Source organism: Impatiens glandulifera, chromosome 6 (assembly GCF_907164915.1).
Source record: "Impatiens glandulifera chromosome 6, dImpGla2.1, whole genome shotgun sequence".
NCBI lineage: Eukaryota > Viridiplantae > Streptophyta > Magnoliopsida > Ericales > Balsaminaceae > Impatiens > Impatiens glandulifera.
Genome location: NC_061867.1, coordinates 8363909 through 8433560, shown reverse-complemented (window position 1 = coordinate 8433560; position 69652 = coordinate 8363909). Strand labels below are relative to the sequence as shown.

General features: G+C 30.5%; 12 protein-coding genes across 15 annotated transcripts; 3 read left to right on the top strand and 9 right to left on the bottom strand.

Annotated features, from left to right (window-relative positions):
• Nucleotides 1–2452: 2452 nt before the first annotated feature.
• LOC124941150 lies at nucleotides 2453–3086 on the bottom strand. The gene is made up of 2 exons (XM_047481424.1): nucleotides 2646–3086; nucleotides 2453–2534 (listed from the first exon to the last, which is right to left on the bottom strand). Exons 1-2 carry the CDS (start codon nucleotides 3041–3043, stop codon nucleotides 2477–2479), a joined length of 456 nt encoding a protein of 151 aa, XP_047337380.1. The 5' UTR covers nucleotides 3044–3086; the 3' UTR covers nucleotides 2453–2476.
• A 460-nt stretch (nucleotides 3087–3546) lies between these two features.
• LOC124942819 lies at nucleotides 3547–5666 on the bottom strand. Its single transcript, XM_047483383.1, has 2 exons — nucleotides 3719–5666; nucleotides 3547–3635 (listed from the first exon to the last, which is right to left on the bottom strand). The coding sequence occupies exon 1, from the start codon at nucleotides 5517–5519 to the stop codon at nucleotides 3741–3743; it is 1779 nt and encodes a 592-aa protein (XP_047339339.1). The 5' UTR covers nucleotides 5520–5666; the 3' UTR covers nucleotides 3547–3635; nucleotides 3719–3740.
• Nucleotides 5621–7636, bottom strand: LOC124943073 (putative disease resistance protein RGA3). The gene is made up of 2 exons (XM_047483635.1): nucleotides 5755–7636; nucleotides 5621–5627 (listed from the first exon to the last, which is right to left on the bottom strand). The coding sequence occupies exons 1-2, from the start codon at nucleotides 7521–7523 to the stop codon at nucleotides 5621–5623; spliced, it is 1776 nt and encodes a 591-aa protein (XP_047339591.1). The 5' UTR covers nucleotides 7524–7636.
• Nucleotides 7637–21103: 13467 nt separating this feature from the next.
• On the bottom strand, nucleotides 21104–21851 carry LOC124941087 (heavy metal-associated isoprenylated plant protein 36-like). The gene is made up of 3 exons (XM_047481352.1): nucleotides 21707–21851; nucleotides 21303–21641; nucleotides 21104–21248 (listed from the first exon to the last, which is right to left on the bottom strand). Exons 1-2 carry the CDS (start codon nucleotides 21843–21845, stop codon nucleotides 21334–21336), a joined length of 447 nt encoding a protein of 148 aa, XP_047337308.1. The 5' UTR covers nucleotides 21846–21851; the 3' UTR covers nucleotides 21104–21248; nucleotides 21303–21333.
• Nucleotides 21852–24343: 2492 nt separating this feature from the next.
• LOC124941879 (60S ribosomal protein L9-like) lies at nucleotides 24344–25321 on the top strand. Its single transcript, XM_047482244.1, has 3 exons — nucleotides 24344–24765; nucleotides 24840–24962; nucleotides 25057–25321. The coding sequence occupies exons 1-3, from the start codon at nucleotides 24394–24396 to the stop codon at nucleotides 25141–25143; spliced, it is 582 nt and encodes a 193-aa protein (XP_047338200.1). The 5' UTR covers nucleotides 24344–24393; the 3' UTR covers nucleotides 25144–25321.
• A 1165-nt stretch (nucleotides 25322–26486) lies between these two features.
• Nucleotides 26487–27941, bottom strand: LOC124942420 (probable ribonuclease P/MRP protein subunit POP5). The gene is made up of 3 exons (XM_047482925.1): nucleotides 27854–27941; nucleotides 27414–27733; nucleotides 26487–27347 (listed from the first exon to the last, which is right to left on the bottom strand). Exons 2-3 carry the CDS (start codon nucleotides 27727–27729, stop codon nucleotides 27193–27195), a joined length of 471 nt encoding a protein of 156 aa, XP_047338881.1. The 5' UTR covers nucleotides 27730–27733; nucleotides 27854–27941; the 3' UTR covers nucleotides 26487–27192.
• A 2299-nt stretch (nucleotides 27942–30240) lies between these two features.
• LOC124941677 (autophagy-related protein 13a-like) lies at nucleotides 30241–33749 on the top strand. Of its 2 annotated transcripts, XM_047482023.1 has the most exons (5): nucleotides 30241–30394; nucleotides 31531–32760; nucleotides 32832–33004; nucleotides 33201–33373; nucleotides 33449–33749. In XM_047482023.1, the coding sequence occupies exons 2-5, from the start codon at nucleotides 31594–31596 to the stop codon at nucleotides 33592–33594; spliced, it is 1659 nt and encodes a 552-aa protein (XP_047337979.1). In that variant the 5' UTR covers nucleotides 30241–30394; nucleotides 31531–31593; the 3' UTR covers nucleotides 33595–33749. The 2 variants fall into 2 exon arrangements, with proteins under 2 accessions (XP_047337979.1, XP_047337980.1); XM_047482024.1 differs by lacking the exons at nucleotides 30241–30394; nucleotides 33449–33749 and having other exon boundaries at nucleotides 31013–32760; nucleotides 32832–33076; nucleotides 33201–33340.
• Nucleotides 33750–37492: 3743 nt separating this feature from the next.
• On the top strand, nucleotides 37493–39265 carry LOC124942023 (zinc finger-containing ubiquitin peptidase 1). The gene is made up of 6 exons (XM_047482428.1): nucleotides 37493–37671; nucleotides 37739–37808; nucleotides 37883–38583; nucleotides 38663–38774; nucleotides 38896–38991; nucleotides 39059–39265. Exons 1-6 carry the CDS (start codon nucleotides 37613–37615, stop codon nucleotides 39140–39142), a joined length of 1122 nt encoding a protein of 373 aa, XP_047338384.1. The 5' UTR covers nucleotides 37493–37612; the 3' UTR covers nucleotides 39143–39265.
• Nucleotides 39266–40290: 1025 nt separating this feature from the next.
• LOC124941876 (transmembrane protein 120 homolog) lies at nucleotides 40291–45953 on the bottom strand. 2 transcript variants are annotated; one of them, XM_047482239.1, is made up of 10 exons: nucleotides 45366–45953; nucleotides 45168–45246; nucleotides 44987–45084; nucleotides 43108–43212; nucleotides 42943–43022; nucleotides 41875–41965; nucleotides 41639–41746; nucleotides 41411–41497; nucleotides 41066–41134; nucleotides 40291–40707 (listed from the first exon to the last, which is right to left on the bottom strand). In XM_047482239.1, the coding sequence occupies exons 1-10, from the start codon at nucleotides 45606–45608 to the stop codon at nucleotides 40540–40542; spliced, it is 1128 nt and encodes a 375-aa protein (XP_047338195.1). In that variant the 5' UTR covers nucleotides 45609–45953; the 3' UTR covers nucleotides 40291–40539. The 2 variants fall into 2 exon arrangements, with proteins under 2 accessions (XP_047338195.1, XP_047338196.1); XM_047482240.1 differs by having other exon boundaries at nucleotides 44987–45081.
• Nucleotides 45954–47909: 1956 nt separating this feature from the next.
• LOC124941425 (aluminum-activated malate transporter 4-like) lies at nucleotides 47910–50700 on the bottom strand. Its single transcript, XM_047481752.1, has 6 exons — nucleotides 50235–50700; nucleotides 50024–50161; nucleotides 49649–49912; nucleotides 49420–49556; nucleotides 49192–49338; nucleotides 47910–48675 (listed from the first exon to the last, which is right to left on the bottom strand). The coding sequence occupies exons 1-6, from the start codon at nucleotides 50581–50583 to the stop codon at nucleotides 48082–48084; spliced, it is 1629 nt and encodes a 542-aa protein (XP_047337708.1). The 5' UTR covers nucleotides 50584–50700; the 3' UTR covers nucleotides 47910–48081.
• Nucleotides 50701–54475: 3775 nt separating this feature from the next.
• Nucleotides 54476–55839, bottom strand: LOC124941437 (60S ribosomal protein L13-1). 2 transcript variants are annotated; one of them, XM_047481764.1, is made up of 5 exons: nucleotides 55752–55839; nucleotides 55426–55551; nucleotides 55214–55347; nucleotides 54972–55130; nucleotides 54476–54872 (listed from the first exon to the last, which is right to left on the bottom strand). In XM_047481764.1, the coding sequence occupies exons 2-5, from the start codon at nucleotides 55532–55534 to the stop codon at nucleotides 54651–54653; spliced, it is 624 nt and encodes a 207-aa protein (XP_047337720.1). In that variant the 5' UTR covers nucleotides 55535–55551; nucleotides 55752–55839; the 3' UTR covers nucleotides 54476–54650. The 2 variants fall into 2 exon arrangements, with proteins under 2 accessions (XP_047337720.1, XP_047337719.1); XM_047481763.1 differs by having other exon boundaries at nucleotides 55426–55541; nucleotides 55752–55836.
• Nucleotides 55840–62761: 6922 nt separating this feature from the next.
• LOC124944007 (late embryogenesis abundant protein At5g17165-like) lies at nucleotides 62762–66373 on the bottom strand. Its single transcript, XM_047484467.1, has 2 exons — nucleotides 66138–66373; nucleotides 62762–63234 (listed from the first exon to the last, which is right to left on the bottom strand). Exons 1-2 carry the CDS (start codon nucleotides 66251–66253, stop codon nucleotides 62964–62966), a joined length of 387 nt encoding a protein of 128 aa, XP_047340423.1. The 5' UTR covers nucleotides 66254–66373; the 3' UTR covers nucleotides 62762–62963.
• Nucleotides 66374–69652: the final 3279 nt, after the last annotated feature.

Below are 69652 nucleotides of genomic sequence, written 5' to 3'. Positions count from 1 at the left end.
GGCCTTATCTACTTATGAACGAGAAATGGTAGTTGTATTACATGCTATTAAGAAATAGAGAAGTTATTTACAATTCAAACCATTCATCATAAAAACGGATCATGAAGCATTGAAACACCTGTTGGAGCAAAAGATTAAAAACCCTAATCAAGAGAAATGGCTATACAAACTGTTGGGGTTTGAGTTTTCGGTGCAATACAAGAAAGGCAAGGAGAATGTAGCTGTTGATGCACTATCTAGAATCAATTCAGAGGGAACTTGTCTAGCGTTATCTGAATTCTCATCAGTATTATTAAAGAAAATAGCTAAGACATGGGATGAAGACATGAATCTGAAGCAAATTGTTAATAAGTTACAATCTGATCCTCAAGGTATTAAGGGTTTTTCGTTTATCAATGGGCAGTTGAGAAAAGACGGACGTATCGTGGTGGGTGCTGATAAGGAACTCAGATCATACATAATATCTACAATGCATAACTCATCAGTGGGAGGTCATTCAGGTGTGATGGTGACATATCAGAAACTAAGACAAGCATATTATTGGCGTGGTATGGAGCGCGATGTAAGGGAGTTCCTTAGGAATTGTCTGGAATGTCAGCAACAAAAATGGGAAAATCAAGGCACGAAGGGTTTACTGCAACCATTGGCGATTCCTAATTCTATTTGGAGTGACATATTTATGGATTTTATAGAAGGATTACCAAAATCACAAAGACATACAGTTATTTTAGTCGTAGTTGATCGGCTTTCAAAGATGGCACATTTCATTAGTATGGGACACCCCTATTCAGCAAGTAGTGTTGCTCAGGTCTTTCTGGATCATATATTCAAGTTACATGGTATGCCACTCACTATCGTCAGCGACAGGGATAAGATATTCGTCAGTACGTTTTGGAAGGAATTATGCAAATTACAGGGAATTACCCAAGCGATGTCAACAGCGTATCATCCTCAGACCAATGGTCAGACAGAAGTGGTAAATAGAAGTGTGGAGACATATCTGCGATGTATGGCTGGTCAAAAACTGCAAACATGGGCTAAATGGCTGTCTTTAGCCGAATGGTGGTACAATACAAATTTTCATTCGGCTGCACTATCATCACCATATGAGATTGTCTATGGTCAGCCACCTCCGGTTCACTATCCTTACTTGGCAGGTGATTCCAGAGTAGAAGCAGTGGATAGAAGTTTATCATCCAGAGAGGAAGCTCTTAAATTGTTGCGATTTCATCTTCACAGAGCCCAACATCGAATGAAGCAGCAAGCAGACAAGAAACGAGTAGACTGTGTTTTGGAAGTGGATGACTGGGTGTTCGTTAAACTACAGCCTTATCGACATACGTCAATCAGAGGGAAGACTCATAAAGTTAGCCCAAAGTTCTATGGACCTTTTCGAATTATAGAGCGAGTGGGACAAGTGGCTTACAGATTGGATATTCCAGCTACAGCTAAGATGCATAATGTGATTCATGTGTCGCAACTTAAAAAGAAAGTAGGAAATGCAGTGGCTATGCCACATGTTCCATCCCTACAAACTCAGTCAGCAGCTGTTCCTATTGCTATTTTGGATGAAAAAGTTATTTGGAAAGATGGACACAGCATTGGTCAATATTTAGTTCATTGGTCTAATTCAACGGACGATGATGCTACATGGGAGGATGACTCTTGGTTGGAATCAGAATTCTCAGAACTCGGATTGGTTGGCAGCAAATCAGCTTCTCATTTTAATTGTGTTGTTCGTGGTCGAACAAACGTTGAAGGGGAGACTAATGTTACAAGGGATTGATAGGGTTAGGTTTCCTAACCCTAAAATAAGCTGACGGATAGACATAACCCATATCAGCAGTTCTATTTTTAATTATGCAAAATAAATAATTATAAATAAGGCAGTTAGCCAGAATATGAAATACTTAATAAATAATTATTCTATGGAAATAAATAAGTATTAATAAGGTATTAGCAAAATATATGGAATTAGCGGGAAGTTAATTATGGCAGATGATGGGTATATAAAGAGGAGATCATAATCTGCAAGGGGTACCCCGACATTTTTACAGAAACCTTCTAAGGTTAACTTCTTTTCTCTATTTTCTATCTTCTATCTTCTTCTTTCTTATCGTTAATTTCTTACTCACCTAATACTTGTGAATCTCATTCTTACCTCCATTATATTCTATTCTTCACTTAAATCAAGGTATCTCTCACTTATAGCTAGGTTATCAGTTAAATCTAGCTTAAGCTATATCAGCAATGGGAATGAGATAATCAAATGAACAGAAGAATTGAGAAGATTAATTCTCACCTTGTTTAATTCCTTAATGCACATAGAAGATTAAAAATAAAATCATAGAAACAGAGCTCTACATACCAAATTTGGTTATCTATCTACTCTCAACTTCAAGTAAATAAGAAATAAGAAACCAATAGATTACAAAATGAATATAATTATTTAGGTACTACCTCTTTAATGAGTCTTCTACTCCTTTAGGTTATCACTGTATGTTTGACCCTGAAATAGGATAATGCTTCCAACTCTATATATACCATTCAAATAAACAAATAAACAAATGAAAGTCACAATCAAATTGATCTATAATAATGATGAAACTAAAGCATAAACAGAGAAAGAGGAGAAGAAAACATACATTGCAGTAACAGCTGGAGAATATCCAACTCTATATATATATCTATATTTTCGCGACCACCAATGTAGTATCCCGGGGGATGAGGTGGAGGAAATTGGTTCATTCGTTTCATCGCGTATTTTCGACGGCTTCTTTCTCGACCTTAAAGAAAACATGGAGGCTGCAGCAACCATTATAAACCCGACACACATCAATTTTGTTGAATGCCTTAGACTAGGAAAAAAGTTGTTTGATATGTCCATAAATGTTTCCTTCGCATATGTAGAGTCCACTAGATCCACAAGGAATGATCCATACTCGTAAAGTGCGTAGCTCACGTTTAGCGACGATATTAGCTCTGTGTACGCGTCGGAAGAAACCTCACAAACATACTCTCCTTCCACACCTGCAAAGTACATTAGTTATACATAATTTTGTGCAATGGCTACTTGTTTCATGAAGGTAACCCCTTGCCTCATTATCAATTATAGTGATTTGTTTAGTATCCATTAGTATTGTTCTGGCTGTTTGGTTATTTGCTTTTGGAATAATGCTTTCTAGAGACGAATGTGTATTCGGATTCAGAAGCCAATCGTCCATTGCCACACAATTGTCCTCAACTGCAAATACCATTCAATCAAACAAATAAAAAATTGAAAGTCACAATCAAATTGATTTTATAAGCAGAGAAAGAGGAGAAGAAAACTAACATTGCAGTAACAGTAATGAGTTGGAGAATATCCATGTGTGGCTTTAATCTTCCACAGCAACAACATGAACCAAAATATAGCAACTATGATTGGAGAAGCTGCAGAATAGCCTCTACTGACTGCTGCGAAAAGCAATAACACGTTCAATTTGAAAACACAGATTCTAAATTGACTTGATCGTGGCGGTGGTTATGAAGATGAAAAGAACTCACGTACGTACAAGTAATGTGGATAGGTGATATTCCATCCTCCTTCATAGTATGTACTTGAAATCATTCAAAGGATCCTTTCTACGTGTGTCCTGTTGTGTTTAAAAAGAATTCTTACTAGTTATTAAATAATTAATAATTAATGGATGAATATAATTATTATTTTTATACGTACCTTCTAATTTACTCTTCTTCTGCTATTCCTCTTCCAATAGAATGTCTGCTATGAAGTTCACAGGATCAAGTCTGGTTCGAAGGGAACGCAGCAGTGCGATAAAATCGTCCGCTTCTTCTGAAGACACCAACTTAGGACATTTTGTAATCCACAATCTCTGTAGTGAATTATTAATATTGAGGTTTTCAAATTCCTCAACTGATATCATCAACTCCGGACATTTGTAAATAGTAAATTCCGTGAGAGAGTTAAAGAAGTGTTTGTTCTGGCAGCCACTAATCTTTGATATCATTCCCTCATCAAACAAACGCCTTAACTTCTTGCAGCTACTAATATACAGAGATTGAAGAGATTGGAAATTAGTTGACCGTACTCCTCCTCCTCCTAATTGTGCTTCATCATCAAATATTAATGTCATATAACCAGCTCCAAATAAAACACTTCTTTCATTCATATTTTCAATGTGAAGATGAGTGAGAGCACTGAGATTTGAAATGCTATATAACAATTTATCCGAACATTTACCATCAATACGTATATGTTTGAGTGATTTGAGATGTGTTGGCAAGGCCCCTAACTTTGGGCAATTAGATATGAACATCGTGCATAGATTAAGGAATGCTCCAGCACTAGGAATAGTAGGAGACACCAATTCCCTCAAATTCTTCATACTCCAAATATTAAGTTTCTCTAGCAAAGGGAATAACACTACTTCAATTCCATTCATGTTGTTGTTCACGCTGAATATGTGCTCCACATCATTATTCAATTGATGAAGTGTGAGATCAGTGAGAGTATCATTAAGATTCGAGATGCTATAAAACAACTCATCTGAACATCCGCCCGATACACTTACATCTTTGAGTGATTTGAGATTCGGTGGCAAGGCCCCTAGCTTTGGGCAATTAGATATATGCAGACTAGATAGATTAGGGAATGCTCCGGCACTAGGAATAGCGCCGGACACCAATTCCCTCAAATTCTTCACATTATTAATATCCAGTTTCTCTAACAAAGGGAATAACTCTACTTCAATTTCATTCATGTTGTTGTTGACGGTAAATATTCCATTCTCCACATCATTATTCAATCCACTAAGATTCAGATGAGTGAGAGTACCATTAAGATTCGAGATGCTATATAACAACTCATCTGAACACTCACCACGAAGGGTTACACGTTTGAGTGATTTGAGATGCGGTGGCAAGGCCCCTAGCTTTGGGCAATTATATATGAACAGCGTGGATAGATTAGGGAATGCTCCGGCACTAGGAATAGTAGGAGAGACCAATACCCTCAAATTCTTCATTACTTTAATAACAAGTTTCTCTAACAAAGGGAATAGTACTATCATTTCATTGTCAACGCTGTTACTAGCAATAGTACTAAGCTCAAGGCGTGTTAGAAAAGGAGATGATTTTCCCACCAATTTAGTGAGATTCACACCTCTGTAACCAATCATTTTCAATTTCTTCAGCCTTGCAGTTGAAACCTCTAGAGCTTCACCAATTTTTTCATCTCTAATTCTCTTGCTCTCATTATCATCATCTTCAATGATAGTAGATCTAAATTCATTGATAGATCTCCATTCCAACTTCAATGCATTGATACTCGTCTTTTTAGCCATACTTATCCCTCTTTCCATAGATGCATCACTAACTCTTCCAAGGTTCTTAATTGTCAATGATCCGACGATATCCAATTCTTTTAATTCATCTAGTTGGCCGTCTCTCTCATTCTTGCTTATAACAAACAAGCTAAACGTCTTAAGATGTTTCAATTGTCTCATCCCTCTAGGCATATATTTTAATTCATCACAACCCTTCAAATAAAGATGTCGAAGGCTAATAAGGTCTTTTGTATTTATGGGCAAACTTTCAAGCTTAGAACACTTGTTGAGTTTCAAAGTCTGTAAGTTCAAGAAATCACATATACTATCCGGCAATGTTGTTATCTGATGATTACCGGAAATGTCTAAGTATCTAAGATGTTTTAGATTTCCCAGGTAATACAAATGTTTTTGCAAATCTTGATACCTTTCATATTCAACCAAGTAATTTACAACCGGCATATCACAGTTTAGTTCAAGGACACGTAAAGCCGGAAATTCCTTCAAGACACTCAAAAAAGTTTGCTTTCCATCAACATCTCTGCCATTGAGCATTAGTGAATGCAACCCTTCAATTTTCTTAAGAGAATGAACTGATTTTTTGACAAAGTCATCAACCATTACCGTTAGATGACGGATTTCTCGTTTTAAACCATCACTTGAGTTATTAGCATCCAACGTATAACATTCATTTTTCATAATAGATTGGGCAAGATCGTGCATAAGATCGTGCATCTTACATGTTTCGTAAATTCCATATTGATCTGATTTCTCGTCTTGAAAAAAGGATCTCCAATACAACTCTTTCCAAATTTCATTCCCAGTATCTTCCACTTCTTGGTTTTTAACTGTAGGAATTAAACCATGCGCCATCCACAATTGGATTAATCTCATCTTTTCAATTTCAGCATCCTTGGGAAATATAGCACAAAACACAAAGCATATTCTCAAATCATAAGGGAGGTCATAGTAACTCAACCTTAGAATGGACATGAGATCAGATTCTCCATTTTGAGATATATCCCATACCTCATTATCTCTTATTTTGCACCATTCATTTATATTACTTTTGAAGCCTAATTGACTTCCCAATGTTTTGGCAACTAAGGGAACACCCTTACATTTTTTAGCTATTTCTTTTCCAATATCAACAAAGTTTGGAGTTTTTGGTGTTCCACACATAAATGCACGCTCTTCAAAGAGTAGCCAGCAATCCTCGTCAGAGAGCAATGATATCTGAAAATGTTCAATCGTTTCCATGATTCTTGCCACCTTTTTTTTTCGTGTCGTGGTAAGGACGAACGCACCATTTGATCCACAATCCAAGATAGATCTTAATTGGTCCCATGCCTCAACATTTTCATTCCAAACATCATCCAACACAATCAAATATCTTTTCCCGCTCAATTTTTCTCTAACTTTTTTCTGCAATTCTTCTAAGCGTGCTTCCGCCTTTTCTTCTAAGATGGCTTTCATCACCAATTGAATATCAAATTCATCAGAAACACAAACCCAGATCTTGGTTTTAAAATGGTTAGTAATCTCCTCGTCGTTGAAGACCGTCTGGGCTAATGTTGTTTTACCGAGACCCCCAATTCCAACAATTGGCAGAATAGATAGTTTTTTATCAGCACAATCACCAGATGTATTATTGACCAGAATATCAATAATCTTTTTCTTCTCCATATCTCTCCCATATACTTTATTACAACTAGAAAGAGATATGGTTTCACGCCAACGACTAGTAAATTTGTCATGAATAGATTCACGCAAACTTAACGTTTGGCGCTCTAAAGAAATTTGGTTAAACTTCTCTTGAACATCCTTAATTTTGTGACCAACTTTTAGACGTGTCCAAGTGCTGATAAAAGGATGGGTTATTGAGTTGGTTACCTTGATCCGGGTTGAAGAGGAGGCATTATGCCTTTTGACTTGAAGACGAAGATCTTTATAGGTGCGGTCATCCATGATGTCTCGAACCTCATACGCCACATCTTTCAGTTTCCGCAACCAATCTTCCGTTTGTTTGTCCTTGTCCTTCTTTCTTTCTGCATCCTCAAGAACGGCACTTATCGAAGTTAGCGTGCTGGATAGCTTTTGAACCTCCTTCTTAAAACTCCAAAACAACGAGAATTCATCCTTAATCAGAGGTGCCAAGTTTGAAAGCAATCCACTGATTAGAGCCGCTTCAGCCATGGTGGTTTCTATCTCGATGATCAATTAGATGAATAAACTTCTCACAAATGTTATCTTGTGTCTACTGAATTATAATGATATATATCCTTTAGAAAATAGAAATGTACAATAAAATAGTAAAAGAATAATAGTCTTTTGAGGTAGTGGGATGATAATGGTCATTTGCTACTTATTATTTTATATTTGATTGTGTCATATTGTCTTATTTTCATATACAACTTTTGACATATCAACTTATATGTAATGATTATTTGATTAAAAAGTGGCATCCAATATAAATTATATAGGACATCCTACCTAACATAAATTGAAATTAATCACATACAAAATGCACCACACTTTCATTTCCGTGTGGACCATACAATAATACACAATTTCCTTTTGAAATTTCTGAAAATGAATGATCGACAATCTTAAGATAATCTTTTGAATTTTTGGGCATTATTATTATTTTTTTGCTGTACCAATAGTCTCTCTCATCATAATAAAATATTGTTAATTAAAAGTGGATGGTCATCCCTTTATATTTTTTTAATGGGGATATAAATAGAACCAACAATCTTTTGAAACAAATTGAAAAATTTTCAAAATTTTTGAGAACCAACTCTCCATTGAGACTAATTCACTAATAAGTCTCGTTGTGATCTTAAAAAAAATATCTTAAAAACATCTTCAATTAAAGTTTTGTTTCGAACATCTTCTACCTTTTGTTCTTTGGTGGGTAGGAATCAAAGTATAGGCTACCTTTTGTTCTTTGGTGGGTAGGAATCAAAGTATAGGCTACCTTTTGTTCTTTGGTGGGTAGGAATCAAAGTATAGGTAATGTATCAAATTTCTTTTTAATTTAAATTATTAATGTGAAATATTCTCTCATCATGTCTTGTTTTTTACTACATGTTAATGAAATTATTTTATTTGTTTCTTTACAAAATGCATCCTTTATAAATATAACATTATAAACAAAATTTTCATATAGGAGATCATAATAACTTAACCTTTAGGCAAAGTTATTATTTTTTTATTTTTTCATATGAGATATCTCCCATTTATTGATCTTTCATTTGGTTCATTATGGATCCAAAACTAAAAGAACATTTACATTTTCTAGCTAGTTTTTTGTGTTCCCTCTTATATTTACATTAGCGCCACTTTCCTCTATCATACTCTTCAAAGTTGAACTCTTTTTCATCTGCATTACCCATTTTTTTAAATTAAAAAGAAAAACAAATATTTGTTTAAGCTAAAGTAAACAACAAAATCCAAGTGTATTAGCAAAAAAGAAAAAAAAATTGAAAGAGTGAAAGGAGTAAACAAAAATATTTTGTTACATTAAGAATCTCTTATTATTTTCCTATGAAATGGAATAGCCTATCATTAAAGAAAAAACAATTAGGAGTTTATCACTATAGAGATGATCCAAACATTGGTTAATTCTTTATTGCACATTGTACCCTTTCGACTTCTTCATGCCTTCGTCTCCATTCAACAGATTCATCGCTTCTTTGTTAACATGATCAAACTGCATCCTACAAAGAACAATTCACAATATAAAATAACACCAACTTCCTTTAAGTAATAAACTATTATCTATTTAAAATAAAATGCAATCCGCCTCAAAATTTCAACATCATGTGAAGAAGTTGTGATATCAACGACTCAAAGCCTGAAGAAGAACAACGCGAAACTGAAAACCATAACCACAACTAAAAACACAACCAATAATAATCATTTTGTTATCCTCATGATCATTCCATGATCATGACTCTCATTATCATGATGAACTGTTGTTGACATGTTGATGATCTTCCTTCGTACATGGGATGACTTAAAAAAATCTAATTTCCTTCCAAAATTAAACACATTCAATAGCTAGCTTGGTGCTCGGGTGTGATTAAGGCCACAAATATATTTTTTACTTTATAAATGTCACATGATCCCTAATTTCTTAATTATTTTCAATTTAATTCATTATCTAATTATTTAATTATTAATAAATTGGAAAAATCTACATTTATTCACTCGTTTACAATTCTCCGTTACGTCGTTTATATATTTCTTAATCTAATCTATATATATATAATGATGCTTAATTTTTAAAGTGTCCGGATTGCCGGGTCGAGAGCTGTGGTTAATTTGGATACTTGGGTCGGATTGTGGGTTGACCCGTTTTTAAATTTAAAACGGTTAAAAATAAAATTAAAAATGCTAGAAGTATGTTTCGAACTTGCAACCTAACAAAACAAGTACAACTCTTTAACCAACTAGACTACAAAGACTTTATATTCTAAATTCTACACCAAATTTGATAAACACGGGACGTTTTAATATTAATATAAGTTCAAGTTTTTAACTAACTAATATATAATGATGTTGAGTAAATGGATATTTGGGTCGGATTATGGGTTGACTCACTCATAAACTTAAAACGGTTAAAAAATGTCAAAAAATGTTATCCGTAATTTTTTTTTCACGATTTTTATATTATTACTCGTGCAAATGCACGGGCTAAATGCTAGTTTAAATGAAAACTTTTAGTACAAATTAAATTTGATATTTTTTTATCTATTAAATAAGACTTTTTATAACTTAAACCTAATATAAAGATAAAGTGTCCATGAAACCAACTCAATTAGTAACGGACAAATAACATTAAATTTGAAAAGATTAAAATGGTTAAATTCATTATAAGGTGAATTTCACATAATGACGAAGCTTTTAAGTTTGAATCAAAGTAATATCATTGAATTATTCATATTCAAAGGTGGGAACATATATATATATATAGAAGTTGGACAATGGTGGGTACATGCATGTTTGATAAAGGGCCAAAAATTGAAATTAATAAATAAATAAATGAAATAAAAAAGAGTTTGCTCTTCTTTCTATAACTTTCTTTTACCCGACATGAGAATAAAGCAAATTATATTACTTTGTCTTGTTTGGTAACATACAAATAATCTCAAAGGAATGGTCATTTTATAGAAGTCGATCTTAAAACCCAAAAAGAAAAAAAAGAAAAAAAAGAAAAAGACTATTCAAAGTAGTTCAATTAAGGTCTCTCTTTATGCAATTTTGAAAATCCAACCACCAATGGAGGTTGTTTGATGATTTTATAAGGAAAAATATAAAATTAATATAACTCATATATATATATTTATATATATATATATATAAAAGGTGAAACCAATTCATTAAATAATTAAAAAAAAACGCAACTATGTGCAAGAACGATTCAAGAATTCGAGATGGAGTGAGTTTGAAAAAAATTGGGATGGACTTACAAAATTAACGAAAAAAATTATGGATAAAAGTAAATTTTGTATTTTTATTTAAATTATATTTCAAAAAGTTAGTGTATTAAAACTAATTTTTTTAAGACATTAGTGAGTAATGTCACATTTGGATTTTTTTTTCGGGCTGTGTGCGAACATAAATCCTCCCTTGACTATGTGTAAAATAACTCATACTTAAAAGTCCTATATTATCCTTATATATTTTTGTTAATTAATGGTAAAATAAATAATTTAAGGTTATCGTGTTCTAACCTTGATTTTGAAGTAATAAAATAACGATAATTTAATATTAAGAATTTTATTAACCCATTAAATTAGCTTAATAAGAACAGTTATTTAATTTAACAAGTATAAGTTATGAGCTTAATAGTTATTAAATCAGGAAAAATAATTACAAAAACTTAAAATGGAAAGCACACAACAAATTCAAATGGACAATCAAAACTCGGAAGAGAAATCTAGTTTTCTATCATATTTATAACCTCACTGTGTATCGTCCTCGATTTTCTAACATTTAATTAAATATTTTGTTTTTACAAGTTTAAAAACAAAAGGAAATACAAATTTTAAATATGAGAAACGATATTTTCAATGAATCTACATTGCCTACTAAGTTGTTCATACGTCATATAATAATAAAAAAAAAATAAAAAAATATATAAAACTTCAAGACCCAAAATATAATTTTTTCAAGACATTTCAAAATCTAAAATGTGATATTTTTAATCTACCTCGGACTACACGCATATTCCCTGGGATTAATGGTGAGTTAATCCTATCTTTTTAAATATATAGATAATTGACTAAAGAAAATGTCCAGCTGTGACAACATATTGAATGAGACATTTGAGGCGAATGGTAGTTTAAATAAATGAAAAGAAATAATAGTCAAATTAGATTTGATTAACTTAAGGCTTTGGTCACTATCTATATTTGTTTTGAACATACCCATTGACAAAAGAATCTTCCAACTAAAAAAAATCAAAGTCTTATCTAATTTTAAGATCTATTTTATATGAGCAAATATTAATTATTTTACTTAACTACTCATACAACTTTTCATTACTTCACATTATCCACCAAACTTGTAATAAATACCAATTATAAATCATTTGAAAATAACATTTTATTATCGGTAATGTTATTCGAATATTAATTTAGTTACAATATTATTTTTAAAATATACATTATATATTAACAAATTTAATAACATTTTTTTGGGTTCAAACTCGGTTGTACTGCAACTTCATATTTTTTCAAACATAACCTATGACAATAACGTTACACCTATTTTGCTATTAATTATGAAGTTTGGTTGGATTAATTATAACAAAGTTCATTATTAGTTTATGGGATATTTGAGTCAATCTCTTTAAGAACACCCACTTCATTAAGTTCCTTCATATTTGCTTAGTAATTATATAAGTTGTATAAAGTTAATTTACAAGTCATTGCCTTAAATAAGTTTGGTATTAGATACAAGTTATAAACTCCAAAGATACATATTACCAACTCAATATAACGTTTTAAATTAAAAGACATGGTGATATACAAAATACTCTAAAAAAAATAATATTTTTATCTTTTCAATAAAATTGATGATACTAACTTGTATTTTATAAAGAAACAATGGAGTTAGCTGGAGTTTCAAGTTAAAGTTTCTAATCATGTCACATTAATTGGTTTTTTAATTTTCAGCATCACACTTGTATTTCCACTTAAACTAAATTCGCTCAATTTCAAACTAGAATCCAATAATCTTCGATTATCGTTTTCAGGCTTAGAGAGTATATTATAATTAGGGTATATTATAATTAGGGATGGTAAAAGTTCGGGTTTTGAGGGACCCGAACTGGACCCGATTCTGCCCCCAAAAAACGGTTCCACGATTTACCCGAATCTGGCCGGTTCCGACCGTCGGGGTACCCGACCAGTTTAAAAAATAATCTTAGAATTTTTTAATTTTTTTTAATTTCTTTTATATAATTAATAATTTAATATTTATTTTTGTTTATTAGTAAAAAAAATAATTTTCAATAAATTGTTTTGGTTGATAGTATATGTATGAGAGGATATTTTATTTTTACTAGATATATTTTTAAATTTCAGTTTATCCTGACAAATTCTATGTACGTAGGTATGACAAATTTTTTGGTATGAAATAATTATTTTAACTGGAACCAAATTGAACCCGATATCGCATTGAAAAATTGAGTATTCAAATATTCGGATTTTTTGTCCGATTGATATCGGCCTAATTTAAGAACCAAATATTTATAAAAAATCATTTGCTTAAAAAGATATATTTTATAATTTTGAACTAAATTTGTAGAGCTTTATAAAGTTTAGAATTTTTGACTCCTTAAATATTATTTTTAACCCTTTAATAAATAATTATATTTTAATAAATAAAATATAATTATTATAATATTTGATATTATTAAAAAAGTTTAATTTAATTTCATAAAATATTTAAATAAGGAGAATTATATCTATAATATTGAAATTATATTATTTTTAAAGAGTAATAAAAAAAATATTACTATCAAACTTAAATTATGAATTATTACAGGATTGAAAAAAAATACAAAATTAAATATAATTTCATTTAATTATAAAATTGTAAACTTTCAATACATATTTATTATTATATTTAAAAGAATATAAAATTGTAAATCTAATTAAATCAAACATCTTGAAATGAATAAATATAGAATTTGGTCTCTGTCTTCTTTGAGCGGGAAGAATCGAAACAGAATTCGTCGGAACCGAAACGATACAGGAGGAACCGAAACAGTTTCTTTTAATTATCGGGTCTAGGTTCGGGTCTCGGTTCTTCTGCCGGGTACCCGAAACCGAACTATTCTAACCCGAAATAGCCTCGAACCGAAATGCAAAAAAAAAACCCGAATTGATCGGTTCGGTTCCTTCGGGTACCCGAACCGTTGGGGCACAGTTGTCATGCCTAATTATAATGTTTAATTATGAAGTCTATACTTATAATAAACTCTACCGAAGTTATTTAGAGTTTATCGGTTTGAGTTTGAGTTGAATCAAATGTTATTTAGACCTATAAATATGTTGTTGTTAAGAGTTTTATAGGGTAAAGATATAATTTTATAGAGATAAACAGTGTGAGGAAAAATTTTGTATTCATTCTTCTTTACAATGAAATCAAGTGCCAGTTGAATTAGACATAAATCTGTGTCTTGTGTCTTCTTATGTTCTTATTTTTTTTTTTATAAATCGTTTTAAGCAGGTCAGCTTTCGGCAAACAAATCCTAACACATAATAGGTTTGGACAATTGTAATAATATTTTCATGATTTCACAAAAAATTGTAAAAATAATAAAAATTGTTTGGTTTTGAGAAATGGAGGAGGAAATCGTTTCATGTTGTGTTATGGCAGTTGGGTTGAGTTCTAATGTGTCTAGGGAAGCCTTTGACAAACCCGAAACTTGAATTTGAACTGAGAATCGTTGATTTGTGATTTTCCGATGAGACTCATGATTCTTTGATGAGTCTCGAAGATAGCCTTCCCTAGTGATTGACGGGTCAAGAACGGTGCAGACGAATTCTTTGGGAAGCTAAGAGTCTTCCTATATTTGAAAAACGCAAAAATATATTTGTTTTCTTGATCTTTAAAAACTCTAGAGTAAATGTAAAATGAATATTTTATTTTGAATTTTAGGAAACTTGCACGACTCAAACATAAAAACAAATAAATAATTTTTGAAAACTTGTTTTTCCTTCTTAGTGGAAAAACACACAAGGCTCTGTTGAATGATTTGCGATTAAATACTCTACCAATTAGATGAGGATCTTATTTATTTGTTAAACTCTAGTTCGAGTGTGACATTTACAACAAAATAATAATATTATTAGAATTTGAAATCAAATGATAATTTTAAGGAGACTCGTGTCCAATATCTCCATTATGAAACACCTACAACATGAAAGACCATACAATTTACAGTACACATCAAATGATACCTTTCCAGATGCTTAAATACCGACACATATTAAGCGTCGGTATAAGTTAAAAGAAAAAAAAACTCCTCGGCCTTTCTGCTTTGACACGAGAGTTGGTTCGAGACCTATGAGAAGACTTTGGTGGGCGAGGTTTTGTTAGGTACAACAAATCTTACAGGATGATGGGGACCGAAATAGTGCATTTGAAGACGCATGATGAAATCGAGAGGGTATTGACGAACGTACGACACGTCCCAAACCTTCGATGAAATTTAATCTCTCTCGGCTCACTAGACCAACTTGAATTTGCATGGAAGGGTGAGAAGAACATATTGAGGGTCACAAAGGGGTTTCTAGTGGTAATGAGAGACGTGCGAGAGAAGAATCTTTATGCCTTTCAAGGTAGCACCTTGGTTGGTGATATGGCGGTAGTGGTGGAGCCTCGAGATGTATCGCCCACGAGTCTATGAAATAAGAGATTGGGGAATTTGAGTGAGAGGGATTTGAAGGAGTTGAGTAAGAGAGACTATTTTAGTAAGGAGAAACTTGATGATTTGGAGTTTTGCGAGAACTGCATATACGGTAAAGCTACGAGGGTGAAGTTTTGGCGATCGGTTGAGGTGACTCGGGAGATGCTCAATTATGTTCACTCAGACTTGTGGGGATCGGCGAGGAATGCAACTCTAAGTGAAGGTCGGTACTTTATCACCTTCATTGATGATTACCTTCATTGATGATTGTTCGCGCAAGATTTAGGTATAGATCTTGAGGCACAAAGATGAGGCATTTACTAAGTTCAAGAAGTATAAGAAGATGCTAGAGACTTAGACCGTGAAGAAGGTGAAAAATCTCTTAACAGATAATGGTTTGGAGTACCTATGTGAGGAGTTCAATCAGTTTATCAAGGAAGAAGGGATGGTTCGTCAAAAAACCATTCGATAGACACCGCAACAGAATGGCTTGGTAGAACGAATAAAAAGAATGTTACTTGAGCGTGTCTAATGTATGTTGTTTGAGGTCGGTCTATCGAAGTGGTTTTGGGGTGGACGATTAACACTAAGGATTATCTTATCAATCGTTGTTCATTGACGGCAATGGAATGCAAGACACCGAAAGAAGTTTGGAATGGCGCTCCTCCAAAACTCAACAACCTGAAGGTATTTGGGTGTGTGTCTTACATGCACCAACAGGGTGGAAAGCTTGATGCGAGAACGAATAAATGTATGTTTATTGGATACCCTGAGTGAGTAAAGTTGTAAGCACTAAAAATCTACATACCCAATTTATAAATTAAAATAATTATTTTGATTTAGTTTTGAATAAATAAAATCAAGATAATTAACCCCATGGACAAAACCTAATTAAAACAATTGATTTGATTAATTATTGTGATAAATGTTGTACTCATTTTATCTTAAAATAATTTTTAGAAAAATCAAGGATTAAAATAACTAATTTAGGATGAAATGAGGTACCCATTTCATCCCCAAAAATTATTTATTTAACCCTAAAATATATTTTAAAAATGGCAAAATATTTGTCATATTTATTTTAATATTTTGTGTATTTAAAAAGATCAAAACTAAAGTCAAAAGGGTGAAAGAAAAATAAATTTCAAACAAATTCTTAAGGTTTTAAAATAAAAATAAAATCGTAATCGAGTGTAGCCGAAATCCTAGAGAAAAGCTACAGTTGTAACTGCGTACATCGGATGAGCACTGAATTTTCATCCAACGCTCTGGAGCTCGCGTAGCCCGCTGCAGACAAAGGCACGCGCATACGTGAAGCAGACTGATCGACTAATGCATGTTAGCCGAAACGCCAACAGGACGCGACGAAATGCTAATGAACCGCTTCGCGTCCGCGTTCTCACTTGAAACGACGTTGTGTTGGGTCGCCACCGTCTTCTTCATCGCGACACCGGAGGGATAAGGATGATGTCTCATCCTTTGATTTTCCAAAAGTGGAACTTTCTCCATAGTCAACCAAATCGGCTTATTCGAAGGCTGAAATGATCACCCTATTTTGTCGATCATTTCCGCTATTTCAATCGGGATGATTCATCCCTATTCCGGTAAGTGCGATGAAGAACATCCAAAATGCCATTAATAGTTTTTGGTTGATTCAATCCACTTGAAGCCTCTACCGACTCAGGAAGGTTATAAATAGTCCCCCTCAATATTTCCGAAACCAAGAGATAACAACTCAAGCCTTGAATCAAAATAAATCAAAAATCCGTCATTGAAGCTCAAAGCTTCGAATTTTGAAAATTCTGCATAAGGTTCTAAAGCTTAGATCTAGGCATCCTAAAAGATTCCCTAAGGTCTAAGGAGTGTTCTTCAATCATTGGTAAGCTTACAATCATCATTTAATCATTACTTCCAATTTGAAATTGAAAATTTTATATTTCAGTTTTCATAAGCTTGTATGATGTCTAGTTTTTAAATTTGATGATTGGAAATCGATCTTATGATCATTAATAGGCTTTATGTGAAAGTTATAACTAATCAATCGGTCTTAAAAAGAAAAAAAAAGAAAATTTGAATTTTAAAAATCCAAAATCCGGGTTTGATATTCTTGGGGTAATCTTTGAGAATCACAACCGAGAAAGCTTCCCGACATGGTCGTAATGATGTTGGGTAACTGTTTGGATCATGTTTGATCCATCCCGATCATGTTTGATCAAAATAAATAATTGAAATTTTTGAGTTCTTGATTTGGTCCAAATGAAAAGTTAGTGTTCTTGTTTTGGTGTCAATCAAGTATATGAGGTGCAAGAAAACTATTGTCTAGCTCCTTTCACCTCAAAACAACTTTAAAATTTAAAACTCGATTTTTTGCTATAAACTGTTTTGAACAAATTGATCATCACCCAGGTTGATTGATACATTGCGGTGATGTTCTAAATTTTCCTATGAGCTTTGTGAAGCTACCTAGACCCTTGGATTGAAGAATTCAAGCCTCTATCAAAATTACAAAAACTGTAATTTTGATGTTCTTGAGGACCGGTAGGTCCAACCGATGACCGAGAGATCCTGACTGAGGATCTTCACTCTGGACTGATAGCTCCGACCGAGGCTTGTTAGCTAGGACTAAGAGGTCAGATCTAGGACCGAGAACATCCAAAATTATGTCCAGTGGCTTCCACCTATGACAGAGGAATCTAGACCCCGACATGAACTTATCCTAAGTTTAACCCATGACTATTGGTTTTTACACCCCGGACGATAATCCCAGCCAAGGACCGAGAGCCCTTAACACCTCAACTGAGGCTTCTTAGCCTAGACCGATGAGTCCGACCGAGGGTCCACGATCATGACCGATGAAAATGAACCCCAAGGCCTAGGACACCGTCCTATTTGGTTCCCATTTTCAAAATACTAAATTATTTTTATAATTTTGGAACCTCAAATCATTTTCTAAAAATTCTAAAAAAATAGAAAATGTTTTCAAAATATTTTTGGATATTTTGAAAAATAAATATTTTGATAAAGACTTGTTTGGGATTTATGTTTAAACTTTAATGCCTTTAAATGACTAATGTTCTTAATGTACTTTCCTCCATAATTTATGATCAACAATAATATCAGTATTTAAATAATTATTTTTACAATTCTTTAAATAACTCATAAATTTTATGCATGTTTAGGTCCGGAAAAATAATTTGTAAAAATAAAACGTTATACAACATATTTTCAAAAAAGCCAAATTTATAAGTAGAAGATATTTTTAAAATGGGTACGGAGGATGAAGCGTGAAAGTCATTTCCCGAGTATTACCAAACTACGAACTAAAAGAAACTATGTTCAATACGTTTGTATATGTATGCCCCTTTTATTGATTTTCAAAAAATTATTGGCAACTCTATTTCAAAATAAATAATATTTTAAATTAATTTAAACAACGTATTTCTAAAAAATCAAATTGTAATTTGATTATCGCAAATCCACCAATTATTTTGAACCCCAAATTAATTATTTTTAATTAATTTCAAAAGTTGTCAATGATCATTTAATTTTTTTTTAAAATAATATTTATTTTTAAAAGAAGATTTTTGACACGCAAATTGATATTGAAATTTCTCGAACCTCGAGCTTTTTTTGCAAAAACCAAACAAATGGTTTTTCCGGAGGTTACAAAGGGGTTAGAAACTGTTTTACAAGGATAGGGAGACGACCGAGTACATCATTAGCTGTGACGTGGACTTTAGGGAAACAGAGAACTATTATATAGCAATACAATAAGTTGAAGATGGCTAAATCTCTAGAGAGATGACCGAATTTGAGGTGGAGTTTCTAGGAGGAATTACTAAAGAATCGATAGACATAGGAGAAGCTAGTGAAGAGGATGAAACAAAGGGTCATGTAGATGAGGGAGGTACGGATCTGGAAGAGAACCTTAGCTCCAACTAGTTAACGCGAGATAGAGACTGTAGGACAACCCGAGCTTCGAAAAGATTTGGCTACTCCGATTTTGTGGCCTTTGCATTTTTTTTATGTCCGGCGAGCTACAAGATTAAGAGTCAAGATCATTTAGAGAATCAATAGAGAGCAATGAGATAACTGAATTGAAGTGTGTTATGGCGGAGGAGATGACATCGCCTGAAAAAAACGAGACGTGGAAATTGGTAGACAAACTCAAGAATTAGTGGGTAGTTGGTTCAAAGTGGGTGTTCAAGTACAAATAAGGTGTAGAGGATAGTAACAAGCCAAGGTTTAAGGCGAGATTGGTAGTTAAGGACTTCACACAACGCGAAGGGTCGACTTTAACAAGATCTACTCCACGGTAGTGAAGCACACGTCCATTAGTGTGTTGCTCACTCTAGTGAATCAGTTTGACTTGGAGCTCGAGCAAATGAACGTGAAGACGACATTTCTTCATGAAAACTTAAAGGAGAAGATCTTCATAAGGATTCGTCAAACTCGGTAATAAAGGCAAGGTATGTCTCATTAAATGCTCGTTTTATGTTTTGAAATAATTTCTAAGACAATGGTATTTGCACTTTAATGAGTTTATGGCTCGTAACGATTTTGTGAGAAGCAATTTCGATAGTTGTGTCTATGTCAAGTGGGTTGATGGTTGCGGGGTCTTCCTATTGTTATACGTGGATGATATGGTGATCGCATTGGGAAACAAGAAAGAGGTTTGATTCAAGAGTTTGTTAGGGAGTGAGTTCAAAATGAAAGATATGGAACCGGTAAAGAAAACTTTAGGGATGGTGATTGAGCGGGATTATAAGAATTTGTGGAATTGAGTCAAGGATTTTGGGGCTCAATTTGGTGTGCCTAAATGTTAGGTACAAAAAGAGAAGGAAAATGTGTGCGATTATTTGTTTGATTAAAAAATGCATGAAATCACATATTGGTAAAGATGTCAATCAAATCGTATTATTATGAAAATGTCAACTAAATCGTCACAAGATCATATCATGATGAAGATGTCAAAGATATCACATGATCTTTACCATAAATATGAATTATAATATATATATATATATATATTTATATATATATATATATTGTAAACGAGAAAAGAGTGTGAAACTAAACTTAGAACAAACAGAGAGAGTTAGAGTTTGTAATCTCTATTATAAGTTATAACTCTACTGAATCGATTTTTCGAAAATAGGACGTAGGACATTATTGGTCTGAACCTAGGTAAGATTCTTGTGTCGTTATTTTGTTTTTTCTTACTTTTACGGTATTATTCTGCATTCCACTACGTTTGTTATTAATCCGCTTTTATTTTTAGAGTAATAGTTTTTACCGCATTACTTATTTCTAAATAATAATAAATAATTTTCAAATATATTATCTATTCTAAATCAATATTTAAACTATATAAAAATTTATCAACAATTTTTCGTCTAAACTTAAACTCAAATGCAGTTCAGAAATTGTTTTCAAATATGATGGAATTGAGATTAATATTGGATTGGACTAATATTAATAAATAAATCTGATCAACATTTTAAATAAGATGCAATAACTATTCATAAGAAACAATTAGTTCATTTAAAAATACTTACTAAATTTAATAGATGGTCTTTTTAAGGTTAGAAACTAGCAATTAAACTTAAAACGTTAATGGTGGCCTTATTCCTTAACGTTAATGGTGGCCTTATTCCTTAACAACCACCTTTATTATTTGAGTTACTTAATGGGTTATCGATTACAATCTAGATTAGTATATATTCATATAATATCAGGTTTAAAGATAAACAAATTTTAAAAAGACAAATTCTCATATAAATCAAAATTCAAATCTAGACTCACATTCAAGTTAACAACGAGAGCCTGTTACAAAACACACACAAATTTTTCATCATGTTCCTTAGACTAGATTCATAACATTCATATTAAAACACATTTAATAAGACCACATGACACTATAATGTTGGGTTCTTATAATAGATTCATTACATTCATTCTAAAAACATAAGACCACGTGACAATAGAATGTAATAGATTCATTACATTCATTCTAAAAACATAAGACCACATGACAATAGAATGTTGGGTTCTTTTTCTTGTTCTTGGATGTTTCTAGAAAGAGCTAGACCTATCAAATACCTTCTTCCAATTCCATGCTTTCCAACTAAGAGATAAAGATTGAACCTTTGCCAATGCCAGCTGGCACTGCCGGTGCTGCCACCGCCGCCGTTCTTGTGATTCCGGCCGCCGCATATCTAATTTAGGATTACCATCATCCAATACGATTTTATGATCTTCTGGATTCCAAAACCGAGCCACTTTCCTCTTTTTCTTCACCATTTCCAACACACCATACTTATTACAAATTCCCCAAACAGTAACTTTTTGTTGATAATAATCTATATTGATCGAATAAATACCTGAAAATATCATATTAATTATTAAACCACAATCAAAAAGACAATAATCTTCTTATAAAATGTACCTTTGAGATGGGACATCAATGCCTTCTTCACTTTCCTTTCACATCCATATGAATACAAGGGGACCATCATCTCCACGTATTGTGCCTCTACATGATGAATATTCTTGTTATCAACTATTTGAAGATCATTATCCGCCATTGATAGATACTCTATGTTTTCTTATCTATTGGGAGATGATAAGTTCATATATAAATAGATTGATTTGAAAAGGTGGGTGACATGGAAAAAGGTTATGATTGATCATCAAAATGTCTTTTTGATTCATTTATGATGGGTGTCATTGTTGGGTTATCAGAATCCAACTCATTCCCATGTGGGAAGATTTCAGAAAAGAAGTCAAGCCCCCACTACTCAACCCATGTGAAACCCATTTCATTTACTCTTCTTCTTTTCTTTTCTTTTTTGTCTTTTTGCTTGTTTATGTCAAGAAATTCTATCTTGTTTTTCAATTCAATGCATTCTTTCTATCAATGGTTAAAGTGTTTCTATATGAGGTTTCATTTTATTTTATTTATGTGAGATTCCTTTTGAAAAATTGAGTGTAAGTGAACTTAGTTAGAGTCAAACTCACAATTTATTTGATAGGAATTTAAGGATGGTGATGTGTACCATAAACTCGATACTAACTAGTATATACTTGTCTCGTGTTCTAATTTGATGATGCATTAGTAAAAATAGGGGTCTTTATCGAAAGTTTATTACGTCGGTAAAAACCTTAAATTTGTCTGTAATACACCATTTATCGACAAATGAGAATATGTCGGCATCGTCGGTATATAACTTGTCTATAAAGGTATTGGAGCCTTAGCCGAGAGATTTATAAACTTTCGGTATAGCCTTTACCTAAAGATTTATACATATTTTTCGGCTTAGCCTTTTCCGATAGATATAATTAGATCTATAACTATTTATTAACATTTTAGCATAGATCGTATATTTTCTAATTTGGCTTATAACAGTTTGGATATGTAAAAGCTGAATAATCTATTTAATCTTTATTTAGGGTAAATACCGAAAGATTTATTGAAATTTTTCCTATTTTTTGAAAGGTCCAAAACCGACAAATTTAGTCTAAATCTTTCTGCATATCCCCTCTCGAAAAATCCCCAACACTAAGAAAATTTTCCTGTTTTTTGGAATGGGAAAAAACTGAAAGATTTAGTCTAAATCATTCGGCATATCCCCTCTAGAAAAACCCGAACACTTAGAAATTTTTCATGTTTTTGGGAATTGGTCAAAACCGAAAGATTTAGTCTAAATCTTTTGGCATATTCCCTCTAGAAAAACTCAACACTTAGACATTTTTTCTTGTTTTTTGGAAGGGTCCAAAACCGAAAGATTTAGTCTAAATCTTTCGGCATATCCCCACCAGAAAAACCCCAACACTTAGAAATTTTTTCTGTTTTTTGGAAGGGCCAAAACCAAAAAAAATAGTCTAAATCTTTCGGCATATCCCCTCCAGAAAAACTCAACACTTAGAAAAAAATTCATGTTTTATAGAAGAGGCCAAATCTGACAGATTTAGTCTAAATCTTTCGATATTTCCCCTTAAAAAATGCTCGTTTTTTGAAAGGATCTAAAGCCGATAGATATATATACTATATATGTCGGTAGTTCATGACAATACTGACATATGTAGTTCACCTGTCGATATATGTTCGCATTGACGACAAATTTCTTTCTTTCGGTATTTATACCGAAAGATTTATATATCTGTCAGAAAAAAATTTCGATAAAACCCCATTTTTACTAGTGATGGATTGGAGATGAGAAGTGAAAATAAAATCCCATCAATGGATAGTTTTTAATATCATCCCAAAACTTGTATAAAATTATCAGTTCACATAGTATGATTAACCTTTGGATTTGAAATCACTACATATATACCCAGTATTGGACATAATTTATAAGACATGCCCACATGTGACAGTTTTGAGTAGAGATAGACATCGTGCCTAAAGGGTTGTATTTGGCTCGTACAATTCGTGCAAACTTTTTATATGTATCGTGTTGTGTTGAACTCATTCTCATCTGTATTATATTGTGTCTTGACTCGCTCAAAAAATCTTGATCTACGGGTCCATTCTTGTCGTGTTAACTCGTGTCAATATATTTATTCGTGTCGTGATAACTCGTGCTAAAATTTATGTGTCATGTTGTGTCGGCTAAAGTTGGTCAGTGTATCGACTAAATCATATCGTCTCGGATTGATACTCGTTTTCATTCGTGTTTTCTAGTACAATCATGTTAACTTTTATTTAAATTCACTTATCTTGTTGTTTTAATTCATGTCTATATTATATATATATATATATATATATAATTTATTTAATCTGAGTGACAAGGTTGGAAAATTGTGGGAGAAAATGATAATACTAAACGTGAGGATATAGATAAATTATTTTAGTATTGTTACGTCATTCTCTCCCCTTTCCCGTACTTAAAAAAAATAGAAATATAAAAATAAATAAAATTTTAGGTTATAATAATTTTCAAATAATTTCAATAGAATAGCAAGTATTGGGTATAAGCCCAACAAATATATGTTAAGAATCTTTGATGATTGGGCCTTAAAATTAGGGCTCAAATACAAACAAAGACCATCATATAAATAAACTTATTCACCTAGAGTTTCACTCTTCCCCGTCGCCGTCGATCGATTTCAGTAAGCGAGAGAGAGAGAAAGATGAAGACCATTCTTTCGTCGGAAACCATGGACATCCCCGACGGCGTAACAATCAAAGTAAAAGCCAAGATCATCGAAGTAGAAGGACCAAGAGGCAAGCTAACAAGAAACTTCAAGCATCTTAACCTCGATTTCGAACTTATCACCGATGAATCCGGAAAAAAGAAGTTGAAGATCGATTCCTGGTTCGGATCTCGCAAAACAACCGCCGCCATTCGCACTGCCTTAAGTCACGTCGGAAATCTGATAACCGGTGTTACAAATGGATACAGGTATAAGATGCGATTCGTATATGCTCATTTTCCTATTAACGCTAGCATCACAAATGGAAACAAGGCAATCGAGATCCGTAACTTCCTTGGTGAAAAGAAGGTTAGATTTTCACATTTTCTCTGTTTTTGTTTTTTTTAATTTTCTGGGTTATTGATTGATTACAACTAATTCAGGTTAGGAAAGTTGATATGCTTCAAGGAGTATCTGTAGTTAGATCAGAGAAGGTTAAGGATGAATTAGTATTGGATGGAAATGATATTGAACTTGTTTCAAGATCAGCTGCTTTGATCAATCAAGTAATGAAATCATAACTCTGATTACTATTTCTTGTTTTCTGTAAATGTTAATGATGAAATGGGTATTTGATTATTGTGATTATTGATTGTGCAGAAATGTCATGTGAAGAAGAAAGATATCAGGAAGTTTCTTGATGGTATCTATGTTAGTGAAAAGGGAAAGGTAGCTGAAGAAGAATGAATTTTTCTTCACTAGTTTTTTAGGGTTTGGTGTTTTTTTTTCAAAAACTTGGAAATTGATTTACTTTTTACTATGGGTTTTGTTATAGACATGATTTAACTTATTTTGGTCATTTATTTTGTCTAGATTATTAGTTGTGTTTTCAATGCCCTAATTTGATGTTTGGTCTGAATTTTGCCTTTGAAATTATATCATGTGATTGAAGAATCAATTTTTTATTTTGGGTTTTGAGATTGAGAATTTTTTACTTTGATCATTGGTAATTGCAAAGGTCTTATTATTTTTGGGTGAAAAAACTTAACAATATTGTATTTAAATATAATGTTAGGCTATGAGTTAAATCCTTGGGGAAAATATAAAATTATTTTATTTATGATAAAATTTTGAATTTAAAGATTTTTTTTAAATGAAAATTGGATTAAAATTATTTTGATTTATAAAAAATGTTTGTTTTTAAGAGACATTTATAACAAATAATTTAATTAGTTATGAATTAAATTGATGAGAATGCATAAATTTAACTAACCTAATCAAATAAGCCAAATTAATGTTTCAAAAGAGACAAACTATGCTTTTTTTTCATGTGTGGTTTGTTCTTATTGGTGTTAGTGTTTTTTGACATCTAAATTAAGTTCAAATTTAATCTATGTGAATCTTATGTTGTTGGTATGCCTTCTAATGGTTGTATTTAGCGATCTAGTCTGCAGTGTTTGTTTTGAAGGTCGTGTGAGCTCGTTGATCGTAAAAACATGAGTTCTTTACGGATTGACTATTTAAGTTCCTCTTTTTGACAAGTTGTTTTTTAGATTTTGTGTTCTAATTCGAAAATTTAGTTATTACTGGAGTACTTTCAAGGATGTTATGGTTATTTCATGATATTTGAATATGAAGTATTTTGTTAATACAATTCTAATAATCACTTTTAAAATTTGTTAAAATAAAAAAAAAAAAAAATTAAAAGTATTTTGTTAGGCAATTCTAATCACTCTTACAAATTGTTAAAATAAAAAATTTATTTTTATTTGATGTGAATGAATTAGATAGAAATATTTAGTTGAAGAGTGGATGGAATACTAATTTTTTTAATTAAGTTACTGAAAATATTTTTTTAATCAATTTTTCAAACAAACATGATTAGCTTTGATTTTTTATCCAATATTATTTTTAATTCATATGAATGCAGTCTTAAATTATATCTGTCATAGTTTAAAAGTTTTTCTTGATGGATTTTTACAATTTGTTTATAAATTTATTTGATATGAATTATAATATATAATAAATATTATAGAAATTGTATTCATATTAACTAAAAAAACTCAAGAGGACAGGAGAGAAAGATGTCCAAAAAAAACCAATGTTCAACCTCAAAACTCTCCTACGTGAAAGAAGGGTATCCCTTAAAAGACAAAGAGAAACAATGAAACATTAACTCTATAAATTACTCTTTTCCTCCATTCTTTCAAATCATAATAAAACTTCACTACTCCTTCGATTCCGGTTCGACCCATTTCAAGGCCAATAAAAAACCTTCTTCCTCCCCTGCATTCGCACCGCCTCCTCCTCCAATAAACAAACTGAGAATGGGAGGCTGTGCGAGCAGACCAAAGGACTTGGACACCACCCGCCAAGACCCCCTCCTCATCCCTCAAGCTCCTGTCTCACCCAAGGCAGTCCAAACCGAAACCACCTCAATTCAAGATAACAATGAAGATGTCGTGGCAAAGGAAGAACAACCTTTGGTAGATGTTTCAGAAGAGGAGGTCACCATCATTCCAGCTGAGGAGGAAGAAGAGAAGAAGCCTGCATATGAAGAGGAGAAAGTTGAGGCCGTAACTGTTCATGAGCAAGAAACCATTATCCCAACAACAACAACAAAAGATGACACCATTATTATCGATATCAAAACAGAATGATAAGAAAAACTCAATGTTGATGTTGTTGTTCTTCATCCCGATTTCATTGCTCATTATAGTCATGGTCATGTAACAACAATATTATTATCTAACTGCACAATTAATGAAAGTAAAAACCGGAAATATTTTCATATTCTCAATGTTCCAAAGTTCTAATCTTTTCCAATGAATTCTTCAATTGTTGGTTTATATCATTATCATCCTTCAACCGATCTCCAAGAACAAGCTTATAATGTTCAAACTTCATTTCTTCACACTTGACAGCTGCGTTTCTACAAGCCTTGATACTTCCTACATAAGGAGATGATAACAAATTCATATCGTTTTTTATCTCAAAACAATCAAATTCAAACTCACCACTAAGATCCAACAAGTTGAACAGAACAGGGCAATTCCCAATTCTTCTAACCAAGGTTATTGCAGCCCATACTTTATTATGTTCTTCCCTCGAAGCTCTAATCACGCAAAGTTTCGTAATTGAATTCACATACTTTACTTGGAACGAGATTAGCGATGAAGCTAAACCACATTCCCCAAAATTTTCAAGTAGGCTATCTTTGATTGCTTTGGAAACATTGAATTGGGTAAGAATTATGAGATCATCAATTCCAAATCCATTATCTGGAGATAAGAATACCTCCATTACCAAATACCTATTCTTGAATCCAACCATGATCCTTCAAAAGAAGAGAAACATTGAATATATGAAGGAAACTATTAGGTTTAGAATCGCTATGGATTGGAGATTAACTTAAATCGCTGAAAACTTGAAACATATAACATAATAACGCAAATACCTTTCTGGGTATTCGATTTGTATCGATAAAACGCAGCGATTGTTGTTGAATCGCCGGAAAAGTGATCTAGGGTTTATGCAGTTTTCAGCGATTGTTTATTTCTGGACCTTTTGAAGGGATGAAATAAGTTTATATTCGTCCATCAACTTGTTATGTTTATGCGTTTCTTATATTTAACTTTTGTAAATAGTCTATTAATCAATATTTTATTTTATTTTTATATATTTTTTAAATAATTTAATCATTCTACAACCCAAATAAATTATTTCTCTATCCATTTTCTTTTTCTCAAATAAATTAATTATACACAGTATAATCAAATTTATAATTTTTTATTGTTAAAATTATAACAAAGAAAGTTTTGTTTTAATAATTGAAAATGTAATGAGTTAACGTGGACTTGAAAAAAAAAATTAATAAACTTAAAATAATGACCATAAAATTTCAAATAAAACAAATAATTAAATATAAGTTTTTTAATAATTAAAAAAATAAATATTTAATTAAATTGAAAAAAATTTAAGAGATTATAGAGTAATGTCACATTTTTATCATTCAAAAAATAGATATATTTTTTTTTTCGGAGTAGGTTTATGAGCATTTTTAAGTGTCATTTATAAATAAATAAATAAAATATTAATGACACTAATTTAACTAACAATTTTTAGGGTTGAGGTTTTGACTTTAAAATTTGATAGTCAAAATTATCCATTCGCTGAATTTCACTAATTAAAATAATGATATGAATATTTTATTAATTTATTTATTTATAAATGTAATGTATTTAATTAGTTAAACGTAGTTTAAAATCATTTAAACTATGTATAACTTTAACAATAATAAGTTTCAAATTGTAAATTTAGTTATTTTTTAAATTTAGTTATTTTTTTAAACATATCATTTCAAAATAGTCCCATGACAAAATAAATTTTAATATAATAAAAATTCAATCAATTTAAAACTCAAATCACTTATTTTTTCATCTATTTTTTAAATAAAAACCTAAGTTCAATATAAAACAAGCTCAAAGTCATCATATTAAATGAAATATTTTTTCTTTCTCCAAAATCATAAGGAAACAATAATTGACATGATAACTAAGGTTGTGCAAAGTGGAAAGACAAGATAATAATAACTAATATGGTAATTGGTTTGAAGACGTGGAAGCAACAATTAGAATAAAGAAGAAAAGGTCAATTTATTCTAAATAATAAAACAAGAGGTATATTAATCAATTATTATTCTCCATATATACATTTTTTTTATTTAATTTCATCACCCGTAAAATGTGGGAGGCTAACTTAAAAAAATGGTAATAAATTTGACATATATCAATTGAAACTTCTTTAAGAGTGGTCATCAATGGATGTTATAGACAATTGTCCATTTAAAATAATATATGTCATACTTATAACTTCTTAAATTACAACTTATAATGTCTTAAGTTAAAATAATGTTAATTTTTAATATTATAAAAATATGATTTATGCTAATTAAAAATATATGCTCAAAATAATTTGTCAAAATTTTTTTTTTTTTGTATGAATGGAGTTATAATTCTCATCAATTCAAAATATAATAATTATATATGAAAAAATAATTAGTAAATAATACAAAATAATATTTATAAAATCAAAATGACTAAACAAAAATTTAGATGTTAAATGTTAGAACAAATTTACAAAAAAATTAAAATTCAATGGAGAAGATTCAATAATTTTACCATTTCACGTGATAAGTAATAAGTAAAAAAACTGAAACCAATCAAACATTATTATATTTTTTTTACCAAAAAATTTAATTCACAGTGAAAATTATCCTTACCTTGGTAAACAATGTCAAATAATAACTATAATTATATATATATATATATATAATCAATCAATAATCACAAATAAAAAAAGGAATGGAATATCTGAGACTCACTTTCTCTCGCTTTCATAAAAAAAAATCATAATTTCGGAGATCATTATTTAATCGATCAAAAATAATTACAGATTTGTCAACTTCATCTCTTTTGCAACTAAAAAGATAATGAACACACCCTCTCGAAAAAATATCATCAAAACAATCGACATGTACAAGAGCAAGGACACACAAAAAAACCGAGAGTATTATTCGAATTATAAAAATTTAAGTCAATAAATTCAATCGGACTAAACATATTATCAAATCGAACAAAACACAATCTCAACTCAAATCTAAATTGTGAAAAAAAAACGAGAAAGAGGAGGTAAAGTAAGAAAAAGAAAATAACTTTGTCAATTTTCTAATACCAAAATCTTCTCTAAACATTCAAAAGAAAGTAACGTTAAAGTTAGAAGTTGACATTTGCATAAATAGATGACCATAATTTGGAATTACTCCATTGATGAGTAATCAATATTTACTCCCTTCGCCGGAAAACCACATTTCTCTCTGCTTAGACGCCACCGATTCTTCGTCTTCTTCTTCATTTGACCCCACCATACGCCCTATCATTACACGTCTCTCTCTCTCTCTATCATTTTGTCATTCTCTGAACAAACCTCCAGCATCCGAGTAAGTTCAATTTCTTCTCTATTTCTGTTCTATTCAACTCTTTGATTTTCATTTTTACTTCACCTTTTCCATTCAATCTGTATATTTTGGACTGTTATTGCTATATGTTTCTATTCACTTCAACATCAACATCTCGATCTGTGTTTACTTGTTCATAATCTACAGTTACCTTCACTTGATGATGATTCTATTATACTTACATCATCGTTGATGCTATCAGATTCATCAAACTAATGATTGTAGAGTGAATACGCCGATTTTCTGCGCTCATTTTGTTCGTGCAGCTAAGTTTTACATCAACATCTTGATCTGTGTCTACTTGTTGATAATCTACCGTTTCTTTCACTTGATGATTCTATTATAGTTGCATAATCGTTGATGATATCAGATTCATGCAACTAAGGATTGTATTGTAGAGTGAAAACGCTGATTTTCTGCAATTGTTTTGTTCCTGCTGCTAAATTCAAGTTTTACATCAACATCTCTATCTGTCTACTTGTTGATAATCTACTGTTTCTTTCACTTGATGATTCTATTATACTTATATCATCGTTGATGCTATCAGATTCATCCAACTATTGATTGTAGAGTGAATACGCTGATTTTCTCTGCTCGTTTTGTTCGTGCCGCCAAATTCAAGTTTTACATCAACATCTCGATCTGTGTCTACTTGTTGATAATCTGCAGTTTCCTTCACTTGATGATGATTCTATTATACTTGCATCATCGTTGATGATATCAGGATCATGCAACTAATGATTGTATTGTAGAGTGAAAACGCTGATTCTCTGTGCTCGTTTTGTTCCTACAGCTAAATTCAAGTCTTATATCAACATCTCGATCTGTATACTTGTTGATAATCTACAGTTTCCTTCACTTGATGATTCTATTATACTTGCATCATCGCGATGATATCAGATTAATGCAACTGATGATTGTATTGTAGAGTGAAAACGCCGATTTTCTGTGCTCGTTTTGTTCCTGCAGCTAAATTCAAGTTTTGCATCAACATCTTGATCTGTGTCTACTTGTTCATAATCTACATTTTCCTTCACTTGATGATTCTATCAGCTTCACGCAACTAATGACTGTAGAGTGAAAACGCTGATTTTCTGCGCTTTTTTTTGTTCGTGCAGCTAAATTCAAGTTTTTCCTGAATTCTTCGTTCTAGGTTAAAAAACTGTGCATAGTAGAGAAACATGGATTTGCAGTATAATTCATCAGCTGATCATGGCAGGTTTGAACAAATAGTTTCACAATTTCTTATCAAAAGTTTGCATATGATACTTGATTCTAGAATCCCATCTGTTCATCATCATAATGGTGAATACTTCTCTTCTATTCCGAGTAAAAAGAGTAATAGATGGTTCAACTTATTGCTTGGTGATCGTCCTCCTGTTTTGGATAATTTGAGTTTTTGGCATAGAAATCTTGTTCAGCCAATGATTATCGACATAATACTTGTTCAAGAAATGACAGATTCTTCATCCAGATCCAATCATACTCTTTCTGCAGCATTTGAGTCTGGGAAATCTGTTGAGACATTACTAGAAAGATGGACTGTTCAATATGAATATTCCAAATCAATGTTTCATCAATTTGGTGTTGAATCTTCTTCTTCATCTTATAAGAAGATGTACAAGAAATTGATCATACTATTGCGTACACTTTATTCAACTATGAGAATGCTTCCTGCATATCGTCCTTTTCGAAAACTATCTTCTAAATCTGTTGAGACTTGTGATTTCGATATCAATTATAAGGTATCTTCATTTGGTTCTCCACTTTCGAAAGAACAAGAGAATTCAATGAAACCATGCAATTTTTCTGCAGACTCTGCTCATGGTAGACTCTCAGTGTCAGTTACATATCGAGAAAGTTTATCTGGTTTAAACCTAGAAACTTCTACATCATTTCCTCCACAGATAATCGTTGATTATGCTGTTAGCCCTGCTGCAGATCCATTTAGGGCTTTCCCATCTAGATCACCTTCATCAGCTCAATCTCAGCCTCATCGTCCACACAGTTGGACAAGTGGAAGAACAGCTCCTGTTTATAAGAACATTGGTTTCGATGATTACCAGCTTTCACCACCTTTCTCGCCATCTCCTTCGTCGTATTCTCCAAACCATCTTCTTAATAATGACAATTTTACGAAAACTCGCCAGTTATCTGAAACAGCTCCTGTAAGCATTACACATCAAATGATGGGGAGAAGTCCTAAATACCAATCTCACAACCTTTCTGATCCCAATCGACATCAACTTCCTCCTCCTTCTCCGAAGAACACAAGGATGGATAGTTCATCTCATGATTCTTCTCCCCTTGGTATTATAAGAACGTCGAGGAAATCAGAATCCTCGAAGGTGATCAATTCTTTTTTTTATGTTTTGTTTATTACATTGAACAAACAATTGAATTGTCTGATTAATTGTAGGTTTTGAAAGATGGCAAAGATGATTCTGGCCGTTTTTCAGGGGTGCTATCCTCTAGTGGCTCCCCGCACTTTGGATTTTCTGGAAGCTCGAGTAGATTCTCTTTACAAGATGATTTGGATGATGTTTTTTCATGTCCTTTTATAGTTGATGATGTTGATCCTCCTCCTGTCAGGTACTACAAATCTTCTCATATGTTGAACATTTTATGATCCATATCATGATTTGAACTCCACAAGACAATCAGGTTCATATTCAGTTTCGAGATATGATCCATTTGGATCCAGATTCAGATCTATTCCATTGGTTTACGACAATTCAAATCTATTCCATTGGTTAACTCTCGCCAATTTTTGTTTGTTTCTCTCCAGATATAGGCATAGACATGACGAGAAAAAAGGTGGATATGAACATCATAATAATTCAGAAAGATCTTCAACAGCTAGAAAATCGCAAGATGCTGCTGTGGGTGCCCTTGTTCATATGTTAAGGACAGCACCACCTTTGCGTCAAGATCCAAGTTATTATAACTCAATGTCGTCGGGTAAGATTGATTCTATACACTTAACATGAATTAATGAAAAAGAGTTTTAGTTTTTTTTACTTTTTGGTTTTTCAGTTAGGACCGAAGGTGAAAGGGAATCGTCGAGCTTTTTCCTACCAAGGAAGATGTCTGATGCGATCGAGGAGTTAAACGGGTATCGCGAAATGAAACAATTGTTGCTCTCCAAAAGTGTATCCCTTGGAACAATGAAGAAAGTATAGGCATTTTGTTTGATTTGTTGGACAGTTTTTGTTTTGTTTTGTGTATATAATTCTTTCTAATAATAATAATAATAACACTTGAAATGGATCAATGTAAATTATTACATGTAACAACTTTTGCCAATTTTTAATTAATAAAGTTGTTTTAAATTTTAGGAGTTAGTAATTCCTTAGGTGTTCTCTATGAGTGAATATATATTTTATTTTTAAAAATAATGTTAATTTTTTCTTTATTTTAATTTTCAAATTGCTTATAGAAGTGGAGCTTGTTTATTTGTTTTTTAATAAAAATTTAACTTTAATCAAACATTATTTTAATCATTCATCAAGGAATGTTTAATATTTTGTATAAACCGAATATTCGAACAAATTCGAATTTTATTTTTGATTTTCGAATCAAATTTTAAACAAATTCAAATTTAAATACGATTTTTTATTTGATTTTCGATTAAGTACCAGCAAAAGCAACTGTTTCCGGATTATTATTTTTTTTAATTAGATAAGGTATGTAGTCTTTTTGCTCCATTGAGATGGCGCTCCATAAAAAAATATCTATAATAAAATTATTCTGAATAAATAAATGGGCTATAATTAAGACTTGAGGAGAAATAAGCCAATTACCAGCAGAAACAAGGTGAGATCTTAATAAGTTTTATGAAACTTTCTCTTCTAAATCAGAAGATCGGACAGATCATGAGTGAATAGAAAATGTACATAATGTTCCAACTAAAATACTTGCTTTTCAACTTGAAAATTAAAGTGAAAATTAAATTATTTTTTATTATTTATTTTAATTATATATTATATAATTTATTACATATAATTAAATAATTATATATTTAATTAAGTATAGTCAACCTGTGACTACTACTAGACCTAGTAATACTTATTTCATTTATGGGTGAATTGGTACGGTATATCTTAAAAATTTATCGAAAGTTGAATTTCTATAGGTACGGTAAACCTTATACTTTACCGAAAGTTTAAATATAGAAAAATTCATACTTTTAAGTTTACCTTACCTGATATATCTTAATTTCGGTGAATTATCGTATTATACATTTGATACCTAAAAAAACATATTTACTTAAACAAAAAAACCAATTTTGTATGGTTACTAACAAATGTTAAAATAAATTAAAAATTATAGTTATTTATCATAAAATAAAATATTATTTTTAAAATCCAACATATTTAGAAATTAATCAATATTAAAAATTAATTTTATTTAAAAAATTTAAATAACATTAATAAAGTTAGTTAAGATGTTTTTTTATTTGAGATAAAATTGACAACACAATTAAATATTTTTTTTTCTTCATACTTTTTTTTCATTTTTTTTCTTGTGGAAAACAAGAGTCACTGAACAATCTCTATCATCATATATTGCCACATTTAAATTATAAAGTTCAATTAATTCTTTAGGGTCGTGATAGGGAGGCCGATGCTGGGCCTCCGACCATACAGCGAATCCTCCGTGGCTGCCATGTGTACTTTGTCAGGCTATAAAAAAAATGCCACATAGATTCGTTTTATGATCTGAGAAAGAAATATAAACGCACGGAACTACTTTCTCTCTTTTCTCTATCCTCTCCCAGACAACCTTTCTTGTAAACCCTAGAATAGATTCAGTTCTTCCGGAGAACCTTATCGACGGCGGCCAGGATATAACTCGATATAAATACATTTCGACGGTGGCTGCTCCGGAGAACCATATCGACGGTGGTCAGGTAACTCCATATGACTACTATGTTTTGATACTGTGTTTTTTCATCGTTATCTTTAATCGTTATCCTCACTTTATCTTCAGATCAATACAACTTTATATTGACATTGTTCGGGTAACTCCATATGACTACTATGTTTTGATATTGTATTTTTTCATTGTTATCTTTAATCGTTATCCTCCCTATATCTTTAGATCAATACAACTTTATATTGACATTGTTATATTGAGCTCAATACATCATTATATTGATCTCAATACACGAATATATTGAGCTCAATACACGGATATATTGAGCTAAATACACGGTTATATTGAGCTCAATACACATATATATTGATCTAAATACACTAAGGTTAGAGTGAGGGCTCGAGGTAGGCCACCAACAAAACGAAAATTATCTGCCGTAGAAAAAGTAATTAACAAGTCCAAACATTCAACAAATGTTAGTTTTACCTCATTGAGTCGTTATATTGTGTTAGTTGTTTTGTTATATTGAGCTCATTTACTCGTTATATAGAGCTCCTTGCCTAGTTATATTGATGTAATATATTTAACTAATTGCCTTGTTAAATTTTGTTATAGAAAAAAATGCGGGATGAACCAACAGATGCGCAACAATTCAATGACCCAGCTACTATACCACAAACAATAGTCTTCACTCAATTCTCTTTTACCGCATTATTGTAGTTATATTGTACTTGTTGCTTCGCTATATTGAGATCATTGACTCGTTATATTGAGATAATTGACTCGTTATATAGTACTTGTTGCTTCGTATATTGAGATCATTGACTCGTTATATTGTACTTGTTGCTTCATTATATTGAGATCATTGCTTCGTTATATTGTACTTATTGCTTCGTTATATTGAGATCATTGACTCGTTATATTGAGCTGATTGCCTCATTATATAGATCTCAAATAAATTATTTGACTATGATACCACAAACAATAACTATAGAGCATAATTCAGCATTATATTAAGTTTTTTTTAGCTTTACTCGTCAATAACCATATTTTGATGGTTGCTCAGACTCAGGGAACACATTAGTTTATCGAAGTGTTCAAACAAATACATTGCAATTGAGGATGGCAATTTGGAGACACGTAAGGAAAGGAGAGAGCCGAAGCCGATGTCCTTGACAGCTTGCTTCTGGAGGTCCGACAGTCCATTCATGAGTTTACATAGGCCCCGAGGAGAAGTGCGGATGTTTGGAATCGTTGTTTTCGGTAATCTTCTTTTTTTTGACAATTTCGAACTGAAAAAATGACAAAGGTGAACGCTCCATATAACTATTTATTACGATCCATATATCTACCTATTATGCTCCATATAACTACATATTATACTCCATACAACCACTTATTACGCTTCATATAACTACTAATTACGCTTCATATAACTACTTAGTACGCTTCATATAACTATATTTTACGCTCAATATAACTAGTTATTACGAAATATAACACGCAAAAGATAACTTACCTTCCAAAATCTTGGTTGTCAACATCGTTGGTCTTCCTCTTTCGTGTCTTCGGGATGGTTTTCCTCTTTCGTGCATTCGGAGTCGTTACAATGTCGGAATTAGGGGGGACGGTAGATGGGATGTTGATATCGGTAGCAGAATCCATTGATTTTAGAGAATAGATAACAAGAAGCGATTGGATATTGGAGAATACGTACGGCGAGAATATAAGAGGAGGCGAGGGGCTTCCACAGCGAGACGGATAACAAGTGGCAGCAAATAGAGATTGATGGAAATGGTTGAGCGCTTCCACGGCGAGACAGAAAATACATCACGGCTCAACTAGGGTTTACACAGGAGGGAACGAGAAGAGAGAGTAATGAGAGAGAATCAATGGTTAGACTACGACTCGACTAGGGTTTACACAGGAGGGAGCGAGAAGAGAGAGTAATGAGAGAGAAGGACAGGCGAATTAAAGTTATTTAATTTTTTTTTTAATTCAAAAAATCCAGCGTGGCAATGCCACATAGATTCGCTTTATGATCTGAGCCCCACCCTCGGCCCCCAAATCATTATTCAATTCTTTAATATATATTCCATACAAAACATAATAATAAAAAAATCAAACTCCATATTTTATTTTTGACCAATTTTATAATGTATTAATAACATGACAAAATAATTATTCAAATTGTCTATTGATATGTATTAAAATTTCTCACGGCAAATACAGTCAACAAATCGGCGGCCAGCGCACCGGCGGTGGAAATACTCATACAAATAGAGAAGAGTTTTCGCCGGAAAACGCTACGATTATACACATATGGATTTCACGATTTGCCCGTTTTGTAACGAAGATGTTCCCTCCATGGAATTGGAAAGGTAAACGCCATTCTTTTCTCGCTTTAGCATATCATCATTTTCGCCATTGATATTCTGTATGTTACAGGCATGCTAACAATCATTTTGAGAACGAAGAACAAGCGATTGACCTAGAAGTAGCTCAAGCAATCTCTCTGGTACGTCTCTTTGTAATCTACAATCTCATCTTTGAAAAAAAAAAAAATTAGGGTTTAATCGTACTCATTTTTAGGTTGAATATGATGAGACTGGGAATGGAAGTGGAGAATTTGACATACATGAAAAAAAGATACGTTCTTTATCTGATTTGCAAATTAGGGCAAATTTCCATAAAGTTGAACCTGGATTGATGACATTGTTAAAGAAATGTCTTGATCTAGAATCTGAAAAATCAACTAGTATAATATCAGGCTATGTTGATCATTTCGAGAGTATCGAATTTGAAGATGTTGGTTGGGGCTGCGGTTGGCGTAACATACAGATGCTTAGTTCGAATTTGTTCTCGGAAAGAGAGGAATCGAAGAAGGTTTTGTTTGGTGGTTGTGGCTTTGTTCCTGATATATCATCGTTACAGAGATGGCTTGAAATTGCTTGGGGAAGAGGTTTTGATGTTATTGGATCGTCGCATTTTGATATGGCGATTCATGGAGAAAGGAAATGGATTGGAACTACAGAGTGTGCTGCTCTTTTTCGTTCTTTTGGTGTTCGTGCTAGAATAGTTGATTTTGACAGTAAACCGTGTTTGGAAAATCAGGGAGTTCAGAAGAGAAAACATGATCAAGTTTATGGGCCAATGGATCAGTTTCTGTCGGGAGGGAGTCGAGCAGATGTATCTTCGAGTAGTGCCAAACGTGGTCATGAGGTTCTAATGGAATGGATTTGGAATTATTTTAGAAAACCAGGCAATGATCGTGTTATTGTCAGTGATAAAACGTAATATCTTTTTCTTCTGATTGTTTCAATGATTAAGGTTTTGTTTCGACATTGATTTAATGATTGTTGTATTGAACAGGCCTTTGTATTTCCAACATGATGGCCATTCAAGAACCATTGTGGGGATCCAAGTTAAACATCAGAAAAACGGGTCAAGACAGTATAACCTGCTGATTTTGGATCCTGCTCATGTAAGTCTGAACATATGTTGTTTTGATTTCACGTGCAGACCTAGAAAGCGTTCCCGGGTAGTAAACCAGATAGCATTCTGAGTGTGAATCGAACTCTAATCATTCTGATTTATATGGGCAGAGTACGGTAGCTTTAGAAAGATCTTTACGAGAAAATGTTGGATGGCAGAAGTTAATAAAAAGAGGAGGGCATACATTGAGGAAACCGCAATACCAGGTTCATATTTGTTACTTCTTATAGATTTGTTTGCTAAATATTTGAACATATTGATCCTTTTTTTCAGCTATGCTATATTGATTCTGGGATTGCTGATAAAGATGAAACGGAGAAGCTCAAAATCTTAGAAAGTATTTACGTTGAATTCTGAATTGATTATGAGACTGCGGTTTCTTTCGGATATTAAACATTACATAATCACATTTTGTTTATATTGTAAGATTTCTTTGTCACATTATATTTGAAATGCAAAGTTCATAGAATTGTTATATCATTGGTCATCTATCTAAAGCCAAATTGATTTGAAACTTCTTCATTGGTTACCCACTTAAAGCCAATTTTATTTCAAACTTTGTATGAAGTTGCTTTATAGAAATATCATTAATTTATTTTTTTTGGAAAAAACAAAATAAAATTATGAGGTCGTGTCAACTAAGAAAGGAAGAGGGATCAGCCAGACTGCCCTCTCTCGGCGGCACTACTACGACGAGGATTCCGTATCTGCCATTTCCAAGACTCCTTGTGAAGTGTGGCGTGTAATCTCTTGTCTGAATTGAAGGCATTCCGTCAAGGAGCCAAATACAAAGGTTCAAAGACTGTTCAAAAAGTATCCAAATTAGCATTAATTAGGTGTAAGGAGTCTTTAGAGTGGTGTTGGTTTGGCTGGAACCTAACTGCACCGCAAGAGACCCCTCTTTCTCACATTGCATGTCTGGTGTTCTGCTTGTGGGCCTTGTCTTAGCTCCTTTTACTCCTTTTACTGGCTTGGCCGTTGCATGTCTGGTGTTCTGCTTATGGGCCTTGTCTTAGCTCCTTTTACTGGCTTGGCCGCTACGAATGTAGTTTCGATCCTTCCGGTGATGCCAGAAGTTGTTTGATATACGATTTTATCTCGTTTGTGTTACAATTTTGATTTCAATGAAAAATTGACATTTTTTCAATTCTCACTAAGAACTTTTTTAAGTTCAAGTAGGGGTCATACTAGTTTATAAGATTCAAGATAGAGGAAAACAAAAGGTTCATCAGAGATCCTATATCGGACGACAAATGTGATTGACAATCGGTTTGTAACTTTGTAAGACACAAATTCATTCTATAACAATTAAAAAGAAAAGGGGGGAAAATGTTTTTTCAAGTATATACAAATGTTGGACTTCACATTGTAACTTCCTAAAACATTTAAGAATATGCAATTACTAAAGGTATAATATAGAGCAAAGTTGATAACAAACACATAATAAAATAGGAAAAAAAAGAAAAAAAGGTGAACTAAATAGAACATAAATGCAACTCTTTTCTAATGATTAGAAAATCTTATTCCAATATATAGAAAGATTAAGGGTTTAAAAAAAATGAAACATCAATCAAGAAAATAAAATAAAATAAAAACTCACAAAATTGCTTTCAGTACAATAAGAAAATAGTTTAATTTTAGACATCCTCTTACAACTACTAACTAAAACTCTACTGACCGAAACTTCTTATCTTCACGAACAAGATCGAAACACGCCACAAATATCATAACAGTTACATTTTCGACTTACAAATTCAAGTAGTTGTTGCTGCTGCTGCTGCGTTCTCCTGATTTATTAGATCAGCCTTGCTTTTACTTTTGATCATTTTTGCCTTAAATCGTGATTTCGCTAATAATGTTTGCACTGTGTTCACAAAGTTCCCAACTGCCATTATAATCAGAATGATCCCACATGTTATCACCTGCCAAATACACCACAACTCTTGAGTTATCTCAATTCCAATGAGAAACCACCATATTTACTGAATTTTTAAGTAAGATATTAACATGATTGAAATTTTTGGGAAAAAAAACAAAGAAAAGGTTTTTGTTTTTTTTGTGATCTGGGTTTTTTTGGGGGGTGGCTAGCACGACCCCTTTAGATCAGAGAGTTCTTAATGGGAATTGATCCAGAGACATTTGGTTGAGCTACCATGGTGGGTTAGATTTTTGTTTTTTAAGAAATGTAAGTTGGATGAAAAGGTGGATTATATAATTTTATAGGTCACAGCAGAAAAAATATATAAAAGAAAATGCATACGAAAAGGTTCGAGTTCTCACCTGCCACTCAGAAACAGAAGTATCAAATGCAGTTCCGAGTAGCAATGTTCCTACATATGCTTCGAAACCCTGAAAAATTTTAGCATATGAAAAGTAGTTACAATTAATAAACTCAAGCCAGACTGGTACTTAAAATTTCAAAAATACAAAATAAAGGTTTTTGCACCTTCTTCTTAACATATGAAAGCTTATATAACCTTTAATCTAATCTATAGCCAAAAACAAATACTAACTTTATTCTAATCCTCTGACTAAACAGATTAAAAGATTGTTCGAGTTGGATCATGGCTATCTGTTATGTTTTATATCGTATGCCAAAGTCACCATCTCAATTTCTTTAATTACCTGTAATATGAACAGGATGGGTGCAAGAAGCCATAGTTGACCTTTCACACCAGCAGTTTCTCCCCATACAACATCCATTCTCCTAGCCTGGAAAAAATTATTAAGAATGATCTCAAATGATAAAATTAATAATAATAACAAAGAGCCCATGTCTAGTATTGAAGAAGGTGACAGTTATGTCCCATCTGGGTTTTGGCTGGCAAAACATGTATAAGAAGATCAAACCACCTTTCCCATGGCAATTCGTGTATAGAGTCTCTGACGTTGATATCTATTTTGAAGAAGCATAACAACTCCTTGCATGATAGCCCATTGTAGAAACAGTTGCACACCTCTCTACACGAAACAAGTTTCGTTTTATTATTATTACCAGCAACAAGAGACTTCACTTTCAGCTTTGACACATAATTCACATTTACTATGGTTTTAATGAAATTTTTCATTTTTTCCAAAAGAAAGTTAACCTGTTCCTTTGCACAGTTGGATCCTCTCTCTATCTCCCATGTGAGACTTATAAGTGCCATTGCCATTGCAAAGTAGTGATGGTAAATCCACCTGTTGAGTAACAAAAAGGCACACATAGTAGCAATATCTCAACACTTTTCCAATGACAAACATTTAAAAACAAAGAGAAACCCAATCTTGAACTATATAACCAAATAAATATACCTCATTTATCAATTTAAGTTCGTTTGAGAATCTTGACTTGGAGATTTGAGATTTTTCAGAAATTCTCTCACGATTTGTATTGTCTTTTTCACTTGTCATACTCAGCTTGTTTTGGGTATCTTTTATTTTTGCTTCCTTTTTTTGTATGTGACTTTGTCTTTCATTTAATAAATTAAGGCACCGGATTTTACAAAAAAGAAAATACATATACCCCCCTAAAAACCATTTCTACTACGCCTACAACAAACAACTACACTAAACAACGCTCTCGCTAAATATGGTAAATATATAAGTATATGTATTCCTCTATGTGTGACAAAGATAGGTGAGAATAGGACATAGGCCTCAAGATGAGAGAAAACTAGATATATCATTCATAATTTGTATCACCACATAATTACAATCCTACTACTTCTATGATAAGTTCGTAACCCTGGCCCATTCCCATTTTGGGAGGAACAAATCTACTAATTCTTTGATTCAGGTTAGGAATACTGTATTTGTGTGTTCAATGCAAAGGTTTTTTTTAAGTAAAAAGTGAATATTTGTGAAGAGTGTGGTCGTTGTTTAAGAAGCTATCTAAATGCACAATTTAATTTTTGGAGCTGTGAGAGTGGGATCCACTTTTGGGGGAATGATGCATTATGTCCTTGAATTCATTCGAGATGTGAGTCAAACCAAATGCCCGATTGGATTTAACAAGTTCATCACAATTGCATAACAAATTATACTTATTGAATTGAATTTCAAAATCCAAACAAAGAAGCAAGTTCTCAGGTTAGGTGTAGAAGTGGAGTAACCCCTTTATGAATAATAAATAACCAAGAATACGTAAAGAAATGCATTGAGTTATTAATGTTTACCATGGACGAATATCACTTCCATTTACTCTTAATATGTTCTCTCTCAAAGCTAAGCCTGTATAAAGAAATAGCAACCATGCCTGACAAAGCCATGCTCAGTTTGTACAGTTCTAAAATCAAAAGGTAAAAGAAGATTAACAAGGGGAAAAAATAATAAATGAATACCTGGTAAAGTTGGACTGGCAATGCAGGTAAACACCCACTCCAAATATATGACCTCAAAACAAGAAGCAGAGATGGGAAGAACAGAAACAGAATTGCAGTTCTATCCTGCTTGGCAGAAACTCTATATTACAAACGCATAGCATTTTATGATGATTTTCCAGATCACTATGTGATATTATAAAAGGTAATCTTTAAAAAGTAAAAGAAAACAACAGTAAACATTCAAGAACAGTAGCGTCATAATTCTTAGGGGCTTGACAATAGAAGCCATCAGAATAAAGAGGTAAATCTGTTTCCAGAAGATCAACAGCAAAAAGAAGTACTTGGACTTGCAGAAAGATATCACTTAACAATTATTTCCATGATCAAAGACAACATAGAGAACACAAGAGTTGATTTTATTCTATTTTAATGGAAAAGTTGAAGTTTTATGAATAAAGTTGTCGTGAATTACAATTCTTACAATACAAATGGCTGTTCTAACAAAGAATAATAAATAAGGGAAGGGAGAAAGACTGGTCACTAAGCCAGGTTAGGTAAGCTCCTATGATGGAGATTATAATCATTAATAACATTATATTAGAAAGAAAAAAAAAATGGATGTCTTTGCTTTGACCATAGTGATCCAACACTTGAATAAGATGATACATGAGATAGGGAAGGGTTACAAATTGACCCAAGGAAATGAAAACGTGGTTAAATGAATAAGTTGTAGTAGTTATGGTGGCAGTTATGTTGACAGTGGCCTATAAATAGAAGAATGTGATGAATGTAATTGATAATTCTATTCCGCTCCTTAAGTTCTCTCTTCTCACTTAAGTGTATCTCACCATAGAACTAGGGTTTTCTCTTCACGTCTCAATCTGTAATGCTTCCCTAACAGCTAGGGTTCCTCTCCTCATCTATGTACAAGAACTCTTTTCTCACTTAACTCCATATCACTATACATTACAAGAAACCTTTGCTGAAGCATAGTCCAAAGACTTTATGTGAAGCATTTTCCAGTTTAGATAAGAGTTGAAATACTCGATTCCACCTAGCTATATATGTGAAGAAGATTACCACTACCAAGATTACACTTTACTTCTTTATTAACTTGAATTAACATTCAGATTTGGATCCTGCTCTGCTTCGAAAGGGTATGAATTACCTACCACAGTAATTTTTTATGGTGTAAAGGAATTCAAACAATATTCTAACATACATTCTAAGAAAATAACTGCTGGCAGAAGTCAATAAGAAAACTAAATCTTCTTTTTAAGAACTACATTTTTCCAGTTTTACTACCATGAGTATGATAAAACTTGGTTGGGAATTCCCTCCATTCCCTAGACCCATTGGAAACACTTTCTATTTCTCAATCTGGATCTGAATCCTGATCCAATGAGAGACTAACAACAAAAAAAACTTGATCTCATCCTAATCCAGTGATATGACAAAAAAAAAGTGTTTCAAAATGGGACCAATATCTACTTACCCTATACACATGGGTTTCATACTTCAGATCCAGTATAGGATTTTCCTTACATCCTCACATTTCTATATCGAAAGTGACATGGAAATCCTTATTTAAATTTTCCTCCATGCTTCATACAGCACAAAAGTGGACACATAACTAACAAATTGTACTGTTAAATGACTACATATCAGTTAAGGAACATAATAAACTTCTCCAGTGAGGATTCTCTCTTCCTTTAAGCACCAAAAGATATAAAGTTCTTGTTATTCTTAGTCATTTGTCATCAATTAAACAGATAAATTAGAGGTATTTGCTTAAGCATATCCCTTTATGAACTTCTGATTGATCAATTTTCAGTAGAAGAAACCAGGAAATTCAACTAGGACATAACATTGAAGCATGATGGAAGGAAGAACATACTCTGAAACTATTGTACTCGTCTTTGACCTTCAGTTTAACATCCTTTCTTGTAGCACGAACATTGATTGGACCAAGAAACATACTCAAAAATTGTCCTGCTGCGTCAACCAGAAATGGGTTAAATCTCAAAGATGCAAAAGTTAATTGAAGAAATTAAAGGGTAAAAAAACACTGAAATCACCATGAGATCTGCTAGGAAGAAACGAGGCTGCATCTCCTTCAGTCAATCCAAAACTAGCTCGATCTAATTCTTCTTCCAGCTAAAGACAAAGTATTTTCAATAGCAACACAACACAACAATCCAAACATAGCTGATCAGCGCCACACGCATCTTCCCATATATGCATGCAGAAGAAGGAATGGGTTTCTTCTTTCTTACCTTATCAGCCTCTTTGGAAGAAATAGTCCCTTTGACTACCAATGATTTGATTGAAGAACGTAGGGTACGAATAGTTGAATCAAGAGAAAGAGCACGATGACGAAGAGATTCTTCTTCACGTGTGTTTCTCGAAATCAATGAAGCAGCCGATTCCTGTAACTCCTTTGCCGAATCAACGAGATGGGTCACCTCTTCTGCGACGGTTCTGTCGGTTTTCTTGGTATCGGACGAATTGTCCCCCATCTTGAATAGATAGTAGGTGAGAAATGGTCGGATCGAATTGTTGCGGTCCTGAATGAGCAATTTTAGGTCGTGTAATAAATAAGATGGGTTTTATTATGTACAGACGCAAAAGTAAGACCAGCGGTGGGCTGGAATCTAGAAAGAGAGAGAGAGAGAAAGAGAGATTGACTGTAAGTTAGCAGTTGAAAGCTTAGTGGGTGTGGTGTGGTGTGGTGGGGTTGGGGAAGAAGGAGAAAGGGTAGCCTCAAATTGAGATTTTTGATTGAGATTTGTGATCGATTTTGAGAGAAAAACCAGAAATTTGAAGATTTAGCTTCAATGGAGATCTTTCTCGACCTTTTCCTACTAGTTTATACTCTTCTTCTTCTAGATCCCATCTTCTATTTCTCTCTCTTCCTTTCTATTTTAATTTACATTTTTTATTTCTTACACTAAAATTCATAATCAATTAAATATTATTAATTGAATTTATTTAAAATTAAACAAATTGATGAAACTAATTGAACAGAAATGAATCGGTTTTTTTCGGTTGAATCGGTAGTTGATCGGGACGATATTTGTGTTCGCCATTATTTCGATCTCATGCTAATTTTACCGAAACACTATAAACCCAATTAAATTTATAAAATTAATTATACATTTATTTATTATATTTTATAAGAGTTAAATTTATTTTTTTATAATAATATTTTTTTTTAATATAATATATTACAATATATTATATTAAAAAAATTATTTATATACCTTTAATGTTTTTTTCAAAAAATACGATATAGATGATACCGTAAAGATTTCTCGAAACCAAATGAGAACGTTTTCAGTGTGAGGTTATAGGAAAACAATTCGAGAGCTCTTACCTTTCCTACATCTATTTTATATGAAATGATAATTAATTATGGAAAAAAGCTCACTTAGACGTATGTACTTGTACAACTAGCTCACTTAGACATATGTACTAATAAAAGCTCATTTAAACATATGTACTATAAAAAATTGGCTCGTTTAGCCTCTTTTAATAACCATGGTTAACTTTTATTTTTAAATTTATATATTTATTAATTAAATATTAATATATTTTCTCTCTCCTTCTTTTTCATTAATTAAACAAGGTAATTTATTTTATTATTAAATTTTTTATTATTTTAATATTAATTTCACTTTTATATTTCATCTTCTTTTTTTATTAATAAGTTGTTAATAAAACTCATAAATAAGTTGTTAATAAAACTCATAAATAAGTTGTTAATAAAACTCATAAATAAGTTGTTAATAAAACTCATAAATAAGTTGTTAAATTTTTTTAAAAAAATTAGAATTTAAGAAATATGAGAAATAAAAATTAATAAAAAAAGAAGATGAAATATAAAAGTGAAATTAATATTAAAATAATAAAAAATTTAATAATAAAATAAATTACCTTGTTTAATTAATGAAAAGGAAAGAGAGAGAAAATATATTAATATTTAATTAATAAATATATAAATTTAAAAATAAAAGTTAACCATGGTTACTAAAAGAGGCTAAATGAGCCAATTTTTGATAGTATGTACGTTTAAATGACTTTTTATTAGTACATACGTTTAAGTGAGCTAGTTGTACAAGTACATACGTCTAAGTGAGCTTTTTTCCATTAATTATTTGTAAATATGTCAAAATAATAAGAAACTCGAGTTTAAAGATAATTGAAAAATAATCTCGACATAAAAGATGAATTCTAAAATTCTTTATTAGAAAAATATATAAAAAAATATCTCATTTGTTGTAAAGAAGATGATATAGTCTGTGAAATTGTTACAAACACGATTGTAGTATATGAGCAACAAACAACTCATAAAAAATTGAAAGTATTATTCGGATTAAAAAAATCTAAGATGACAAATCCAATTATATTAAATAAAATGTCACAACCAAATCTGATAGGTAGAGAAAAAAAAAATAGGATTGTCTTATTATAAAGTTATAATTCTTCACTTTCTATAGGAAATATGGACTCCAAATCTTGTTTAGTCTTCTAAAAATAAATAAATTCTAGAAAAAAAATATTTATAGTTATTTAAAAAAAAAATGGTTAATAAACTATAGTCTAAATGTATATATAAACATAGTAACCAAACATGTCTACATTATTAATGATTTATTTTTACTTATAAGGTGGTGATGGGACAGAGATCAATTCTAAGGACCATTTTCAATATTTCACTTTTTATTGTTTTATTATAAATGTAATCACTTATAATCAAATAAAATCTTTATTAGATAATCACTCTAAAAATAAACACAAATAAATAATACAATGACAGCTACCAAAACTGTGATTTCATTCAACAAACAATTTTTTATTAAACAAAAATACATGTCACCATAAAATAAATCAAACAGTTTGTTGTTTGAGTCTCAACTATAATTTTACTATAAATATATAAATTAAATAAAAATTCAAATTGGCTCTATAATGTACATAAAATTTTCTATGTCAAGCACAATCTGCAAACTTAGCCTTTTCGCTTAGAACTTCAAACGATTTCACGAGATTCTGAAGTCTTGCTACAAACTCGATCAACAAAGAGGTGAACGTCGCTAAAGACAAAGCGCTAGCACTTTCGTAAGTCCTCACTTCCCTTTCATTGAGTATAGTCTCTCCGAGAATGGACATTCGCGAAGGCCAATGCGTTTGTTTGTTCAACAGATCATCTGACGATTCAAAATTAAGAAGGGATTGATTTGTGCTCATGTTTGGCCTTAGTTGTGAACTCGATCGAAGATTGAGAGCTAATTGACTAAGAGAATGAATTATGGGTCGTCTATTCGGTTCTTGGTCCAATTCTTTTGAACCACCACCTTTCGCACCTTCTTCCCATGTTGCAGCGTTGATAAGAAGGTATGATTTTTCGTCGATCATCATTTGAAGCTCTTCGGCTGCTTCATGGACTTGGTCAAGTATGTCTTTTGAGGGATTAAGTTTCTCCATTTTTTCTACCTTATTTCCAAGCTCACGCAACACTTTTGACCCCTCGAACCCAACCCTTTGCATCTCGTTTAGAAATACCCTTCGTAAATCAGGTGGCGCCTATCACAAAGAGAAAAAAGAAAGACAATTAAATGTCAGTTTAGTGAAGTTTGATAATGTCAAACTAATGACCTAATTTGATTAATATTAGGTGTTAAAGTTGTCTTCCGAACCCTCTTCCTACATATATGAGTCAAGACAAATTAATAAAGTTTTGAAGTAGACTTAATTCAAATAATCACTTTATCATCTAGATTAAATGATAAATTGTGTTATCAAAACACTGTAAGAATCTTTTAACACGGATTTCTAATGAAAACTCTAGTTCCGAATGACAATATAAGATTAGTGCATATTTTGTCCTGTTTGAGAGACACTCAAGATTAGATCGTGTTACCAGATCTAAATACGCCTAAAAATGCATTGGCAAATGCAATAGTTCGATTCAGCTCTGTGAATGCTCGAAAATTTCATGGTAATCAGACGGGTAGATCGATGGTATCAATTCATACCAAACGCATTCAGATATCCATGCAAAAAAATCGTTCTTTGTTTCCTAACAAAGCCAAAACATACCTGAATTTCCGAAAGAATGCACCCGTGCATAGCCATGATCATAAAAGCACAATGCCTTAATGCACCACTAACTTCGACATACGAATTCCAAGGATAATTGAACATCTTATAACGCCCATGAGGCGGTTCCCAAACAGCAAAGCTCATCTAGACAAGCCAAGGCGAGAGAACGATTAGTTTTTTCATATTCTCCTCAAATGATGGATTCTCGAGAAAAAAAAAACATACCAGAGACTCCTCTTGACTTGTAGATTCGACAGCAGATCTATATCCATTATACATTAGATCATCAGAAGCCTGATAAGTAAGAATTTTGGAAGGAATCCTTTTGTATTCCCAACAATCCAAATATCCATTAACACAACCTATACAAAGTTCATGCAAAATCAAATTTTAAATTCAAATTTCAATGAGACGAAATAAACACACACAAACACGACGAGTTCAGTTTTCATACCTTCTAATGAAGTAGCAACACCATTGAAGTTTTTCACAACTAGTTTATGCAAATCCTCCCCAGCCCATATAGGATATATACATATATTAACAACTAAACAGATTCCAGCCCCAACCGCGATCAACAGCAACCTACTAATCGCGGTTTGGACGAAATCTGAAGTTCCTGATACTAACACAAGACAATAAGTCAACAGGAAAACTCTGAATCCATATTCATATTGCTTCATAGCTGGATAAAGTTTCAAATAGCTTGCAACAAACCCTGAATCATCATCAAAAACAAAGAAAAATTTCTCCAATTCAAATTCAAATGTGATTTGTGAAGTCAATTTAGCTAATCAAGAAAGGAATCAGAATCAGAATCAGAATCAACCTGCTAAAAATACACTAAGAACAATTACATGTTCCTGAAATTTTCCAAAGAAAACAGACAGTTCAGCAATACCAAGAGCAAGTGCTCCAGCAGATAAAGTCCCAAAAGCACGATTCAATCCTTTGTTAAGCGTTGCTCCTGATAAAATTAGGGTTTAATCGTTAAAACCCAACTTCAAAACCAGTAAAAAAACAACAACTTTAAATCATACCGATGCTGAATTCGAATACTACAACGACTGTAAGAATTGCCCAGATTGAATACTTCCCAATGTAAGTCAAAGGTTCCTTGAAGAAGATAAGGATTGAAACGAAAGAAAGAGCTAAACCCATCTTAGCAGCAAATATAACTTTTCTAGGATCAGACCGACCCATTTCATATAACTTAACTGAAGTTCCTCGAACATTCTCGAAGAAATTGTTGATGTTTTCGCAGAGAGATCCAAAACAACTTGTAGGAATGGATTCGGTCTGACGATCTGATCCGTTTCTGGGTAAGCTTCCATGGCTTCTCCCTAGTAGACTCTGCCTTTGAGATCCATTGTTGTTGCTCCAAGCCATCTTTTTTACCTGTTTTTTTTTTATGGGTTTTGACTCAAATCTGAGTATGGAAGAACTAGACGTTATCTAATCATGTGGGTATAGAGAGAGAAAGAGTAATTGATGAAGCAAAAGCTAGAAGAAGATGCAGGATTCATGAATCTGCGAAATCAATAATGTATATATATAAAGAGAGAGAGATATATCTTTTATTTGAGTTCTTAATTTATTAGACTGTTTTCAAATAATAACCTATAGTTTTATATTTTATGGATAAAGGTTTAAACTTTGAATTATTGTTCTAAATTGGTTAATTGTGAACTAATAATATTTTTAGGTTTAACTTTTCATTAGTTGTTTCATTGTGAATTTGGTGATATTATAAAAGATATTACATAATTGAGATGAAGAGTATTGTTTGGGGTGTTCAAAATAATATTTGACCAATTTGCAGAATTCAAATTTAAATAAGGTTTTCAATTTGAATTTTGAGCTATCTATTTAATAAAAAAAATGTTTTTTTATTATTTATTTTAATTATATAATTATATATAATTTTTTCTTGTTTCTATAATTTAATTGAAAAAATAAATTTGAATTTTAAATTTTGCTTTGAATTCAAAATTGATTGGTAATAGGTTTATAAAAAAAATCAAATTCGAATCAAAAATTAAATTTATATCGATTCGTTTTATTTGAATTTATCGAATTCGATTCAATTTTTGAATAGACTTCAAAAAATAAAAATTTGAAGAAATCCCAACCGAATAATTAAAAAAACGAATTAGTGACCATTATAACTGATGTGACCCTTTGGGCGATTTTTGTACCATTATAGTTAATAACTAGCATTTAGCCCGTGCATTTGCACGAGTAATAATATAAAAAACCGTGAAAAAAATTACGGATAACATTTTTAATTTTATTTTTAACCGTTTTAAATTTATGGGTGGGTCAACACATAATCCGACCCAAGTATCCATTTACTCAACATTATTATATATTAATTACTTAAAAAGTTGAACTTATATTAATATTAAAACGTCCCGCATTTATCAAATTTGGTGTTTGAATTTAATATATAAAGTCTTTGTACCCTATTTGGTTAAAGAGTTGTACTTGTTTTGTTAGGTTGCAAGTTCGAAACATACTTTTAGCATTTATAATTTTATTTTTAACCGTTTTAAATTTAAAAACGGGTAACCCACAATCCGACCCAAGTATCCAAATTAACCACAGCTCTCGACCCGGCAATCCGGACACTTTAAAAATTAAGCATCATTATATATATATAGATTAGTTAGTTAAAAAGTTGAACTTATATTAATGTTAAAACGTCCCGCGTTTATCAAATTTGGTGTTGAATTTAAAATATAAAGTCTTTGTAGTTTAGTTGGTTAAAGAGTTGTACTTGTTTTGTTAGGTTGCAAGTTCGAAACATACCTCTAGCATTTTTAATTTTATTTTTAACCGTTTTAAATTAAAAAACGGGTAAACCCACAATCCGACCCAAGTATCCAAATTAACCACAGCTCTCGACCCGGCAATCCGGACACTTTAAAAATTAAGCATCATTATATATATATAGATTAGTTAGTTAAAAAGTTGAACTTATATTAATGTTAAAACGTCCCGCGTTTATCAAATTTGGTGTTGAATTTAAAATATAAAGTCTTTGTAGCCTAGTTGGTTAAAGAGTTGTACTTGTTTTGTTAGGTTGCAAGTTCGAAACATACCTCTAGCATTTTTAATTTTATTTTTAACCGTTTTAAATTTAAAAACGGGTAAACCCACAATCCGACCCAAGTATCCAAATTAACCACAGCTCTCGACCCGGCAATCCGGACACTTTAAAAATTAAGCATCATTATATATATATATATAGATTAGTTAGTTAAAAAGTTGAACTTATATTAATGTTAAAATGTCCCGCGTTTATCAAATTTGGTGTTGAATTTAAAATATAAAGTCTTTGTTGCTTAGTTGGTTAAAGAGTTGTACTTATTTTGTTAGGTTGCAAGTTCGAAACATACCTCTAGCATTTTTAATTTTATTTTTAACCGTTTTAAATTTAAAAACGGGTAAACCCACAATCCGACCCAAGTATCCAAATTAACCACAGCTCTCGACCCGGCAATCCGGACACTTTAAAAATTAAGCATCATTATATATATATATATAGATTAGTTAGTTAAAAAGTTGAACTTATATTAATGTTAAAACGTCCCGCGTTTATCAAAATTGGTGTTGAATTTAAAATATAAAGTCTTTGTAGCCTAGTTGGTTAAAGAGTTGTACTTGTTTTGTTAGGTTGCAAGTTCGAAACATACCTCTAGCATTTTTAATTTTATTTTTAACCGTTTTAAATTTAAAAACGGGTAAACCCATAATCCGACCCAAGTATCCAAATTAACCACAGCTCTCGACCCGGCAATCCGGACACTTTAAAAATTAAGCATCATTATATATATATAGATATGAATCTATATATCACAGTTTCAAACTCAGATTTAACCATTTATTATTATTATTATTTAAATTAAAAACAATTATTTTAACTAAATAAGTTCAAATTTAAAAAAATTAAGCATCCAAATCCAAAATGAACAAATTATTTTTTAACTAAAAAAATTAGAAAGTGATTTTTGGTTATTTATTTTATATGACAATCTAAATAATAACCAAACTATGGTTGAGAATTTGAATTCAAGGAGGGGGAGTCTAATCTAATCAATTTTCATATTTTGTTTGGTAGTTGGCTAAAGGAATTAAATTATACATGAAAATCAATTACTATCAATTATTTGAACTTAAAAGGGTTAGTTTGATTCAGTTTAATAGCTTAAATATATTTAGTTTGATCCAACTTTGTAAATATTTGCTCTTATATTATATAGAAAGAAAAATATATATTTTTTACTTCTTTAATTTATTGGCAAAAACTTATTCCTTGCACAATTTCACTATACTTACAACTGAATTACTATTCATATCTTCAACTATAAATTACATCTTACAAATAATCAAACTCCTTAGTCAAAAATTGACTTTTTTAATATTCGAATTGAGTTCAAACTCAAATAATAATGTCTCTCTTGATGATTTTGTGAACTTTTTCGGGCCATACAATATATAATATATTATTTTTAATAATTTTAATGTCAAACTTAGAGAGCTTAATTTAAAAACAAACCTATATAATTATACTATCAGAGTAATAATGATATTATACTATGTCGAGGCATCATTTGTTACATCGTCAAAGTTAACTCCAAAACCCTAATCCCTTCGTAATCAGCTTTTTTATATAACTATTTTTTTTAATCATATTTCATTAGTCCATTTTCGATAATTGCTGCCTCCCTCCTTCACTTCTATCAACCAGAAAAGAGAACATTTGTACATGGTTTTCAAGTCGAAACTTCAATTTAAAAACAAGTTCAAAATATCTCAAACTTAGATGGGTATGGCTAATTTGTAGACCTTTAACCAAAAAAAAACATAAATAACAAATATTTATATCCATTCTTCTCAATAAATTGCACTTAACAAAACTATCGCAAAGAACATTATCAAATGGTTTTTAATTAGAAAAGCATTTCAACATATTACAATTTTAATTAAATGAAAAAACATTAATTTATTTGATGAATACATTATTATCTACATGATATTAACATATAACATATATAAAATACATTTGAATAAAAATTTAAATAGTTTATTTTAATATTTAAGAATTAAATTAATAATTTGAAAAATAAATCAAAAAATAATTATTTAGTTTTTTCTATAACTAAATAGAAATAATAATAAACTATTAACTTCAATTGGATGATTTAACCTATTAACACCTAATATTAAAATAAAAATGACAGTAAATGGGCTAAAAAGGACTTTTAAACATAACAACTAAACCAACAAAATTGAACATATGAAACCAGAAAAGGTTCAATTTCAAAACAACAATAATATCCTCAAAAGTCATAATACTTAAAATAATCTCAAAACGAAATCACAATACCAAAACAAAAAAGAACCCAACCATATGATAAAATTCAGACCAAAGTTAAAGAAGAAGAGTTTATCTATTTCTTCTCTTCTTTCTCTGCCTCAGCAGCTCTCTTCAACCTAGCACCAAGATGACGTTTGTTTGTCCTTTCCAAACGCAGCTTATCAAAAGCCTTGAATGATTTCATCTCATCAGTCACCTTAACAAACTCCACTGCTGGCTTCTCACGAACAATTGGCAAGTAAGATCCAGACACTTGAGTAGCTGTTGCCAATTCCTCAGGAGTAGAATCACCAGCCTGAAATGTACAAAACCCATATTCAATTCAATCCATCAATGTAATAAACTTTCAATTGTTGGGTTGGTCAAAAGAATCAAAATTGATCAAACCCATTACCTTGAATTTGCGGACACGTCTGGGGAAGACAACTAGCTTAGCCTTGTATGTCTTAAGCCTCTGAACATTAGCTTGAAGACCCTCCAAAGAACGGTTCCTCCTTCGGTGATCAACAGAGATACCAATAGTTGGTGCTAGCTTGTCAGGAATGCCAGCAGCCTAATCAATAAATGCAAACATTTATCAATAGATTCAAGATCATCTAATCTAAACCACTATCAAATGAATAAAAACCCACAAACCTTGAGCTCCTCAAGAGAAAACCCTCTTCCTTGCCTTAGCTTCATGTTGTACTTCAATGTCTGTCCATGGACAATAGGACGAAGAGAACCAGCAGTTGGTCTAGGGAAGATCTTAACAGCCTTCTTTTGCCTAGCTGAAATTCAAATCAAAACAATTCGCTTCAGCCACAAACAAAACACACAAAATAGATAGTTTTGAAACTAGGGTTTACCAGTTCTTCTTCTGGTCTTGCGGGCAGGTTGGTTAAACCATGTCCTTACATAGTTTTGCCAATGCTTCTTGAAGTGACCATTTGGGATAACGTTGTTATGCTTCACCATGACTTACCTGAAGGAGACTGTACACAGATTCAACCAAACATCTAAGAATTTGTTCTAGATTTGATTTCGTTTACAGAGATTACTACGAGATTCATACAGTCAAATATGAGAAAACTACAGAAGATTGACAACATTCATGCAATACATTCAAAGAAAGATCGCAAATCATTCAAGCAATATAAGCTAACGAAGATTGAAGAACAAGACAATTGCTTACCACGAAGATGAGACTTGAAGAACCCTCTTTTTCTTCACCGCCCTTAATCTCAAGAATGAGAGAAATGGAATGAGTTGTATTATATATAGTCGGAAGAAAATAACCCTAGGGCTAATGTTATTGGGCTTTAAGAGTCTGTGAGAAATTTTAAATGGGCCTCGCTCGCTTGTCTATTAGGATTGGGCTTAAACTGTGTTGTCTATTAGGACTGTTGTATTCATTATTAGTTGTGTGATTTTTTACATTAAATAATAGTTTAATAATGAATATTTTTTATTTTTTATATAAAATTTTATACTAATTTTTTTATTTGCATAATATAATATATATATATATATATATATTTATATATATTTATATATTTATTCACTACACTCTATTACTAGGTCTAATTTGATATTTTTGGATAAATAAAATATTAATAACTAGAAATATGGACGAATTTAAGAATTGAGTGATGAGGCAATTAAAAAAATAACAGAAAAATTAGGAATAAATTGAATGATAAATATAAATTGAACCTTATTTTTATTATTAGATGAGAAAATGGTTAAAAGAAATTATTTCCAAGTAGTTGTTAGTCAACGCTAGCCCTAAATAGAATTCATTATGTTTGTTAATCCTTTCTCAGCTCAACAGGTCAAGGAAAGACAAGAAGAGTGAGTAGCCACCGTGAACCGCGATAAACAACGATGTCAAACGATGTCAGGATAAGTTTCTATCTTGACTATGCATCTTTCCTGACATTGATAATCAAATCATTCTTTCAGTCTCACGGATAAACACTCGATGAAGTATGCATGCCATATCATTAACACTTAATTATAGCGAAATATTGTGAATCGGTTTTCATACATCACGTTGAGAAAGACGAACTTTCCTCTAGTTTGATGGATCGTTTTCTCTTGCGCGTTAATGAAAAGATCAAAATAATCACCCTAAATAGGATCATCTCATGAGAACTAGGTTCTAACTCAAAAGTTTCAATCCTCAAATTGAAGAGCATGCCTAGAAATTCAAAATCTAAAAGTCAATCCTTGAGTAGGAAGAAAGTCATTACAAATTGTAATTATAGGAGGGTTAAGACTGAAATTAAAAATAAATAAATAAATTATAAAGAATTAAAAGAGTTGCAATATTTTGTTAAAATATACATTCAAATTTATCTCGACCTTATTAACATATATATACATTTTGTATTAAATTAGTAACATAAGCATCTTATTTGTTATCATTTTTTAAATTTTATTAAAAATCAAAATCAATAATGTTTATTATAAAAAATACTTATTTTCATACACTTGTTTATCTTTTTTTTTTTATCCAATTCAATATCATTAGTATCAAACTAAAATCACTCTCACTTTTTATTTTAATAATTTATAAGAGACGGTGTGATTTTGATAATTACAAAATACTAATTTCTAAAATAACCTCACAAAATACATTAAAATGTATTAAAATTTAAAGTTGTAACTAAATTAGTAATTTTATTTTTATAAATATTGTGTAATCTATATATATATATATAATGATGCTTAACTTTTAAAGTATCCGAATTACCGGGTCGAGAGCTGTGGTTAATTTGGATATATGTGAGAGTAAATGAATACTTGGGTCGGATTGTGAGTTGACCCGCCCATAAACTTAAAACGGTTAAAAATAAAATTAAAAATGCTATAGGTATGGTTCGAACTTGCAACATAACAAAAACAAGTATAACCTTTTAACCAATTAGACTAATAACACTTTATATTTTAAATTCAACCCAAAATTTGATAAACGCGTGACATTTTAGTAATATAAGTTCAATTTTTTAACTAACTAATTTATATATATAATGATGCTTAATTTTTAAAATGTTCGGATTGCCGGGTCGAGAGCTGTGGTTAATTTGGATATATGTGAGAGTAAATGGATACTTGAGTCGGATTGTGGGTTGACCCGCCCATAAAAATTTTACCGTAATATTTTTTTTACGGTTTTTTATATTATTACTCGTGCAAATGCACGAGATACATATTAGTTAAATTTAATAGTACAATAATTTATAAAATACTAACAGGTGATATAAATGTTATCATTAAATTATTTGAATAAATGAAAATATATTATAACTTTTCCAATATTTACTTAACATTTTTCTTGATTTTTGGACTATATACATATTTCGGGATGATATTAATAGGTGTTTTTCACTAGCCTTGTAGTATTAGGCAATTGATCAGTCAATTTTGAAATATTGTTGGGTGAGAGAGAAACATGGTGAGAATTGAATTTAAATATTTTATTTTTAGTTGTTATAATCGAAAATAACAAATTACAAACTCATCCAATTTACATTAGGGGTCTAATATATATAAAACGGTTAAAATAAAATAAAAAATGTGATAAGTATGTTTCAAACTTGCACTCTAACAAAATCAAGTACCATTCTTTAGCCAACTACGATAATAAGACTTTATATTTTAAATTCAACACCAAATTTATTGAATTCAGACTATTTTAAAAATATAAATTCAACTTTTTAACTAATTATTAATATATATAAAAGGTTAAATATTTTCGATTTTTATATTATACATATGTATACATGCTATTTTAGTTATAGTAGAGTGATATGTCTCCTTAATTTTTTTAATTTAATTCATTATAATATTCATTTAATATAATATTCACTTAGTTTTTTATTTTTATTTTCATAAATACATTCAAAATTTTATTTTTTTAATTACTTCATTATCATAAAATATTCACTTAATTTTTCACTTTTATTTTTTTTAAACACATTTAATAATTTTTTCAATCTAATTCATTATGATAAAATATTCACTTAGATTTTCATTTTTATATCTGTAACTATTATATTTTGTACCTTATTACAGTACCATCTACAACTATGTCAATAAATAAATCAATTAACTGTTGATTCGTTAATTAATAATGTTGATTCGTTAATTAATAATAAATTTTCATTAGTTCCAAAAAGAATCATTTTCTTTATTGAATCGATTCTTTTTTGGAGTCCTCTTATAGATAGTGGTCATGTAAATTTTATTTTTATTTCTTTTTTTAGTTAATTGTTCCAAAAGTTTAAGTTATAAGTCCAACTTTGTAAAGAACATTTAAAATAAATAATTTTGTGACCCTTTAAGGGATAATCCATATATTACATCATCCACTTAATCAAATCATTTAAACTTTTTAGACAACAATATAACATATGCAAAATCAGCTAAAGAACATATTGTTAAGAAGAACCCAAACACTCCAATTTGTGGATTGGGACTCCAATATTTCTACGACTCCCAATTTATAACATTGTCTCGGACAACAGATGGGCGCACGTAATCGTCCACGTTATTTTTATACACTGAACTGTGCATTGATGGGCACACGTGATAGTCCACGTTCTTGTTATACACTGAATTGTGCGACTAGGATTAGAAACATAACTTAGTCAAAACACATATAAGAATAATTGATAACTTTCCCTCAAACTCATCCTTGTTTGATATTACCATTCGTAGATTGCTACGAAACTATGAATTAATGAGATTCATACAGTTGAATATGAGAAAACTACATAAGATTAAGAAAATTCAAGCAATACATTCAAAGAACAATCGCAAATCATTGACGCAATATAAGCTAACGAGAATCAAAGAACAACATATTAAACAAACTAGGTTAAGATTTGCTTACCACGAAGATGAGACTTGAAGAGCCCTCTTTTTCTTCACCGTCCTTGTATTTTCTTTATGAATCAGGCCTAAACTGCTATAGACGTTCGCTTTTGAGCCACCAATGGTGGTTTAATCATATGCCACTAGTTTGAATTTTTATTTTCCTTTCTGCATTCTTTTTTTAATTGTTTTTTAATATTTAAATAATAATTTAATAATTATTATTTTGTATTTGTGTTTTAAAGTTTATATCAAACAAATTGTGCAAAATATAGTTTATATATATTTATAATTTTATTAGACTAAATTACTATATTTAATTTGATTTTGATTTTGATTTTAATTTTAATTTTAATTTATTAACTAAGAGGGTTAAAAATGAAATTCAAATTCAAATTTTAATTATAAATAATTAAAAGAGTTGGTATATTTTGTTATCCAATTATCAATAATATTTGCATAATTCTGTTTACTTTAATTTTTTTTATTGGTTTCGGTCAGTTTAAGACTAAAAATTGAATACAGTTGTTACTAATTTTCTTTTCATTTGGAGTTAATTTCTTTGTGGAAATTATAGTTATTTTTTTTTCATATATATATATATATATACTTTTTTTTCAAATGATAAAATTCATTTTATTTATTTTCTAGCATTCAAATGATTAAAATTTATAACAAATAATAATAATAATTCATATTAAATCTTCTTAAACTTATTAAAACATCAATCAATAAAAAAATGCACCAATATGTATGATCATCTAAAAAAAATACTATTGCGAAACTAATGAAAACATTCATAGCTTAGTTTATTTACTTCTATAATAATAATATCTATGTATTTTTGTATTAAATGAATACAACATAACAAAATATTTTAAAATATATTAAAATTTAACATTTTAATTAAATCGATAATTATTTAATTAAATATATATATATATATATATTGAATAAAAGAGAGCTATCATGACACCCACACAGTCATGACTCCCCGCTTAAACTCAAAGTACTTTTATATGTAATCGAATTCCGTGACTCTTTTAATAATTATTTTATTATATAAAACATTATATATATAAATATGAAAAATTATATTCAATAATTTCTTTTTTCAAATTACAATCATTTGATAAAATATTAATAGGTGATATAAATGTTATCATTAAACAATTCAATCAATAAATTTAAACTGAATCTGAATTTGATCTCTTAAATAAAAAAATTGATGATTTGAGATTTTTTTTTTTAAAATAACATGATATCTACTCCACCTTCTAACATTTTATTTTGAATTTGTAAAAGTTCCTTTATTTATATTATTTTATTATTCTACACAAAGAATGGTAAGAAGTCAAACTCATTCAAATCAATTTATATATAGATTATAAATTTAGCTTATTTATTTTTTATATTTGTAATAAAATTTAATAATTAATATTATATATATATATATATATATTTACTAACTTAATTTTAAATATTAATAAATTATTTAATTTAAAAAATAAAGTATTTTAAAATAAATTATATGAATATACTAATTTTTATAAGTTTTTATTAATATATAGTTTTAAATTTTAATTAAAATAAAAATTCTTATAAAACAAAAGAAAATGTTTTAAAATCATTAAAAAAAAATTAAAAATTACATCTACAAATTTATTTATTGTTTGTTTTTTGAGATTTTGTTTAATAATATAAGATTGTATTATTTGTTTGTTAATATTTTGTTAGTCATTTAAAAAAATATAATTAATTATTTTGAAAAATAATATTATATTATTTTAATTAATAAATAAAAATAAGGTAAAGATATATAAATTTAAATTTAACATGTGACAATATTTGTTTGTGTGTAAAAAAAGAAGAATAGGTTTATTTTATTATTATTATTATATATAACAATTAATTTAATAAAATATATTTAATTATAAAATAATATTATATAAAAAATTTAAAAAGTTCAATAATAAATAATGGAAAGAAAAAAATAATTAATAAAATTATTAGAAAAAATGATAAAAAAGAGAAAACAACGTTAAAATTATAAATTTAAACACTAATAGTATTAAGCTTAATTAAACACATTAGAAGAGCGAGAGGTCAGAGAAAATTGCATTCAACAAAAATGTGTTTAATTTATAATTTTGAATTAACTTATTAATTAAAATTATTATAGCAAATTATTACGGTAAACACCAATATAATCCAACAACTTATAAGCTCAATCAAACACACCATAGTTAGATTTATCAAAAAAAAAAAAAATAATAATCAAACTTCTTTTATATATTAAAGTATTAAACTACACAATAGTAAAATATATAATTAAATATATATTTTTTAAAATTTAATAAGTTAAACTAACTAAATTTAAGTGAGAATAGACCTCAACAAACCTAACACATGATACCTAACACTCATGGTGGTTGAGACTACACATAATTGTGCTCAATACTTACAGTTGTAAGAAGACATAATTTTTTTTTTTAAGATACCGACTTTGTCATATGAATTATCTAGTATGTTTAATAATTTTAGTTGTAATAAGTTTGGTTAATAAATGTCAATTTAGATTTAGTTATAAATGAACTATGCATGTTAGTTGTAACTATTTACAATACAACTTTCTACCTACTTGTATAACAAAATAAAACAAAAAAATTATAAAATAAAAAAATTGGAGAGGAAGACTAGGTAGAAGTAGTAGAGTCATCATTAACATGTGTATATTTTCTTTGAATATTTTCATAGGATAGATAATGGGAAATTTATCGGAATCACTTTGTGACTATAAAATGAGTGGATGACCACTTTATAGCCTGGTGACCACTTTATATTTTTTTTTACGAAATTGTCTCCTTTGCGAGACGCAACCGGTATTCGCGAGAAACAACCGGCAATCGCGAGACGCAAATTTATTTTTATTTGAACTTTTTTTTTAAAAAAAATTGCGTCTCGCGATTACCAGTTGCGTCTCGCGATTGTGGACTTTTCACATGCCATCCGATTGTGTTTCGCAACTGGCGGCGATTGCGTCTCGCGACATAGACAATTTCATCAAAAAAATATGAAGTGGTCCCTAGTGCATTTAAAATTATGTGCCGCTCACCAACTCATTTACTCCTATTATGAGGGTCGTTAGGTCAAATTTCCCTAGATGATGGGCAGTTATGCAATTTGTTTTTTTAATACTTTTTAAAAACAATATAAAGATTATTATATTTTAATGTTAAAATAATAATAATAATTTAGTTAGTTATCATATTTATAAAAAGTTGAATACAAAATTAGGCAATAACATATGTTAGAAAGAACTAAAAAACATAAGCAAGCCATTCATATGAACTCCATTCCAAACCATGCATATCATCTTAGTACACTAAGTAGCACAATTGAAACAACAAACCAACAAACAACCAAACATTTATTTCCTAGTTTGTTTGCACACTAAAATACCTTATTTATCCATTATCATAAAACAGGGACACCAAATGACCACGCCAATGCCAGTTTTTTTCCATCAAGCTTGAATCGGTTTCTCCAAATCCTCTTGAGGACGAAAGAACGTCTTCTGCTCCAGAACAGAGTCCTCTTTTCCTTCAATGTTCTCAGTTGTGGCCTTTCTACCACCATTAGATGGCCACTTCTCACTTGATGGACCAAACACTCCAGTTTGTGGATCGGGACCCCAATACTTCTCTGACTCCGACTTTATAACATTGTCTGGGACAACAGATGGGCGCACGTGATCGTCCACGTTCTTGTCGTACACTGAACCGTGTACTGCCCTCCTGTATAGATCACGAGATCACGATTAGAAACAGAACTTATAAGAACAAAACAGACTCAAACTCATCATTGTTTGATTTTACCACCCCCTTCAAATACATATTCAAGGGTAATTTGGGATTTTTTTTTTTATATAAAATCAAAAAAGAACATATTATTGGTGTCAAAATGGTCTCCACAATTAATGTAAAGTAGATAAGATCACAATTAAAATCAAACAGAACTTAGTCAAACACATATTTAAAAATCTTGATGAGATTCAGATCCAAATTCATAAATGAATGTGTTTCCAATTAGGTGGTAGTTTCCCCCCCCTGAAATTTGTTCAGCATTTCATTTTACCCCTTCAAATACATATTCAGGGTAATTTGGGTATTTCATTTTATATAAAGTAAGAAAACAAGAAGCTATATTATTGGTGTCAAAACAAATAAGATTTCGATCTGAAACAGAACTTAGTCAAACACATTAAAATTGGATCGAATTCAAATCTAGATCTAAATCCATAATCAGAGAGTGTTTCCAAATAGACCCGATCAAATATATGATCTTATCCTTCAAATAAATATTCAAGGGTAATTTGGGAATTTCCTTTTATATAAAGTCAAAAAAGAAGAAGCTATATTATTAGTGTAAAAATGGTCACCACAATAAGTGTGTGGTCCAGGTATGGGATTTGATTTTATAGAATAAATAAAGCATATGGGACTGTGACTATGTGACCCACTACATTGTTTGTCTCCTTTCCCCCGATATCTAGTTTAATTTATTAAGATAAGATGGTTTATAAATAACTGCATGAGGCATGGTTATTTAATTAATTGAACTTTGGGATATTCAATTATTCATCCCATTGGCTTATAAGGTCCATCCATCATGTGACATACATAAGACATGAATGAATATACTAATAATACTTAGGAAAGACTTAAAGAACTTATTAAACAATATGAACAAAACTTAGGGGTTTTTTATCTTTAAAAAAGAGAGAAATTAACATTAATTATGTGGGTAATTTACTAATTTTCCTTATATTAAATAAAGGGACACACCAGACCAGATGTGATATCAACCAACTACAATAATTACAGTTGAATGATATGACCTAGAATTCAATTTTAAGTTTTACCAAGTACCAACCCACTTTAAGTTCTAGAAGAGGAATATTTAATGGGAATATGCTTAGAGCAAGCAAGATATTGATAAACTAATTTAAAGGTCAAACTATGAATGAGTTTAAGAAAACCCTGTCTAGAAAAAGCCTAACAATTGACAATAAGTGAGACAAAAAAAAAAAAAAATGATGCAAGTTAACTAGGATGGGAAGATTGACTTTACTTCAAATTTTGAGTCAGTCTAGAATCTAGATGGAGTTTTCATTCCAAAATTTCACAAAACTCATATATAGAAATTGCTTTCAGATAAGAAGATCATCAAAAGGAAATCCAGCTAAAGAAAGGTAGAAAAGATTGGTTGAAAAGTAACTAGAGTTATCTACAAGCTTGTTTGTTGTGGTTTGTGATGTGGGCCAAGAACACCACAAAAGTGACATAAGAATTATCCCAATATTTCACACTCAGGATAGCTAAAATGCTAATACACTTGTAAAGTTAAAGTCATAAAGCAAGAAAAGTAAGTGAAAAGAGTATTTTGTAAGAAGACAAGTTCGATTCCTACAAAGAACGCTTTAAATTGAAATTGAGAACTAGCTTCCTAAATTTCAAAAAATGAAAGAGGAAAATATATCCCAAAGTCTTAATTTAAATTCTGATAACAAATTAACCTAGAACAGAATCAAGAAGATCACCTAAGGTAAAACACGAAAATGGAAATTTCTTTAACTATTAGACTGATTAATGAGTCTAAACTCACGTTCTTTGTTCCATTAGAGATTAGATACCAATCATTAACATCTGATCTGCTGAAGAATGAATTCAAAAAAGGAAACTACACACAATAAAGAAAACACTGATCACACAAACTATCATCAGTTTCATATGAGAAGAAAACTAGTAGCCGGATTAAACGCACTTTATCATCAACTAATGCAGAAGAAGGAAATGAAGATCTATGTATACTACATCTATTTATTAGCTCGATTAGTAGACGGAGATACTTAAGTTTCAGCTACATAGATCTTCATATATACTCTATACAAGGACTTCACAGTCAGATCTCCCAATTTATGTCAAAAACAAGTTCAAACTCCGCAAATCGGTATAGAACGCGATTCAAAAAGCGAACGCAATGTATTATCAAATGTGTAAATGTTCGTTCATACCTAGGTTAAACATCACTCTATCATCAACGAATGTAGAAGAAGGAAATAAAGATCTATGTATACTAACATCGAATTATTTATCAGCTTGATTTGTAGCCTTGTAGGCGGAGATACTTAGGTTTTAGCTACATAGATCATCAAATATACTGTATACAAGGATTCCAAGTCAGATCAGCCAATTTATGTGATTAACCAGCTAAAAGTATAGAACACGATTCAAATAGCGAAGCAATTATTCGCACGGAACAAACGTACAAGCTTAAAAACGAACTCAATGTATTATCAAATGAATAAATGTTCGTTCATACCTAGGTTAAATAACACTCTATCATCAACAAATGTAGAAGAAGGAAATGAAGATCTATGTATACAACATCGAAATTCTTAGCTCGATTAGTAAGCGGAGATACTTAAGTTTTAGCTACATAGATCATCAAATATACTCTATACAAGGATTCCACAGTCAGATCAGCCAATTTAAGTAATTAATCAGCTGAGATATCAACTCATCCAGCTAAAAGTATAGAACACGGTTCAAATATTCTCAGCGAAACAGAACAAACGCATAAGCAATGTTATTAATCATATAAATGATTATCAAATGTGTAAAATGATCGTTCATACCTAGAAGAAGCTAGAGAAGCTGATCGTGCAGTGTCAACAAGCTTTCCACCTTCGATCTGACCGACGAATCTCTTCCCGAATCCAACAAGTGCGCGAGTCTTCGAATTGGCGGCCATACAATAGAGCTCCGACGAAGAAGGAAAAAGGTATAGAGAGAGAGATTTGCGTGAAATTAACAGATTATTGTAGAGAGAGAAAATGGATGATAACCATGGAAGTATGGAAAAGCACGTTTTATATATTTGCGGGAAGCTTGGGAGTTGGTGATGAAGTTTCTCTCACCTAACTCTCTCTCTTCTTTTCTACCGACCAGTACGATTTCCGTTCAATATTCGTTTCAGATAAAAGAATATGCTATATTTGAATCCTTATATTTTAATTAAATATTCAAATTAGACCATTTAGTTTTTATATATTTAAATTTGATTCATTATTAATGGAAAACATCAACGTGGAATGGATATGGATATTGACAAATGAGAGTCCAGATAGATAGGAAACACATATTTATTATTAATTTTTAGTTTGATTTTAGTTATTTGAGGTTATTTTTATATTCAATTTGCTATCATTTGATTTAAAATATTTATTTAAAATAAGAATATAGTTTTTTAATTAATTATCGGGTTTATTTAATATTGAGTTTGTTAATTTTGAGGAGTATTTTTCTTTTTAGAATTAACTAGGTTGAAGTTATCTAGATAATACACTTTAACCAAATGAGTGTCTTATTTATTAATAAATAATTAGTCTATTCATTAATTAAAATATTAATTTATTTTATTTTATTATGATATGTTCGTATCCTTAATTAATTTTATTAAAAGTTTGACTTTAATTTTGATTAAAAAAAAGTAATTTTTAAATTTAATTATAATTTTATCTTTTAAATAAATGAAATTGAGAGATGAGAGAACATGTCTTGTTTGGAAATACCTATATTTTGGAATATGAGTTTGAGCTATTTTTTATTAATTTATTTAAAAAAATTATTTTATTATAATATTTATTTAGATGAAATAATGTTATAAAATATATTTTAATTATATATATTAACAAATTTAATAAATTTTTTTATCAAACTCATATTTATTCTATTAAAATTTAATTACAACTTTATCTTTTAAATAAATAAAATTGAAAGATGAGAGAACAGTCTTGTTTGGAAATACCTATATTTCGAATATGAGTTTGAACTATTTTTTTTTATTAATTTATTAAAAAAAATATTTTATTATAATATTGATCTAGATAAAATAATATTATAAAATATACCTTAATTATATATATATATTAATAAATTTAGTAATATTTTTCTTTCAAACTCATTTTTATTTCAATTTGAGGTGTTTCTAAATAAGTATAATAAATAAATAAAAATAATCTGATATTTTAATAGATAAAAAAAGTTATGTGATTAATGAAGTGAAAGGAGAAAAAGTGTTGTGTTTTGGATAAAATTATAACAATAACTTAATATCAAACAAATTTTTTGTTTATTAATTTTTTTTTAAAAAAATTTAATAATCATTTATCTTTTAGATATATAAAATTAAAAATAAGAGATTATATTAAAAAAAATGGATTTTAATATTTTGATTAATAAAATAATTTATATAAATAATAAAGTAAAATGAAAAAATATTAAATTTTAGATAAGTTAAAAAAAAAATCAATATCAAATGAATTAGATAGGACACATATTTAACACCTTGTTGAATTATTAATTTTAAAATATTAAAATTATTGTAGGTCTAGTTTGATTTTCGTTCTTTGAAATTATTTTTAAATAACTCAATATTCAATTTCCTACAAAATTTCCTACCTAGTCGTTTAAATTATTTATTTAAATAATAAAATAATTATAAAATAATTCAATAATTTCTAACAAGACCCAATACAGTAGGAAAACAAACAAACAAGGCTTATCAGAGACAGGTCACAAGAGGGGACGGGTCAACCTAAAATGGTAAGAAGGCCATGTCATCATGACGTGTTGTATATTTATATTTTATCTTATAGGAGGATTATTTGAAATTTGATAAAATCTTATATATTGTCAATAAAGTTAAAATGGATCTAAAATATTAATAAATATTCAAAAACAGATCTAAAGTTTACTTAAAATGGATATATGTAAAGTTTGTTTGCTTTTAAAAAAGATAAAGTGGGAGTTTAAATGTGAGATGATAGACCTAGATGAGAAAATGATTTTTATTTTCCACTTTCAAGATATTCACAATAAAATTATATACAGTTTATTTTAAAACTATTAGATCAATAATACAATTTTATTATTAGTTTAAATAATGATTGATAATAATATATTTTTTTATGATAAATCTAATAGAGTCCTATATATCTATTCATGATTTAATGTTTCATGAAAGTTCTAAATTTTAAAATTTATTTATTAATTATCCAGCAATAATATATAAAATTATATATTGAACTTTATAACCACTAAAACCATTTCTTGATTTAAATGTTCACACGATCTCGTTTGATCTTTCATTTTTTTGAATTTTTACTGGGTTTTATCATAAGAAACCTAATTTGATGAAATTTAAAAAAATTAGTTTTTTCTTTTTAAAAGTAAAAAATGTCCTTAGTTTTTTTCTCTCTATTTAAAAAATAATTAAATAATTTTGATACTTAATGCATAAAAAGAGTGATAGGATTGATGAAGTGAGGATTAGATTTTGAATAAAATTTGGGTAAAACCCCCCAAAAATCTCTAGGCCTTATTTGAGGAAAGAGTTTTTTTAGTTTTATCTTGGTTTTATAAAAAAAATACTTTTATGATAAAAAGTAGGAAAAAAAGTGGTTTTTAAAATTTGAAAATTAATTTGTCCTTTGACTTTAGAGGATATGGTGTAGGTGAGATAATGATGGTTTAGAGAGAAGATAAAATTAGAGGGTAGTTTTGGTATTTAAATGATAAAATTATTTAATTTGATGATTAATAAGATGTTTGAGTTTTAGGATAAAAATTGAGTTTTATCCCCCAAAACCCTTTCATCAAACAACGCCAAATTTTAGTTGGATTCTTAACATTTATTTCACTAAATAACCATTATTATTTTTATTTTTATAAATAATTAATAGGAAATTATGGTAGTAATCAAACTAGTAGATACCTTATGGCCTCCTTTGATTAAAGAGTTTTTGGGATAAAATTAAGTTTTTATCCCAAAATCCAAACATCTTATCAACCATCAAATTAAATAATTTTATCATATAAATATCAAAATTATCATATAATTTTATCCTCTCTCTCAACCATCATTCTCTTCACTATATCATATCCTTTAAAGTCAAAGGGCAAATTAGTTTTCTAATTTTAAAAATCAGTCTTTTCCTAGTTTTATCAAACAAGGTTTTAGGATAAAATTCAGATAAAATAAAAAAAACCCTTTCCTCAAACATGCCCTAGGTTGAAAAAAAAATATAAATGAAGTTTTATAATAATAATAACAATAATAATAGAAAACATACCATAGAACTTACACTAT

Bases quoted from the DNA above. Each gene is read 5' to 3' on its own strand.
- LOC124941150 (XM_047481424.1), bottom strand. From the start codon at position 3,043: ATGTACTTTGCAGGTGTGGAAGGAGAGTATGTTTGTGAGGTTTCTTCC. The intron at 2,535-2,645 runs GTATGTTTTCTT...TGGTATATATAG, and splicing joins TCTCCAGCTGTTACTGCAAT to AGTTGGAAGCATTATCCTAT.
- LOC124942819 (XM_047483383.1), bottom strand. From the start codon at position 5,519: ATGCCTAGAGGGATGAGACAATTGAAACATCTTAAGACGTTTAGCTTG.
- LOC124943073 (XM_047483635.1), bottom strand. From the start codon at position 7,523: ATGGCTGAAGCGGCTCTAATCAGTGGATTGCTTTCAAACTTGGCACCT.
- LOC124941087 (XM_047481352.1), bottom strand. From the start codon at position 21,845: ATGGCGGATAATGATCTTCAAATAGTTGATAACAAGAATATTCATCAT. The intron at 21,642-21,706 runs GTACATTTTATA...TGATATTTTCAG, and splicing joins ATTGATGTCCCATCTCAAAG to GTATTTATTCGATCAATATA.
- LOC124941879 (XM_047482244.1), top strand. From the start codon at position 24,394: ATGAAGACCATTCTTTCGTCGGAAACCATGGACATCCCCGACGGCGTA. The intron at 24,766-24,839 runs GTTAGATTTTCA...CAACTAATTCAG, and splicing joins ACTTCCTTGGTGAAAAGAAG to GTTAGGAAAGTTGATATGCT. The intron at 24,963-25,056 runs GTAATGAAATCA...TTGATTGTGCAG, and splicing joins CAGCTGCTTTGATCAATCAA to AAATGTCATGTGAAGAAGAA.
- LOC124942420 (XM_047482925.1), bottom strand. From the start codon at position 27,729: ATGGTTGGATTCAAGAATAGGTATTTGGTAATGGAGGTATTCTTATCT. The intron at 27,348-27,413 runs GTGAGTTTGAAT...CTCCTTATGTAG, and splicing joins CAACTTGTTGGATCTTAGTG to GAAGTATCAAGGCTTGTAGA.
- LOC124941677 (XM_047482023.1), top strand. From the start codon at position 31,594: ATGGATTTGCAGTATAATTCATCAGCTGATCATGGCAGGTTTGAACAA. The intron at 32,761-32,831 runs GTGATCAATTCT...GATTAATTGTAG, and splicing joins GGAAATCAGAATCCTCGAAG to GTTTTGAAAGATGGCAAAGA. The intron at 33,005-33,200 runs GTACTACAAATC...GTTTCTCTCCAG, and splicing joins GTTGATCCTCCTCCTGTCAG to ATATAGGCATAGACATGACG.
- LOC124942023 (XM_047482428.1), top strand. From the start codon at position 37,613: ATGGATTTCACGATTTGCCCGTTTTGTAACGAAGATGTTCCCTCCATG. The intron at 37,672-37,738 runs GTAAACGCCATT...TGTATGTTACAG, and splicing joins CCCTCCATGGAATTGGAAAG to GCATGCTAACAATCATTTTG. The intron at 38,775-38,895 runs GTAAGTCTGAAC...TTATATGGGCAG, and splicing joins TGATTTTGGATCCTGCTCAT to AGTACGGTAGCTTTAGAAAG.
- LOC124941876 (XM_047482239.1), bottom strand. From the start codon at position 45,608: ATGGGGGACAATTCGTCCGATACCAAGAAAACCGACAGAACCGTCGCA. The intron at 45,247-45,365 runs GTAAGAAAGAAG...CTTTGTCTTTAG, and splicing joins CTTCCAAAGAGGCTGATAAG to CTGGAAGAAGAATTAGATCG. The intron at 41,498-41,638 runs GTGGTTTGATCT...AATTTTTTCCAG, and splicing joins CACGAATTGCCATGGGAAAG to GCTAGGAGAATGGATGTTGT.
- LOC124941425 (XM_047481752.1), bottom strand. From the start codon at position 50,583: ATGGCTTGGAGCAACAACAATGGATCTCAAAGGCAGAGTCTACTAGGG. The intron at 49,557-49,648 runs GTATGAAAACTG...AACTTTGTATAG, and splicing joins TGTTGCTACTTCATTAGAAG to GTTGTGTTAATGGATATTTG. The intron at 48,676-49,191 runs GTATGTTTTGGC...TCTTTGTGATAG, and splicing joins GCATTCTTTCGGAAATTCAG to GCGCCACCTGATTTACGAAG.
- LOC124941437 (XM_047481764.1), bottom strand. From the start codon at position 55,534: ATGGTGAAGCATAACAACGTTATCCCAAATGGTCACTTCAAGAAGCAT. The intron at 55,348-55,425 runs GTAAACCCTAGT...TTTGAATTTCAG, and splicing joins CAAGACCAGAAGAAGAACTG to CTAGGCAAAAGAAGGCTGTT. The intron at 54,873-54,971 runs GTAATGGGTTTG...TGTACATTTCAG, and splicing joins GACGTGTCCGCAAATTCAAG to GCTGGTGATTCTACTCCTGA.
- LOC124944007 (XM_047484467.1), bottom strand. From the start codon at position 66,253: ATGGCCGCCAATTCGAAGACTCGCGCACTTGTTGGATTCGGGAAGAGA. The intron at 63,235-66,137 runs GTATGAACGATC...TGATCTATACAG, and splicing joins GCTTCTCTAGCTTCTTCTAG to GAGGGCAGTACACGGTTCAG.